This window comes from Metopolophium dirhodum, chromosome 6 (genome assembly GCF_019925205.1).
Source record: "Metopolophium dirhodum isolate CAU chromosome 6, ASM1992520v1, whole genome shotgun sequence".
NCBI classification, from domain to species: Eukaryota; Metazoa; Arthropoda; class Insecta; order Hemiptera; family Aphididae; genus Metopolophium; species Metopolophium dirhodum.
The window spans coordinates 12,594,741-12,666,829 of NC_083565.1; the positions used below are offsets into that span (position 1 = coordinate 12,594,741).

At 28.9% G+C, this 72,089-nt stretch overlaps 5 protein-coding genes across 6 annotated transcripts; 3 read left to right on the forward strand and 2 right to left on the reverse strand.

Annotated features, from left to right (window-relative positions):
* Positions 1–1,160: 1,160 nt before the first annotated feature.
* LOC132946738 (KRAB-A domain-containing protein 2-like) lies at positions 1,161–2,590 on the forward strand. The gene has a single exon (XM_061016801.1). It carries the CDS (start codon positions 1,337–1,339, stop codon positions 2,588–2,590), a length of 1,254 nt encoding a protein of 417 aa, XP_060872784.1. The 5' UTR covers positions 1,161–1,336.
* Positions 2,591–4,461: 1,871 nt separating this feature from the next.
* On the reverse strand, positions 4,462–9,070 carry LOC132947337 (uncharacterized). The gene has a single exon (XM_061017601.1). It carries the CDS (start codon positions 8,718–8,720, stop codon positions 8,001–8,003), a length of 720 nt encoding a protein of 239 aa, XP_060873584.1. The 5' UTR covers positions 8,721–9,070; the 3' UTR covers positions 4,462–8,000.
* Positions 9,071–24,468: 15,398 nt separating this feature from the next.
* Positions 24,469–27,703, forward strand: LOC132947478 (rRNA-processing protein UTP23 homolog). The gene is made up of 6 exons (XM_061017785.1): positions 24,469–24,613; positions 24,760–24,908; positions 24,996–25,092; positions 25,152–25,278; positions 26,708–26,857; positions 26,924–27,703. Exons 2-6 carry the CDS (start codon positions 24,789–24,791, stop codon positions 27,204–27,206), a joined length of 777 nt encoding a protein of 258 aa, XP_060873768.1. The 5' UTR covers positions 24,469–24,613; positions 24,760–24,788; the 3' UTR covers positions 27,207–27,703.
* A 500-nt stretch (positions 27,704–28,203) lies between these two features.
* On the forward strand, positions 28,204–31,856 carry LOC132947479 (large ribosomal subunit protein uL5-like). Its single transcript, XM_061017786.1, has 6 exons — positions 28,204–28,363; positions 29,910–30,029; positions 30,111–30,260; positions 30,323–30,470; positions 31,595–31,689; positions 31,760–31,856. Exons 1-6 carry the CDS (start codon positions 28,343–28,345, stop codon positions 31,793–31,795), a joined length of 570 nt encoding a protein of 189 aa, XP_060873769.1. The 5' UTR covers positions 28,204–28,342; the 3' UTR covers positions 31,796–31,856.
* A 2,090-nt stretch (positions 31,857–33,946) lies between these two features.
* On the reverse strand, positions 33,947–47,877 carry LOC132947477 (transcription elongation factor SPT6). Of its 2 annotated transcripts, none has more exons than XM_061017783.1 (22): positions 47,564–47,877; positions 46,539–46,581; positions 46,312–46,390; positions 45,093–45,292; positions 44,912–45,031; positions 44,421–44,843; positions 44,215–44,355; positions 43,828–44,022; positions 43,295–43,733; positions 43,100–43,229; positions 42,836–43,015; positions 42,561–42,726; positions 42,316–42,492; positions 41,841–42,260; positions 41,631–41,768; positions 40,456–40,953; positions 40,084–40,380; positions 39,252–40,016; positions 38,003–38,225; positions 37,825–37,931; positions 37,473–37,759; positions 33,947–35,495 (listed from the first exon to the last, which is right to left on the reverse strand). In XM_061017783.1, the coding sequence occupies exons 2-22, from the start codon at positions 46,575–46,577 to the stop codon at positions 35,075–35,077; spliced, it is 5,445 nt and encodes a 1,814-aa protein (XP_060873766.1). In that variant the 5' UTR covers positions 46,578–46,581; positions 47,564–47,877; the 3' UTR covers positions 33,947–35,074. The 2 variants fall into 2 exon arrangements, with proteins under 2 accessions (XP_060873766.1, XP_060873767.1); XM_061017784.1 differs by lacking the exon at positions 47,564–47,877 and adding an exon at positions 47,429–47,453.
* Positions 47,878–72,089: the final 24,212 nt, after the last annotated feature.

Genomic DNA, 72,089 nt, shown 5'->3' on the forward strand with positions numbered 1-72,089 from the left:
TTTCTAAAACGAAATAAATCATACAAATTACAAATGTCTTATATAATATAATATATATTACTTATATACATCATATATGTATAATATAATATAAGAGAGCGTAAATGTAACGAACAGTTTTATGCAGTTCTACAATAATTTCAAATTGCAGATGATTCGTTCCTCGTGGATGAATATTGCAGTGTTATACATTTCAAATTACATTAGGTATTGGTACGAGTTACCAATTACCAAATTGAATTACACAATATATAATATATTTACATTTTATAGCATGTACTATAATATATACTATATATAGTCTGCAGTCTATACTTACCTATAATCTATATAAATTCTACTGAGTATAAATAGTCGTAGGCCGTGGCGCAATGCGTATTGCAATTTATCGTATGTATTTTAGCGTTTCGTACTTTATTAAATTTATTGGACAGGACTATATAACAATTTAAAATTAATAATTCATAACTTGAAACGAAACATGGTATAATAAGGTAGACGAAGATGCATCATGGATATCATTGGTTAATGGTTATACATCGGTGACATTTGCCATTTGCTTTTGCTATAGGTACCCTCAACGCTCTCGGTAACGTAGTCGCACAGTATAATAAGTGGTCAGAAAGTGATTTAAGTTTGCCAAAATTAATATCACCTTTTATTCATTAGATACGGTTAAATAGGCAAGAATACATTACAATTCATAACATAGTATTCGACGGGAAACAAATTCAAATTTGACATTATTTTTTTTAATTCAACTCAGTATTATAGGTATCAAAATATTTGAAATTTAATTTTAATTTCGTAAACAAAATTCGTGTTGTTAAAACTTAACCGTATTGTTTCTATTTTTAAATTCTAATTGTGATAAAAAATTTGTAAATATGATAATATAATGTTGTTATACTATTTAGTCAGCTATATATTTTACTGATAGTTCCTTTAAAAATACAATAAACATTGATACATTTTGTTAAGAAAAAAAATATTTTTACTCAGTACGTTCATAATTTTAAAAAGGTTGGTTTGCAATTTAATGGATATGTTACGGGTAAAGTACAAAATATGGTAAGTGTTCACATTATCCGGGTAATGTGTACACTACCTGTACCTATTGGATAAAGTAAAAATACTATTTATAAAACGTTTATTTCGTACTTTACTCGGGTATTTTACACATTATCTACGACTGAGTGGGTAAAGTACTTTGATAAAATGTATATGAGAAAATAACGATTGTAGATAAATGTTTATGAAGAAACACACGCAATAATATTTAGTACAGTGCTAGTTCGTCTTAATACACGCGTCGTACATATAATAGGTTTTTAAAATGACTTCACGCGAAAAATTTTATGAATGTTTTTATAAAATAGTTAATGAAAAAAATAATAATTCAGTTTATTTATCGGCAGTTAAGTATAACGAAATAGTTTCGGAAATTAAAAATGTGAGATCAAGTGGAATAAAAAGTAACAAGGCATATCGAATTTTGAAAAGATACGACCTCATTACTATTGGAGAAGAAGATAAATTAATATTGCCGTTGTTGGAAGGTAATACAAACATTTTGTACTATATTACTAATGAAAATATCTATGATGTGCTACACGATGTACATTTGAGTATTGGGCATGGTGGAAAACACCGCATGAATGCTGAAGTTAAAAAAAAGTATAAAAATATAACACAAGAAGCAGTGTCTATTTACTTAAAGTTTTGCGAATCGTGTCAATCTAAACAAAAATCTAAAAACAAGGGTCTAGTGATTAAACCAATGGTGTTTTCGGAAATGAATAGTAGGTGCCAAGTGGACCTGATTGATATGCAGTCGCAGGGGGATGGAGAGTTCCGGTTTATTATGGTATATCAGGATCACCTTACTAAATTCGTTCAACTAAGACCCTTTAAAACAAAGAGAGCAGAAGAAGTTGCAAAACACCTTATCGACATATTTTGTATTTTCGGAGCTCCGATGATATTACAATCTGACAATGGCCGCGAGTTTGTAAATAAAATAATAGAAGACTTAAAAGAAATGTGGGACACACTGAAAATCGTTCACGGAAAGCCACGCCACAGTCAGTCACAAGGAAGTGTCGAGAGAGCAAACCAAGACATACAAAACATGTTGATAACATGGATGAAAACAAATAACTGTAAATCATGGTCAGAGGGACTTCGATTTGTACAGCTAATGAAAAATAGGGCCTACCACGATGGCATTAAAAGATCTCCATACATGGCCATGTTTGGTACTGATGTGAAAATTGGTTTGTCATCATCTTTTCTACCAGCTGAAACAGTGGAAAAATTAACCACTGAACAAGAATTGGAAGAAATATTGCAAAGTGTTGTGTCAAACTATGAACAAAGAGAAAATCATAGTGTTTCCGATAAAGAGGTAAATTGTTGGCAATATATAGTCGTTATACCAGATTTAATCACTTCTAATTTTTTTCTTAACAGGACAGTACTGTATCTAATTGCTGTTTTTGCTACTAGAAAGACTTTGTATAATCTGTACCATTTTAAGTGTTTGATGCGTTGGTCATGTTGTACCGAAGTTATAGGTTTACGATTATAGTTATACGAATACATTATCCACAGCACACCGGATAATGTATAAATTGATTGGATACTACATATTTAAGGTGGACAATGTATACATTACACTGTTCGTATGGATGAGGTTCACATTACCCGGGTAATATGTACACTAACCGTTTTTGTACTTCACCCGTAACAGATACATGTATCTAATATAAGTACATTGTACTGTTAACTATAGTCTATACTCCTTGTGTAACTTTAAACATTGAATATTAATAATTTATGTGTATATATTGTGTATTATAACTCTACTATTGTTTATAATAAATTTAACGTACCTAATTAATAATATAAATTACATTAAACGCCAATAGCCAATAGGTATGTACCAAAAAAAAAAAAGAAAGTAGAACCTATACACTTAAATCAAAAATGCAATACCTACCTAAATGTGTAAATTAAAAATGTATTACTAAATAAATTACGCACCTAGGTATAATATAATATGTATTATAACTATTAATATACATTTATTAAATACCTATTATTTATGTATCATACAAAATGTGTACAACTATAGTATATAAAAAATGGATAGTTGGACGTTACCTTAATATTTTAAATAGAAATTAAATAGTAAATTTACCTGGCGCCAGGAGTTCCCCAGTCTTTTATAGGGGCCGGAATCGTATTTAAAAGCACCGATGATAACTCTTCCCATTGCTGCTTGGGTAAAAGTTGAGGAATGTTTCCCCTCGTCGTGATTTTTCAAAAAATCAACAGTAGCTGACCTTTGATCGTTTGTAAACGATAAATTTTTTGTTCTTTTTTCGGTCGACATAACAATAGCAATAATTTTCTTTTCCATGATAATATTATGAGTTTGCAATGCGCTGTTCTTCGTGTGACAGTATTCCCATGCGGATCTATAGGTAACGTGAAATCGTATACGACATAAATGCTTTGTGAATACTGTTTTTCATTTGTATACGAAAACGAATCGTGTGAATCGTTCGCATATGGGTAAATCGCTTCAGTAAATGAACAGCACCAGTGAATGGACACACCAACATTTTTTTTTTTAAATAATAAGGAAATCAGAAGTAAACTACTATGATAAATGGTAAAAATATTTAAAGAATATTCTGATGTTGGTCATATTGTAATTTCATGATATTCGATTTGATATCAATTGATTGAGAATATTTATCATTTCCCTCCATTTACTATCATCAGCATTGTCACTAAATTGTTTTATTTTTCAAAAGTTGGGTGTACAGAAATGAAACGTTAAAACATCTTTAACCTAAGGCGATATACTTAAAGTTATATTTATTTTATTCATCACATACTTATAATGCCATTGATAAATTAATCAATTAACTTAAAGCATTTTTTAATCTCTTTTAAAAGTGTTCAAGCACTGGTACAAGTAATGATGCCAAAACCAGTGAATGATTTTGTGTTCATTCATTGGGATTTAGGTATTTTACTTTTTACTGTGCATTTTATTTTTTTTATTTTTTTTATTTAACGTGATCGTAGGTAACTTTAATGTAATAATCAATACATTTTGTTTAAAAAAACTATCTATCTAAAAAAAATGCAAGATTATTAAAAATTAATAATATTGAGAACAAAAGAAAAAATGAAATTGTAAAACCTATTGACAAAAAGTTATAAAGGAACCTACTAAATTCAAGTAAAACTTTTCTGTTGGAGATGATGTTATTGTTATTATGGTCCAGTTTGAAGTGGAGTTATGTTATGTTTAATTTTATCTTGTTGATGTGATCACTATACTAAGTATGTTATGTTTTTTTAAAAGATTTTATGTTGATGTTAAGGGGATTCCATACTGTGATTTTCTGTTTTTGTCTAACACACGCGCGATATAGGATTTTAGACGGATTCTTTACCAAACATATCAATTGATCTTATGAAGTGATAAGAATTCTGAAAACATATTTGAATTCGCTGTCAAGTCTACTTGAAATCGACTTCCCCACAATTTTGATTTTAGCTTCTTCAAAAATTGAAATACAAAAATGTTTAAATACTCTTTTCCAATATGACGTTTTCTGGAATCTGGGGGATAATTTCAAAAATGTGGGAAAGTTGATTTCAAGTAGACTTGACGAATTCAATTCTGTTTTCAGAATTCTTATCACTTCAATAGATAAATTGGAATGTTTGGCAAAAAACACGTCTAAAATACTATGTCGCACGTGTGTTAGACAAAAACAGAAAATCACGGTATCGAATCCTCTTATTAACTACAACTATACTAAATACCTATATTATGTTTTTTTTAAAAGATTTTATGTTGTTGATGTTTTTGTTGTTATTTAAAAATGTGAGTGTTAAAAATTGATTATTTTGTCAGGTGTTCATTTACAGATTAATAAATGTTCATTTATCTGGCATCGTTCATTCACATGAAAATGTGTGTTCATTCACTAGGGAAAATTGATTTATTTGAATAAAACATTTTTTTAACTGTGTCTATGTATTCTCATCAAGTTTTTTTAATTATAAAATATAAGATGACATATCATATAATGTATAAATACAAATTGAACCTGATGATACTAAAAGCTATTATGATAGAAATATTTACAAGTCTACAAAACCTTAGATGTTCATTTACTGGTGCAGTCGCCCTGTTATTCGTATGATTTTCTGAATAGTCCCCTTTGTGCGGCGGACGTTGCTATTTGGACGGCGTACGGCCGGACATTTTACCGTGCTCCGGCTGCTTGCTACGGCTTTGATCCTCTGGGCATGCCGTATGATCGTCATTCGTCAGCCGTGGGTCAGCGGCTCATCGGCAGGACTTTTGGCGTCGGGCCATGTACAGGCGTCGTCGTCGGCTTGGATCGAATCGCAGCCGGCTATCGTCGTTTCGGCTGTTATGCTGGTCGTCGTTGGTCTGTTGGTCCGTTGGTCTGTTTCGGCTTGTAGGCTGTCGGATCTTCGGGTCTTGGTACCTTCTAGTAGTGGTTGAACTGGTTGAAGTGTTGAAGGTTTGAAGGTTGATGGAAGACTGATACCGGTGCTTTTGATTTGCTTATATGACCGACCCAATTAGTCGTTTCCTATCCCAGGCTGTAGCCTATCCTAGTGGTGGAGATGGAAGGTCTTAGCTGTTAGTTGATACCGTGGCCCACGTGAGGGGGCTAGTTTTTGGTCGTAGTCTCAGGCGAGGGTGGATGGTGGGGGCTAGGTGTCCTAGTTCTCTGATGTGACGGTATCTCGAGAGTCTGTTTTTGTGGAAGAGAGCCGAGGCCTGAGATCTGATCAAAATTTTGAGTTTTGTGAGCTTGGCAGTAGATAGTGTAATTTCATTTTTGACATAAGATGGGGTACCGGTACTGTGAAAGCGCCCGGTATATATAATGTGTACTGGTAATCAATATACAGCAAAATTAATTTATTATAAAAAATAAAATAACCAATATAAAATTATAACTAGGGCTGTGAATTTAATGCACTAAAAAACCTTAAAAAATGTCAAAAATATGCACTTAAAATGCAAAAAAAAAGGAATATAAAATGCCAAAAATTATAGTATAAAATTTATTAAAAATGGTTTTTAATTTAATTTTTATATTTATATTAATATTGGGTACAGGATATTAAACATTAGTACAAAAAAGTGTTTATTTAAAAAAAAAAAAAATAATAAAAATGTTGATTGAATTTGAATTTACATTTGCAGTAAGTTAATCCTATTCACCTGAAACATATTTAAAAAAATTCGAATTTAACACCATCCATTACAGTGACCCACTTGTAACCTATTGTACAGCAGAGTGACATCCACTTATCCACCTTTTTTAAAATTATTTTGTATTAACTATATGCTATTCGACTATATTGACGTTCTCACGTTCTACAAATACATATTGTTATTTAGAACCCTCGTATAGTATAGTTTATAAAACTGTCCATGTCGTTCCCGCCGCGGTGTAATGCGTTATTTTATGATTTATTCAACAGTTTTCGTCGCCTTTAGTGTTTGATGGCTTAAATATTTCTTCGTACATATTATAATATCCGTGTAGCGTTTATACTACGTCTATACTCTATATAATTAACTAACGAATTTTTTTATTTAAATTATATATTTTAACGATTTTTTAGTCGTTAAATCTGTAACAATTGATTAGGTATACACTCGACAAAACGAAAAAAAAGAAACTATATTTTTTTGTTTTCACAAAATTTATTTATTAATAAAAAAAACAAAAAATAATACAAAAATGTATAAAATATATTTTTCAAAACAGAAATAGTGTTTTGACTGAAAAAAATTAGCATCAATAATATATTAAATGTTGAAAAAATCAAAAGGGCCGAGAATAAGAAAAAAAAAAATCAAAATTTACGATATATGAACAGTTAGAAAATTTGAAATAACTTAAAGAATTAAAAGGAAAAAAAAAATACGTCGGCCAGGAGGTCAGGACACAATCAACAAGGGGGAGAGGATGCAAGATGGCGAATTTTGGTGCGGTTATTATATGCAATGTTATTGGCCACTGGTCACCTCTGCACGTTCTCACGACCTGTCCCGCGGGTTGCCGAGTATGTCGCGGGCGCGTTCGCTCGGACGCTTGACGACCTTGCCCAGCCGGCGAGGCCAAACCACCGATACGGCCGCGGAGCGACCACGGATGTCGGCGACGAACGGCGGCTATAGTGCGCGATGTTGTGCGCGTTGACGGTCGACGGCGCGACGACTCTGCCGACGGACGGCGAAGACCAAGGCACGGAGCGAGCGAATCGAGATTTTGTGCTGCGGAACCGGCGGGGACGAGCGAAGCGGCCAATGTGGGATTGCCGCGGGGCGAAAAGGCGAGAGTCAGCGGACCGCAGCGCGATCCTCAACTCTCGGTAATTTTCGCCCTGGCGTTGTCCCTTCGGCCGCTTCTTCGTTCCGCCGCCGCGGTGGTGAAGTCGCGCGCCGCCAGACCCTGAAACCGTTAAGTTTCCTTGGATCCGGCGGCGCTGACGTCCCCGTGTTCCTAGCACGCAAATCTCCATACCACTCACCCCGTGCCAAGGTCTCCGCCGCTGCCGTCGTACCGAGTCGCCATCGCCGTCGTCATCGTCGGTGTACCGTCGGGGCGGAATCGTTGCCCGCGCCGGTACCTCTACTACTAGCCGCCGTGTCGTCGCCGTCGTCCGTCACCGCCGCCGCTCCACGTGACCGTAACTGCAGCCGGGCGCTCGCCGAGCCGCCAGAGGGTCTCGCGCGTCAAAGACGACCGAGCGCGCTACGCCCGCGAACAACCCGTCGCGCCGCGGGTGACCGGAGAACGTGCGTGGGTGACTTACCGCCGCGCACCGTCCGTGCTCTTTCTCACATCCTCCCCTCCTCCGTGTCGCCGTCATCCTGCCCGTCGTCTACGGCCAAGGGATGAGCTGCGGACGGGTTCTCATCGGCAGCAGCACAGACCCCGGAAAAAGCGTCTCACGCTTTTCCACCTCGTACGAGGTGGATCGATTTTTCCGGGTGCTGCCGCCGGGTCCAGCCAACCGACCAGCTCACCAAGACTATTTTTTACAACTATACCCCTGGCCGGCTCAATTTTCTCATCCAACACGTCTTCTGTACGCAAAACGTCGTCGAGCGGTCCGCCCTCAGGAGTCGGAGTGGGATCGACAGGCCCCGACTCCGAGGACGGCGCGTCCCCACACGACGACGTACAGCTGCTCGCCAACAAAACGGAATGGTCCTCTTCTGCTTCCGAAATTTTCGAATCGTCGTCTTCCTGGACAGTGTTATTGTTGCCGAGCGGTGCTGCCTCTGGGATCGGAGCAAGCTCCGACTCTGCTGCAGATGACAGCGCATCGCCGCTCGGCAATCCATCACTGTGCAAGGAGACGGACTCCTCGGCGTCTTCGTCGAACTCCTGTCCATCTGCGCCTCCAAGAATCGGATTTTGTCCTTCGGGCTCCGACTCCGGGGTCTGATCGTCGCCACTCGCAATAGTAGCGCCCGAATCAATGGCAGACAGAAGGAGGGTAACTAAACCCACGAGATATTCGTCTGTTTCGTCAGCGTAAGTGCCCTCCATAATGTTGACAACAATGTCTTCTAAGATTTCGAGCAATATGACGTTTACAGCGTCGATGTTATAATTATTAGTTGCCATCTTTTGTTTGAGCGAAGATAATATGTATACGTGTACGTTGGGATTTAATCGAGAATTGCTAATGAGCTAAATACAAATCGTCTAACACAGAGACCGATCTCCGAGAAAATCTCCAAGACGACGACGACGTGTTTTACTACTAGCCGGCCAGTAATATGTTTATCGTTCTCGTCGGCCCACAGCATGAGAATTTCGAGCGCGTTAATTTTTCTAAAGACCATTATTGATATAATAATATTATTATACCTCAAGTTGGGGCAAAAAATGTAGAATATTTGTATAATTTATTTAATATGTCACTTGTATGAAAATATCACAATATTGTTACTATTTTTGACGAACTATGTGTAGGTACTTTTAATGTATTTATTTTATATTGTGGATACCAGTGTGCAGTGGAATTTACACTTGGTAAATAAATGTATGGGTAATGGGTATAAAACACCTTTATAATAAAATACCCAACCAAACATAACTTACACATTTCTCCCTGTATACTCAAAATCCATAATATAGCTTAATAAAACTAGAAATTTATTTTATGGGTACCCTTCTTTACAATGTTTGTGTTATAATTTTATCAATAATTATAATATTGTGGGACCACAAAACCACATCAAACATTCTTGGAAATTAAACATTATAGTACAATATTTTTTTTTTTAATACTAAAAAAATATAAAACACATCGGCGCTTATATTTATTGTTGGTAAGCCAAAGACGGCGTTTTAATAAAAATGTTGGTGCAAATGTACACCCCTCACTCCCACCCCTAAATGACGCCCTTCGGCAAAGTAGGAAATTGAGCATTGTGCACAGTATATAGGTTAAATATTCAATATATTAAAAATCATCTTATTGTGAGTACTTAAATAATCATAAAAAAAACTTGAATTAATAGACACTTCAAATATTAGTTGCCTATTAATAGTTTTTAAATCTATTATCAAATATATGGTACCTCCTATACTGAAGAATTAATATTTATCTCTTAAAGTGGTTTGAAATGAATAAGATGATTGATGAATATTATTGATTATTATTAAATTATAGTTATTTTAATAGTTTTATTTAAATTAGTTATTACTAAAAAGTAATGTTAGGCATGTATGATAGCATTTTATTATTTTATTAATATTATAATCATAGGCGGATATTTGGTCACATCCGTGGGGGGGGCTTAACATTTTTGTCTTATCCATTAGCGTAAAAATACATTTTTAAACGCTTCAACCTACTAACTAGTGGCTACTCAGTACTCCTACTTTATTCTAGCAGAGGCACCAAGTATACATACTACATAGGTATATTAAAATACACAATTTATTTTGACATCTATATAGTGTGGTTTGTTACATTCAGGGGGGGCTTAAGCCTCCCCAAGTCCCTCCCAATATCCGCCTATGGTTATAATCACATACACAACTAATATGGTACTTTGAGTTACAAAGTCAACCAGAATTTTTGCATTTACATCGATTGGGTTTACATAATAATAATACAATAGTAATGAGGAGTCATTAGCAGGTAAACTATTATACATACTTGATACTTTATAGTGTTCGCATTCAATGTACACAACATCTATTTTCTTGTGAACACAATATTTAACTACAGAAAAATAAATTGTTCATTCCTGATCAATGTGTATTGAATATAGATGTTCATTACAATGTTTGTACCTATTTGTTTTTACAAATATAAATTAAAACTAAATCTTATATTTTGAATTCATTACTTCAGCAATGTTCGGAATATTGCAATTTTAAATAATTCATCTTCAGCACTCGAGCAAAATTTTGCAACTGAGTAATGGCCCGATTTCCAATAGTATTCGTGCATTGACTATACAAATTGTAGTAGAACAAACTGGTCGTGGTGAACGTTCTTATGATATGTTTTCTAGACTTCTTAAAGAACGTATAATTTGCGTTATGGGAGAGGTAATTAAATTTAAGCTATATAATCTATTTCATGTTTATGATAACAAATATTTTACATTAATTAGATCAATAATCATGTCGCCTCATTGGTAATAGCTCAGTTATTGTTTTTACAATTTGAAAATCAAAATGGAATTGTATATTTTTATTTTATCTTTTATCCAGTTATAGTTATTGATTATTTACTAAAAACTAACTATTAACCAAAATTATAAATTATAATATCATAGGTATATGTACCCAAAATAATACATTTTTTTTTTATATACATTTTTATTATACTATAAATACAATTCAACTCTAAACCAAGTTACAATTTTTAACTTGCTAGTACATATTAGTGTTTTATAATTTAGTGAACAGAAATTCAGAAATAAAAACTGACCATACTAGAACCCTAAATAATATATTACCTATTATAATATATTTAGACAATATGTATGACAAATCACGTTTTTGTATATTTAATTATGTTTATAAATTTTCAATTAGGTACTTTGATGAGTGAAGAATTTAAAATCAATTTAATCAGTTTATTAAAACTATTGCAAGGAAAAGCATCAGATATGAAAATTGTAACTGATGAAATTCCAAGACTTAAATCGTCGTTAATTGAAATTTATGGTAAACACACAGGAATGCCTGCAGATAAAATTGGTAAGCTTATTCCATTATTATAAAAATATTTGAAATTATAAGTTATGTAAAATAAATCAATGTTTTTTTCTATAGTTAACTGTTAACTTTTTAATTATTTTATAATTTTTAACTTATTTATAGTTGAGGTTTGTATACTAAAAAAATATTCAACTGATTCTGCCAAAAAAATGATTGAGAATATTTTAACTGAAGCAAAATGAAATAATAGATGTATAGGTTATAAATTATAATAGATAGTTTCCTAAGACAGTTAATATTAGGCGGGTGATATCTAAATGAAGCGTATGCAAATCCACAGTTTTTGACCAATTGGCACATTTTTCCCATATATTTTTTAGAATCCCGAACGTGTTGTACAAGTATTAAAATAGAAGCCATGGGTAACAGCTATTATGTATTAAAGGCAAAGTGTATAGCTGAAACTTAAGGAATAAAAATATATTTTCCCTATTTTTATGATTCAAGGAAGGTTTAGACTTTAGATAATAGATTGAACTAGGGTGGTTAACTCGCTATTCATAATGCATATAATATAATCAAAAATGCAAATTCGTTATTAGTAATAAAATTTAAACTTAATCTGGAAATTCGTGACTGATATACGATATGCCACAATAACTTATCTAAGTTATCTAGTTGTCTAGCAATTGCCTTATTTTATCGAATCGTTATCTTTACCTAATCCGTATATAGCGTGTGACTTGTGTAAAATATTATTTAATAAAATATAAATTTGACATAATATATACAGCCCGTGTAAAATAAAAAAAAAATGTTTTCAAACAAGTCAATTGACGGAATTTGATTAAAAATACTAGAAAATGAACTAAAAAAGCAAAATATGACCTAAAAATGCGAAAAAATGACCTAAAAATTTAAAAATGTCAAAAAATGCAAAAATATGCAAAATAAAAGTTTCATAGATGCTAGACGTTATTACATAATTCAAATTATGTACTCACAAAGCTATATTTTACAATCACCAAAAAAAAATGCACTTTCCTATGAATTCACAGCCCTAATTATAACTATACATTCCGAATATGCGAGTTGAGGATTATGCCACCAGAGCGCGTATCGTTAGCTTGTTTTCTTAATACTTACCTATATATTAATAATATAATAAAGGGCATCACTATAAAATTTGCACTAGGCCGTCAATATTATTTTTATAATACTACACTGGGACTGGGAATAATTGTATTATATATACGAATATATATAGGTTCGCCGTACGAAAATATCTGCAGACAACACGCCGGTATATATTATATTAAGTTGTAATATATATATTATGTATATCACAGTAATAATATAATAATAACATATATGCACATAACAATAATATAATCATTGCGAGTTGTGACACACATATTAATATCATATTAGCTGTAAGTATACATCGTATTATTATCATATAATATACCTGCACCGTGGCTGAGGGTGAAATCGGTTCAAGGAGAATCCACCGAACCACCATCGGATGGCAGTAAGTTATGACGCGAATAATAGTATAGTATTATTATCATATTTGCGGTACGATCGTTGTATATTATTGGCAGCATCTCGATGTCAATACAATCGATTACGTAAATCCACGAAAAATAATAACTCTGAGAAGAATAACACAATATTATTATAATATTATATGCGTGTCACAAAGATTATGTGGCTCGTCGTCGGCAGCACAAGGCGCAACATACTGGCAACATTATACTATGTTATACGCGATAAGTGATAATACATAATAATATGTAATAGCGCGTATACAATGCATTGCGTGTCACGCCATTTGAAATGATTAATAGACTCAATGCCGTGGCTGCAGGGCATGACAATGGCGAATAGCATAACATTATAGACAATACACTGCGCATTTGCTGCAATATTACGCCTAAGTATTAGTATGTCATATTATTAACTATTAGCTATATAACATACAGGGTGTGTCAACACTCACCAACCCGTGGCGTTTGTACCCACGGAAATAATTTTTTCGAGAGCCTGCCCAAAATATTATTATGGGTAAGGGCCTACTTAATACATTGCACGAGGTTTTTGGTTTATAATTTGGAAGCTTAACTATATTATATTATTGTATAAATCATAAAAACAATTTTCTTTTAAGTACACCTATAATAGCCTATAGGTGTTCAAAAAAGTTATATAAGTTAGTATAATATGAGTAGCTTTCTATTTGCACACCACTCAAAATCCCTGCAGTGCATGTACGACAGCGGTGCATTAAATACATAATATGTAAATGATTTTATTTAGATGTCATAAATAATATTCATCCTATAATTTTTGAATACTATTCAAATATTTAGGTATACGATTTGACACAATTATAAAACCTAATGATTTGTAAACCTCACAAAATTAATTTTCGTAAAAATACCATCCAATACAGACGTGATTTACCCGTCGATTATTAATTGTTAGGTAAATAACTACGCACTGTCTTTTGCATATTAAGCATTTGATATTATATGTAAATAGCTACATGTATACGTGCATGTATTATATATTATGATTGATGAATGCGATATAGAATTTAAAAAAGAAGGTACCTATTTCAATTTTCGAAGTTATGTTATTCATTAACGTGGATTGTTTAACCATCCTGCATAAAAATGTCAACGATATTAATTAGAATGAAACGTAAAGACTTTAACGCCCACAATATTAATATATTGTATGGTTGAGGTAGGTATTGTGGTTTATAATTAACTCACAAAATGGATATCAGAAATTGTTGGCCAACTTAAAAATCAAATCAAATATAATACATTTATACATTTGCCTTGTTATAAGTAATTATATGATTATTATTCACTATAAAATTCATTATACTTATAATATCTATTACGATATATAGCATGATATTAGTTATTCATTTTTTTAATTTATTTAATTAAACAGAGTTTATATATAATATAATATACAAAATATTCACCATCCCCCACCCGGGCATGGCAGATACCTACGGGTGCCCAATCAAAAATTCTGCCAAACTAAACGCATACGTGTTCCTCCCCCTACCGACTTAATAACCTACAGTAAAAACTAAAAATAGCTAATGGCCTCAGCTGCCGGGCTCAAGATCAATAAAAATAAAAAAAAATATATACAAGATAAATATAAGATATTATTTAATTAGTCAGTTTATATTTGTACATACAATATCTAAAAGAAGTTTAAGGGAAAATAAATAAGAAATATAGGATAACTATTTGTTGAATAAGATTTTGCCCATTTTATAATTAATAACACTTACAGAATAACTGCATATATAGTTTAGAACTTTGGTAATAATTAACAAGTAATGTAACATAATTACATAAACCTAACTTAATAACTAATAAGTGACAAATTAAAAAAATATAGTATAGGTTAGGAACTCATCGAAAATTTGAAATTTGGAGGCTGAAAATTAGATTTATCGAGGTTTATCAATGAGAATCAAGGAAAAATTCGAATTAAAAAAAGTCACAGAAAATGTGTCAAATAATTTAAACTTAATTTAAAAGTCAATTATATTTTTTTGAGATAAATTATTGTCCATCAATAACAATCTGGTCCAAAGGGATGATATCCTTGAAAATTGTATCACATTTTTCTGATCCATTTCTGACTTCTTAAATAATTGACATTTGGCACAATACTGTCAAACAAGGTTTGATATGATTGGAACCTCTGCCTCATTTTCCTTATAGTATTGATCGGAGTCATCGTGCTAAAAAGCCGTAGATCATGACTGATCTTGCTAGATACATTGCTAACAATCAGCAGTGGCGATACCATCGTTGAAATGAACCAATTCATCAAATGATATGGAAACCGCGATAAGCCTGATCCCCGCGCTCAGCAAGGGTGCACCTTTGTCTCCTCGCTTTGTTAATTGTTTCGGAACTACTTCGCTGAATAATTCTTCCTTGATAAAACCACTGCAACAATTCTAGAGCTAATAAGTATTAGTTCGAATTATAGAGATTCTGCCCAATTTGTGGAGTTTCTCGTAACCTTCAACTTAAATTTTTAGAGGGGAAGCATTGCGGGCATTAACTACTTTTATTTAAATTATAGATGTTTTCTCGGGAGTGGAAGCGTTTAGCTCAATTTAGATTTCATAAAATCGTTGAGAGTCCACTGTAGTTAATTATAATTAACTACATATTTATAAATTATAAAAATAGAATATGACGTAACGTTTTATTTACTGTGGGCATAAAATACGCAGATATCAAATAAAAATGAAAATATTAAACTCTCCGAAAATATAGTACCGAGGGTTGAAAACTCAATGTCAATGCAGTGGCTGAAGGGGATTTTTGTTGTCCACTAAAACAACTACACGCGTACAACTCATATACCATCCCCAAAATGGGGTACATATTTTTGATGTATTTCCGTACGTGTTAACCGTGAAGAGCAATAGCGCGTTTATATCAATAGTATTATACGTATGTTTTGTTTTCGAACACCCTTACTGCACCCTTTCGTTGAAACTTTAATAGTGTCATGTCGGAAGGGTAGGATATTACTATAGGTAGTATACTAAAACGTCATACATAAGTCATAAAATATAAACTATAAAGCATATATTACTTATATCATATAAAATAAAGCTTTTAACGACCATACAGGGGCTGTGGACACAATGTGTAACCACCATTGCTCTTGTATTAATTTATTTGTTGTGATTTTTCTTTTTATCACAAATCAAAGTTTATCTGCGATGATTTTAAACAAATTTAGTTTCAGTTTTTTAGGATTATCTCATTGTTATACAGCGTTGTACTTAAATAATGCATCCAATAAAATGTGTAAAATAATGTTTCGTGCAGTAAGGTATTCTACTATCTGCTATACTCTTTCGGATGGGTATTATAAACAACATAAATAATTTATTTTTATCTGATGTAAAATGGCAGAATCTTTCAGTAAAATATTAATACTGCATGGCGTAAATACTGTACGACAAAATAAATATAACTTTTAATAATATTTATATTTGGGGGACGGAGTGGCCGAGTGGATTAAGGTGTCGGTTGTGACGCTCACCGGTGCCGAATCGAACCCGGCCGCGGGTGGCATTTTTCTTCGGGCAAGTCACGGTGTCCGGAGAGAAGTGCCGCCATCCCCCTCCTGGGCATGGCAGATATGTACAAGTGCCCACTAAAAATTCCGCCAAACCAAAAATACACGTGTTTACAAACTTACAATTTCCTCCCCTACAAAAACAAAAACATAGTTGACATAGTAGGGGGGTTGATCCCCTAGTCGCCACTGATTATATTTACACATAATAAGAAACGTTGTGCTTTTTTTGATGATTTTAAATTTCTTATAATTTAAGACTCACATATCATTAATATCTATTATACCTCATTTACTATAATGACTTAGGTATATAGGTATCACTACTAATGTTATTAGGTATTAGGTATTAAGTATTTAATTACTATCATGTTCAAATTGTCAAAAAAAAAAATTCCGTAAATGTCTGTAGATATAGATAGCTTACATATAGGCTAGGAATATCTTATTATTATATTATGATAAATAAATTTAAAAAAAAAACTATAATGACTCGATAATTTAAAAATATAGCAGTAAGATATTGATTATATTGATTAACACGTAAGAATGTAATTTAATAATATTATAAAAATTATATCTATAAAATGAAACAAAAATAATCGCTAAATAAAATTCGCTAAGTGCGCCACGGCGGGTAGTTATGGCACTGCGTTCATGTATATGACTATTATAATATAATATTGATATCTAGAGACTAGTGATATTTGTTGGATGATTATTTACCAAACCATCGTATTATAGTAGGTAAGTAGCTTTTAAAGTTGTTTGATTATTGTAAGCCGCATTCGGCTTAACGACAATTAATTATTTGATATCCAAAGTTTATTTTGTATTCCACTTTGGTATATCATATTATTTGTATGTTCAAACCGTTGACTAATTTCTAATGAGTTAGGTTTTGTTTTACATTATCTATAGCTAATATTTTAAATTATTTACACATTATACGATATACCCACCTACTCAAGAAATGAAAATATACATTATATTACTATAGAGTTACACGTGATCTACGAGGGTTGATTTTATCAAAGGCGGTGCGTCTATTTTGGGGTTTGTAGATGCCGAGTCTTTGATAAAAATAACACTCATAAACATCACGTGAACAAATATTTGTTCTACTTAAATTAAATTTAAAAAAATATGTACTACGTTATAATATTTAGCTGGTCGTAACATAGTGTTATCATATAAAGCAAGCACCGTGTCGATTAATTTCGCCTAAGAAAGGTGGGCGGGAAGGAGGTATGGTTAGTATATTGTATATACCTCTGTTTTATAACAAAACATTTTCGCATTATTATACCGTGTATCGACTGGGCCTCCCCCACCCCCGTTTACTCGACTTATAACTATAGTCTATAAGGGAAGTGGTTTTTGATATACAGACTCGTTCTATGACTATATATAATAATATAATATATTGTGAGTCGTATAGTTGAATCGACACAGCGCGGCGGTGCTTTAGGTGGTATAAACCACATTACAAGTGACAAAAAAAAGTTCTTAAAAAACGTGCGGGTGATGCATACCATCATTATAGCTGCTGTGTCTCGCGTGGTCCGTCCGGACGTCGATGTCGGCGGTAGTGGCGTTGGGCAAGCCGCCGGGACTGCGCGTCCCGGCGCCGTCAGTGGCGTAAACGTGCGGTGGCAGATTCCCGTGCGGACTTCCGAGCGCGGACCGCGACCGCAACAGCGCCAAGACGGCAACGGCCCGCGACACCTGCACCGCAATCGACGGAGCCATCACTGCGATCTCGGCCAATAATATAGTAATGTTCAGCAGGCGGAACCCCGAGGACCGAATATGGATCCGTCGATCGACGTAGACGGTGACGAGAACGGGACGGCGGCTAGAAAACGTGCTCTCGTCCAATTCCAAGCTGTACGTGTGTGTAGGCGCGTCGACCGCGACGGTTCGTCACTATGAAAAAAAAAGCCCAACACGACTCGTACGAAACGCTTATATTATAATATTGTTATGATTATTATCGTCGTTGTGGTTTATATACCGTGGCCACATTTTCCTCCGCCTCCATCGCCACCGCCGGTTGTTACTCCTTCTCCTCGTCGTCATCGCCGCGGCCGTCGCATTCTCCCGCTGCCCGTTTGGTACACGATGTGGGATGACCGTTATCGCGGCGAAAAAAAAGAATAATATACAAATATTATGTCCTTTCCTGTTTGTTTTCATTAATCGCTCGCGCCAACATCACAACAACGTGTTATTTGTTGTCGTATGTCAACATGTAATAATAATATATGCGACATGCATAACATTATCAGCTATACGTATTATGTATACTATAGTAATATACACGCGTATTATTATGTATACAGAGTGATTCGTTTGACATTTGTCGCTTGTACCGTAGGCACTCGTCCTGTTGTCGCGTTCGATTTTTGAGTTTGTCGAAGGAATTATGATGTTCATGCACACTTGTGCAGTTTGAAGGAATTCAAATAAATACCATTGCATATACAGGGATGGAAGAGATACCTACATGAAAAAAAGTATTTAGATTAAATATAGATTGGATAACGCTATATGCATGCATAGAGATACCTACTGTATATGTAAGAGTTTGTTTATTGTCCAAGACACAATAGGTACCTACATTTTTGTAAACAATTATTATTTATCATACTTTTTTAATATTATTATAACCTAATTTAGGGGAAAATGGGCCCCGGAACCGAACCCTTTTGCCCCCTTAATCCGGGAAATGGTAAACTCCTACAAATGTAGTGTTATCTCCTACAAAAGATAGTGTTAACTCCTACAAAAGATAGTGTTAACTCCTATAAAAGATAGTGTTAACTCCTACAAAAAATTAATACCGTATTGCTGTAAAAAATATCAGTCTTGCAATATATTAACATATAAAATAAAAATGGTTTGAAAAATATAATGAAAATGTTAATAAAAAAATAATCATTATCATTTACGATTAAAACAAACTTTTTTTGAAAAAAATAATAAAAAAATTCAATAAAACAATACTAAGTCATAATCATTTACGTATATTTTTGTGGCATACTTTTGAGATAAACTCTAAACGTGAAATTTCTCCTCGTATATATTTATCTTTTTGATTAATTAGTATAAATTGATATTTAGAAATAGTTTTTGCCTGTCTGCGTTGTGTTGTATGACTGCTTCTAATTTTAATGTATGTTTCGGTCTGAATATCTTTCAAAACTTTCACGAATAAATGGAGATTTGTATGATGATGATAAAAACTACTATTAAATCTTGAATGAAATGATTCACATGCATTTGCAGTATAGTATATAATATGGATATAATCTAACCTTCTGACTTCATCATTATTGTTTTGCGTTTGTTTATTAAATAATGTATATTTATTATTTTCAAGTTATGATAATTTTGAGCTTTTTGAGCTTTTCAACTTCAAAATTGTAAATTTAAGTAATATAACCCTATTTTTTAAAGGGAAAAATTTCTATGTAGGAGATTACAATATCTTTGATTTTCAGGTAAAAATTTTTAAAGGTTATTAGTGTAGGAGCTTACATTTAATGATAATTCAGGTAAAAAGGTTATTCGTGTAGGAGTTTACATTTGGCCCTTAATCCGGGCATGCCTTTATACTTAAACGGACGTAGATTAAAGTATTAAACATACTCTTTTATATCTGTGTTTAATGGTATAGTATAGTTTTTTGTAGGTATAATATTAATTCTGTACCGACACATCAACAATAAACGTTTTTTTTTTTTAAATCGCCGTACAATATAATGATGGCTAAAGTGGCAAGATCTAAACGGAATTCGTGATCTGAGACGAACTACAATCTCTATACAATCTCTGTTCTTGTAAATACAAATACTTATAATCATATTATGATTTAAGATAATAACATAGTTTATAGGTATATACATACTATTAAGAATATGTCTATAATAGATGAATTCTTTTTTTTTTTTGAACTAGAAGATTAAAAACTTAAAAAAATCACCCGGTAAAAAAAATTGATGTATGTATTAAATGATATTGTTAACTGTATAATATTATGGTTTATGACAATCGTAAAAACCGCGGCAAAAATATGAGAATCGACGAGGCATATAACCAGCGGCCGCGACTTGAAAGAAAAATCGTTCTGTATACATACAACATCGCGATTATTCGTGCCGCGGTATTATAATAATAATAATAATAATATGTGTGTCGAGTGTTGGGAAACGTAACGTACGTCGACCCAATTAAATTGTCAACACGCCGCGCCGCCTGCGCAGTACCGTTGCATAATGGACGAGCGCAAAATGAGTTTTCGATAATACGTCGTCACAATAATAATAATAATAATAACAACATTATAATCGTACCTACAACACACGGCGCAGGTTGACCCGGTGCAAGACCGAGGACGCGACGACGCGTGTCCCTGCACGGGTGACCTGCGTGATCGGCCCAGACTTTTCAGTGGTCGTTATCACACACCGCGAGGATCACTGCTGTAGAGTAGGTCACGGATAATATGAATTCTAAATGTGTAAAATAATAATATCATAATATTATATAGGCACCATGTTTACACGGCATTCGAAGGCACCGCCGTTGTTTTAATTGGACGGCATTACGTATATATTTTTGATACATCATTACATGTAGGTGCTTAGTAGAAAGGTCGCATATTATTATGTGTGCATTTATTGGTTTTCAAAGTACAAATTTCAAGTACGCGCACTCGACATACACGGAAATTCGCTTTGCATAATATAAGTCATGCTTGCACGCCACTCATACCTAGTATACGAACAACAAATGTTTTTTTTTCAAAGATAAGTACCTACACATACCTTCATACTTTTATATTAAACAGAAATTTATTCAGAACATTTGGGTCTTCGTGTCCTGGTCATTATTTTTATCCCGCCACCCCTCCTTATAAATTGATGACAGTAAAAAATGTATTTTATACATGTTATATAATTTAATCGGAAAACTGCAAATACAACAAAAAAGAATAAAAATGATTAATTCAATTCCAAATAAGCAATACCAATCAACATTGCAATGTAATAAAAAATTATTTCTAATTTTAAGAGAATACGTTTAGATCTTAGTGGACATTAAATAATACATTTATTTTATTTTTATTTTATTTCTAAACGGAGCAATGGATGTATTGATTTCACATTGATGTGTGTTTTTTTTGTGTCTGTCATCATCACCTTTTAGGACAGTAAAAGTACTTAGATTTTCTTTAGAACTCTAAAACAAATGACCAGATATACATGAAATTTTTACTGAATATTTATATTAGCATTTTTTAAATACCATGCCTTTTTTTTAAAAAATATTTTGACTTATTTTGAAATGTTTAGGGACATTTTCAGTTTCTATTTTTTTTAGTTTTATATTCCATAAATATCAATAAAATTTTATTTGTATTGTACAAAAGCTGGAAAATTTAATAGAAGGCTCCTAATATATTGTTTTAAAGACAGATGAAAAATATTAAAAATCCATAGTCACAATTTTTTTTTATAAGCATTTAAAGTTCAAATATTGACAAAATACGTAAAAATTACGAAAGTTTCCAAATTATTTTGAGTTAGAAATTCATAAAAAATTTTCTTTTTTATATCTAAAATTTGAAAATATAATACAAGATTCCTCATAAATTTGTCTACCTTAATCAAAAAAAAAAAATGTCTATAAGAAAGTTAAATTAAATTTTTATGAGCGTTTGAAATTCAAATTTTTACCACATTGGATATTCACCAAAATTTCCCAATAGTTTTCACAAGCGACAAGATAAACAAAAGAAAAATTAAGGAAAAACAGGAATTTTTACACAAAATTGAATTTGGTTTTTGGTGTAACTTTAAAACAAATGACCGTAGATACTTGAAATTTTCACTGGTTGTTTATATTTGCATTTTCTATACACTATAACATTTTCAAAATATTTTGATTTATTTTGAACTGTTTAGGGACATTTTCATTTTCATTTTCCATTTTTTTTTAGTTTTTTTTCTAAAGATATCAATAAAATTTTATTTGTTGGCTAAAAAAGCTTGAAAATTTAATAGAAGGCTCCTGGTATATTGTTTCAAAGGCAGATGAAAAATATTAAAAATCCTAAGTCACAGTTTTTTTTCTCTAAGCTTTCAAAGTTCATAAATTGACAAAATATGGAAAAATCATGAAAATTAGCAAATTATTTTGAGTTAAAAATTCGTGAAAATTTTTCTTTTTAAATCTAAGGTTTTTAAAATGTAATACAAGATTCCTCATAAGTTTGTCTACCTTTATCAAAAAAAAAAAAATGTCTATAAGAAAGTTAAATTAAATTTTTATGAGCGTTTGAAATTCAAATTTTTACCACATTGGATATTCACTCGATTTACTCGATTCATGTAACAATTTTCTTATTTGGCTGTACCTAATTAAAAAACGTATGACTGTAGATACTTGAAAATTTCACTGAATGTTTATATTAGCATTTTCTATACACCATACAATTTTGAAAATATTTTGAATCTTTTTGAGCTGTTTACGGACATTTTCAGTTTTCAATTTTTTTAGTTTTTTTTTTAATAAATATCAATAAAGTTTTATCTGTTGGGCCAAAAAGTGTAAAAATTTAATACAAGGCTTTTGATATATTAACACAATATCAGTTGAAAAATATTAAAAATACATAGGCAAAATTTTTTTTTATAAGCATTTAAAGATCGAATTTTGACAACATTTATCAAATTTATAATTTAATAATTATTTTGTAGTTAAAAATTTATAAAATGTTCAAACTTTTATAGCTAAAGATTGTAAATTGAACACAAGGCTTTTAGGCTCCACGTAAATAGGTTATATATAAATTACTTTATTCACAATAATATCATCAAATATACTTGGTAATATCATAGGCTGACTGACGGTTTTCGCTCAGAATCGTTTTTCTCATACAATGATATTATATCATTGAATTCAAATTTAACACCATCCATTACAGTGATCCACTTGTAACCTACTGTACAGCAGAGCGACATCCATACTTACCCACCTTTTTTTTAGTTTTTTTTCTATTAATATCAATAAACTTTTATTTGTTGGGTAAAAAAGCGTGAAAATTTAATATAAGGCTCCTGATACATTGTAATTTTTTTATATGCATTTTATGTTTAAATATTGACAAAATACGTAAAAATTACGAAAATTTGCTGATTACTTTGAGTTAGAAATTCATATAAATTTTTTTTTAAACCTAAGATTTGAAAATGTAATACAAAATTCTTCATAAGTTTATCTACCTCTATCAAAAATGTCTACAAGAAAGTCAAATTAAATTTTTATGAGCGTTTGAAGTTCAAATGTTCACAAGAATGGATATGTTGAGCCAAAAAGCGTGAAAATTTAATGCAAGGCTCCTTATATACCTATTGTTACAATAGCAGTTGAAGAATATTAAAAATACATAGGCATAATTTTTTTTTATGACCATTTAAAGTTCGAATTTTGACAAAATTTATCAAATTTAAAATTTAATAATTATTTTGTAATTAAAAATTTATAAAATGTTCAAATTTTACAGCTTGAAAATTTAAAACAAGGTTCTACGTAAATATGTTATGATATATAAATTACTTTATTATATTATACAGAATTAATTTTCGCGGTCATCAAAAATGTTTGTATATTTTATATTTTATTTAACAATAATAATTTCACATTAAATAAGAAATAGTATTGTATTATTAAATTATATTAGTCAATAATAAACTTTTAAAAAAAATGGGGGGAAAATATCCGCATTAAAAATATATCGGGGGGGAAATGTCCTACTAGAGTACTAGACCGAAAACAGTCGGGGGGAAAATTACCACTTACCTAATAATATTATATCATTGAATTCAAATTTAACACCATCCATTACAGTGACTCACTTGTAACCTAATGTACAGCAGAGCGACACACATTTGCCCACCTTTTTAATTATTATCATAGTTCGTGGTCACAACTCACAACTGATTTTCACCTTATCTAAAATTGATAACAACAAGGCACATGTCTCCAATATTGTTAATCTTACAATTTTCAGTTTATTAGTTTATAGATCCATAAAGAAATAAAGAATAGAATAGCAGAATAGATTAATCGATTATTTTGTGGTACCATCATAAATCGTGATTTATACAGTCTACAGAGTAATTTATTAAAATATTAGAATTTTATAATAGTATAAATTAGTAATAATTTTTTTAATCTTAACACTATAATAGTATAACTTATAGATTAAGGCGTGAGGACAAGACGTGTTCTATTGGAAGGCTTAAAATATTAATTTTTATAGGTATATTTTGGTGTATAGCTTAATATATAATGCGTCTCAAGCGCCACCAAAAAGCCGAACGCAATATCAACTTCTATTGCGTCAGCTTTGGCTTTCGAAAACCCTTTCAAATACTAGTTGATGGCACGTTTTGCATGGCTTCAGCACAAGTAATTATATTTGCGTTTTATCATAGATACCTTCCTGGTTGACAGTGGTATTGCTAAAATGTTATTTTGTAAAATTTAAATTTACAGAACAGAGTGCAATTACGCGAAGATATTCCCAAGTATTTGGGTGGCGATGTAAAATTTTTAACCACTCAGTGTGTTGTTCTTGAGACTGAAGCTTTGGGTAAAAATATAATACAGTTTAGTTTAATTTTTGTAAAATAAAATAATTCTATCTTGCAGGTACCGCTGTTCGGCCGGCTATGCACATTGTAAAGAATTTTGGTATACATAAATGTGGACATGAAAAGAAACCCATATCCGGAGCTAGTTGCTTAACTTCAATGACAAAAGATAATATGAAAACGAGGTAATAAATAGTAATTTACAGGACTTGAACTAAGACATATTATTTTATAGACCGTAGTATAATTTAATACATCTTGAAATATGTGCTGTAATAGGTATGCCCTTTAAGGTTTTAAATATAAAAAAATAGCAAACAAATGTTTTATTTTTTTTATGCTAATTATTATTTATCAGGTGTATTACCCAAAAAATCATTTTATCAATTCATTTTTTTTGTCTTCAACTTATTAAACTTTAATTTAAAAAGATCCCAAAATTAATTTGATTTTATATACAAATATCTACATCATAAAATATAGCACTACAATTGAGAAAATAGCCTTAAAAATTTAAAATGCTTAAAATATACAATATACAACTTTATATTTGGCATCCTTAAAGCATAAAACCAATGTATAGTTAACTCTATTATTATTTTATAGTAAATTTATAGTAATAATGTAATATTAGCAAATGTTAAGGAATCCAAGCCCTGATAATCAAATATGTTTAATAGGTACCCTTACATTATTGTCAATTTTGGTAACTATAGTAACTAAGAAATGTAATATATAATGGCTCTTATTAAATATTTACTTTGTCTTAATATTCATTTTTGAATATACTATTTTTTTTTATAATAAAACAAAATAATATAATATGATTTGTTAATTTGAAAATTATTGTTTTGAAACTAATTATAACTCACTATTTTTCTTTGTTTTACTATACTTATTATTAGTAACTTAAATTATGGAGAAAAAAAATCACAAAAATGTACTTATGTACATATTGTTAATATAATTAATAAACATACATTTCTTAAAATCCATTCAACATTATTTTTTTTATTCAGGTTATATTATAAAGTTAAATAATGAAAACAAGAAGATAATGTAGAGTATACAATATGTATTTATCGTTATTCTTTCTTTGCTTTTGATAACTGTTCAGATTTACAGTATACAAAACATTTATTTTCAATATTTTTGCTTGTCAAAATCATATTTTTATCTTAGGTTATAAAAATAAAAATTTCATTTACTAAAAGTGTATAAAAAAATTCAAATTATATGTACAAAATGAACAAAATATACCTTAATCATCAAAATATAATATAGTTTATGTCATGATATATTTATATCAGTTTGATATGAGATGTTTTTAAACTTCTATTATTGTAAATACATCCAGAATAAACATATTATAATATATTCATATAATTCTGGTCTTTACTTATCATAAATATATTAAATTGTATAATTGTATTTTATGTATTTGTATTGTACTAGTTTATTAATAATCTATTCTGTTTCACCAATTTATATACACTTATTTAACATTTTTTATATTAAAACTATTTATTTTTGGTTACTTTTTTAAAACTGCATAAGTTATAAGTGTACTATAAATTATTTAATAATGTAATGACAAAATACAATTTTTTACAGATATATTATTGCCACTCAAGACAAGTCACTGCAAAATGCCCTTTATGTTCTTCCCGCTGTCCCTGTTATGTATTTTAATGGTTTAAGTGTCATTTTGAAAGCACCTTCTCCAACCTCTATTGAACATGCCAAACAAAAGCGACAATCTAGGTATGATGGTATACATCAAAATATATTTATGTAACTTTTTTTTAATGATTTTTATTTTATTTTTAGATTTAATTTAACTGAACATGAAACCAATGTTTTGACAAGTATGAAAAGTTCAATAACAACAGAGTTAATCAGTAGTGAAGAATTTAAAGATTACCCTGGGGTATTTAAAAGAGCTAAAGGACCAAATCCACTTTCGTGCAAACCTAAAAAGAAGAAAATTGTTGAAGATAATGATATACCCAAAGTGGAAAATAAAATAAAACGTAAAAGAAATAGAGTTAAAATACCAAAACATGTCAAAGAAGAATTTAAAAAAATGAATAAGCCAATTTCAATGTCATAGGAATATCTCATAAAAATGCTATTTCAATAACTATTTGTACAGTGAAAACATTACATTTTAATTTTTAAGAAATTAAAATTTTTAATATTAACTTTTACTAATCAATTTATTATTATTATTATTTTATAATATTATATTGATTATTTGATATTTTTTTTAAAATTATTAATAACTAATATATACTTACTAAATTGTATTATACTGAATAATAACACTGAGTCACGTTCAATAGTTAATACATTATAATTTTAATTTTAAATCAAATATGTGGGGTTATGTTATGTTGACAGAAGCAGAATATCTTCCTCTAGTTTATATGAGAATATAGAGCATAGTACTTACTGCTTAAGCCATCTAAAATGTTCAAATAGTTTATATGAATCCTGTACTAAAATATTTGTTATCCCACGACATTTTACTTCTACATTGTGACCATAGGAAATAAGTTGTTGATCTTGGTAAAATATATTATATACTCTGTTGGTCATCCATTATAATTTACATGGTATTCATTTTACGAAAACCCGATAACGTAAAATATGATCAATATTGTTACCACCTGTCATAAATCACAATCATATTTAAAATAGCCAAAATACACTATAATACAGTGTGATTCATCAAGCATGATCAGTGATCACACCCATTTTCCCCTTAAATAACGAATTTCTTTTAAAGTATCCCTGTGACCCTCCTGCTCCCAGGATAGTGTGTTCTAAGTCCTAATGAACGAGTGAGTGACGAATGACGGTTCTTTTAAAAACTAAAGTATTGTTCTTAACCAATTGATCTAAGCCAGCGTCGGGTCCGTCTAGTCTATAGAAGATATCTTCTCTACATCGTGTCAATAACAATCTGATACTCAATATTTAAGTTCATGCCCCGTGGAACAGGTAATATAAAAAACGTAGTTTGAAATTCGAATTTACCGCGTGATTTATGATAACAGCGATATGCTTTCGCCATCGTGTTTTACATTCCATGATATTTTTGAGGTTACATGGATCAAAACAAGATACTACCACAGTACCTGTACACCAGAGGTACTCCACTTAAAGACGCGCATCGTTCGGTAACGTTCCGTTCTTTCGCGTCGTGACTATCTCATATACAACTACAGCACTGCCGAATCCATCATGGTTCTCGTCGACTTAAAGGTGAGTGAATATTTTTCATCCCCTTCGAATATTCGATCAACTGAACGGCATAAGCGCAACTGGGGGGTGGTGGGGGGGGGAGAGAGCTGGGGGGGGCTTAGCCTCCCCAAGACTTTTAATAGCCCTTTAAAATATTTATAAATCTAATTTTAATGAATATGCATTAAACTAAAGTATAGACTATACAGAAAGTGAATTGCGGAATAAAAATCGCCGGATAAAAACTACCCGACAAACAATCCAGGAAAAAAAACCCTCAGCCTACAATATTAAACTATATAGGTACTAGGTAGGTACATGAAATTGATCAATTATTTTTTAAAAGCTTATTATTGTAATTATCACATTATTAATATTGAATTACAATTATATTATACTTACTAGTAGTATAGTATACCTATTTTTCATTAAAAAAATTTAAAATATAAATAATTTTCAAAAATTAATAATAATATTATTTTGTTTTATATCACGATTTTAAACAACATATTATTTTAAAAGATTAGGAACCTACTACCTATATTTTTTGATTATTTATTTGATAATTATTTGGATTATTTGACATATCGATCATTTGAAATATTTTTATTTTTTATTTTATAATCTTTTAAATATTGTAGGTATCTGTAAGTAAAACTTGTAAAATTGTCTTCTAATAATAATAATTATTATTAATATTTACATTTTGCTTATAGTCAAAATATTATTAGGAAATGTAATATTTTATTTTGGGGATATAATATAAAAAAAATTATTATTGTTATAATGTCTGAAAATTATAATATAAATATCAATAAATAAGTTAAATTGTATTCGATATAATATGTACCTACCTACCTACCTAACCAAGGTATATATTTAAACTTGGAACATAGGTAGATTGGTTTTTTAATTTAATTTTTCTTTGATCTCTACTTGATTTTTAATTTTTTCAATGATATATGATATGCATAGTGTATACCTATACTATAAGTATATATTTGTAATTAAATATTAATAATGTTGTATTTACAATAATTATAGCGTTTAAAAAATATTTTCTGAATCATTTTTATGTGTTTGTGAGTAATATAAACTAATATTGTAGTCTGGGGATTTTTATTTTGACTATCACAGATATAGTATACTATTATTGTGAATTCATGGGTTACTTTTCATGTAATATCAGGTGGGTGCTACAGCCCCCCACCCAACATTTTACCCCTAGTTGCGTGCGCCACTGTTGAATGGCAGGACGCTCGCTCTTTCTGACGGCCGTTCACCGTCGGCAGACTGACTTCATTGAAAATGTATACTGACAGACCCTTCAATTTTTACTATCGCACCGGGCCAGTATTCGATTGAATGCTCAGACTCAGCAGCCACAAATTGGTTCTGGGGCTCTAAACAACCGGTGCCACATCACCTACGTTCTTATATTGCAATATATCCTCACGCGTTACTGAGGCGTAATACTCATTAAGAATACATAACTCCAAAATATAGAGAGAAAAAATTGTTGTTTTTCCCTAACCTCAAGATATAATGATTGTGTTTTGTGTTGCAGAAAGGAGGCAACAAGTCTTCGGAGAAAATGAAAAATCGTATGCGCGAATTGAGGATTCGCAAATTGTGTTTGAACATTTGTGTTGGTGAATCTGGTGACAAGCTTACCCGTGCCGCTAAGGTGCGTTGTTTTTACTTATATTGTTATTTTATTTATTGACTATTTCACAGGATGACTGACGTGTGTGTTGTTGTCTTTCAGGTGTTGGAACAATTGACTGGCCAACAACCAGTGTTCTCTAAAGCTCGTTATACAGTTAGATCTTTCAGTATCAGAAGAAATGAAAAAATTGCAGTGCACTGCACAGTTCGAGGTGCTAAGGCTGAAGAAATCTTGGAACGTGGATTAAAAGTTTGTCTGATTTTCAATGTAATTTTTCATTAATTAATTTAACTGAACTGTTTGTTGAATAGGTTCGTGAATACGAATTGAGGCGAGAAAACTTCTCAGACACCGGTAACTTCGGTTTTGGTATTCAAGAACACATCGATTTGGGTATCAAATATGATCCCAGTATTGGTATCTATGGTTTAGATTTCTTCGTTGTCTTAGGACGTCAAGGTAGGCTTGTTTTATTAAATTCAAATAATTAACAAACGTGTGTTTCTACCTATTCTACCTGTTTTTCATCAATTCAATTACAGTAAAATTAAATTATTACAAAATATCTACCTAAATATTTTATATATTTTTTGTTTTTCTTATAGTAAAATTAATTAGGCTTATATTGTTAATACCATGTCTCTTTTTTTCCACACTTAGTGTAAAATGATAGGGTTTTGAATTAATTATATCAGGGTCTACATACTGCTTTTTGAGAAATTTATTCTTAATTTTAATTTCCTTTTTGATAATGGTGCAAAGTACCATAGCAAAGAAAAGTTTTTGGAAAAATAATAATTTCCTTTGCTTTTTCTTCTTTCTTGACCTTTAATTTGTTGAAGGTGGATAATATTAAGTCTACTTAATCGACTTTCCCACATTTTTGATTTTAACTACTCTTTTTTTTAATATGACATTTTTAGGAATTTGGGGGATAATATCAAACATGTGGAAAGTCTATTTCAAGTAGACTTGACGACAGATTCGAATCTGTTTTCAGAATTTTTATCGCTTCAATGGATCAATTGGAATGTTAGGCAAAAAACACGTCTAAAATATTATGTCACGCGTGTGTTAGACAAAAACAGAAAATCACGTTATCGAATCCCCTTAAAAATTACTATAATAAAATAAATTGTAAATCATATTATATTCTGTTAAAATTAAGAACTTTAACCAGTTTTCGTAGGGCAACAACTGAATGTTGTTCCCATGGGTTTCCCATCAAGTCAGCAGGCTACTATGTTTCTTAACTTGAAATGAGTCAATTATTGCAGACAACCTGTGTTGAGAGTAGGATCATTATAAAATTATAACACTAGTCTTAGTGTATTTTTCTATTAAAGTACCTAATAAACACTTTCTACAGTCTTGACAAAAGTTAGTTATATTGTTAACATATTAAGCTCCAGTAGGTCATATAAGTTAGACTGAATAAACCTATATTGTGGTGAAAAAAACATAATCTGTTCAAAATTTGAATAAATGAAAGGATAAAAAAGGTTAACATGCTAGGTAAATCAATAAGTATATATATTTTTGTGAAACTAAATAATATCTTTTATTTTTAAATTGTGTATTAGGTTTCAATGTAGGTCACAGAAGAAGGAAGCAAGGCAAAGTTGGTTACCAACATAGACTTAACAAAGAAGACGCAATGAAGTGGTTCCAAACTAAAGTAAATGTCTTTTTACTATTATTTATTTTATTACTAAAGTTGAACTAATAATATTTAATTTTAATTTTAGTATGACGGAATCATTTTAGCAGGGAAGAAACACTAATATTAATTGTATTGTTTATCATTACAAATCCCAAAAATATACATACATGTTTTTCCAAACATACAGTCTTGTTTTATTTTGCGTCAAAACTTTCACCCACAATTATTTTTCCTTTCAAATAACAAACAGTATTCCTTTGAATAATCATTCAATAATACATTTAATAGTTATTAATTTATTGGGATTATAAATTAGTGAAGACTGCAGTTTCTGGCTTCTACTACAACACAATTTTTTATTTAATTAAATTTGTTTTATTCTATCGATACAGTGATGACGGATTATTTAGTATAACTACACAATTTCAATAATAAAATGGTAATGATGTAGGTATATACAAATATATATGAATGAATGAATGCTTAATTTTATGAGTTATACAATTTAATGATTAATGGTAAAATATATTGCATGTGTATTCCAAAAAATGTAATTAAATAAACAATAATTTTTCCTATTATGTATTACACGGGTTGAAGTAGCATATGATGCGATAGTAGCACAATTGAAAACACCCAGAAAAAATACCATGTTTGTTGGTCTTAGTTGTGGAGTTTAAATCATTATTTTATACTTTGCTTAGTTCTTATTTGATCCATCTGTTCTTGTCTTGATAACAATTACTATGAACTGATTTATAATTTAACATTTTAATATTTATAATTTATAATTGTTATAATCAAAAATATAAAATATTTAGTAATTAAATCTAAGGAATAATTTATGCTAAAAATATGTGTATAAAAAATATATTGTTTTAAATATTTTGCTCAAAGCCTCAAACATAAAGTGTCGTCAGCGTTTATATAGACAAAATAGGTTTATTTTTGCAGTTCATAATAAATTACATTTTAGTTCATCGCAACTCCACACCATCTTGGAGTATAGATAAGAATGTATAATATTGTGCACTCAGTAAATTACAATAATATTTGAAATAACTTATGTATAATAGTTATATAATAAATATAATATGTTTTAATATTTATATATATCTTAAACAGTGATCTGAACAAAACGAAAATTCGATAAGAGCGATAGGATAAGCCAAGGTTTATGAAAAATGTTCAAATTAAAACAAAATGTACAACAAAAATACTTAATAATATTATTATCATTACATTAGTTCCAAAATACTATTAAGGTGCTCACATAGATCTAAGAATAAGCTGCAACTTAATTTTTAGAATTTGAATTAGAAGACGTATTCACATTGTTTATTGTTTGTTTAGCTTAAGACCAAATTCTATCTAAGATTAGCATATTCATGTGCATTTTTTATGACATTTATATTGCTGTTATTTGTTAATGTTTTTCAATTAGTAATACGTTATTGTAACTATAATTAATTTTTAAGTGGACGCCTCACCCGTATATGTTGTCTACTTGTCACCGTCTTAGAAGTGCGTAACATCGCAAATTGTACTATTGTACTATTCCCGAATTCTCGATTTCCGTCGATGATAACAGTTTCCAGGAAAAAAATAAATAGTTTTGATATTGTACTTGTACTCAGTGGTGTTTTGGAGGGTATACGGCATCACCAGTTTACTGATTTAGCGTATACCCTGTAAAATTATTAGAGATACGCAAGTATACGGGCGTATACCCACGTATACCGTCAAAATTAATCAAAAGCTTCAGTAAAATCAAATATTAATCGCTTTCGAAAAAATATTTTTGTCTTTATTTTCAACGATGGAAAATTATTAAATTTTTTTTAATGATCGACTAATAACCATCATATCAATATCAAAAAAATTACCAATACATCACTGCTTGTACTACATACTATTTTTGTATAAGCCAAATATATAAAATTATAAAATATTGCCTAAATCCAAACAATTAAAAATTATTCGCTTTGAATGGCCACTTATTATACCTTATTAACATTTTATTCAGTTAAATTTGATATTTTTGATTAAAATTAAATGTATAGGCCACATAGGTACTCAAAATTCAGATCATACTAATTGGATCCAGTTTTACAGTTACTGTTATAGCTAGTACCGTACTGGCTAAACAACCCATGTCATGACCCAGCTCAGTTGTTTTTTTTCAACCTTAAATTCTTTACTCTAATGTTGGTTATTGGTGACACAATAAAGAATATTAAATGTATTATTGGCGCAGTAAAAATAAAAAAATAATCCTTGTTAACAATATATATGTATTTTTATTATACATCTGTTTAAAAGAAAATATATACTTAGTAAAAACTATTTATATTTGAATTAATTTTTACTAAACAAGTTATATTATAAACTGAAGTTACTAACTTATTAATTATAAGTAAACATCAATTACTTCTTATTAATATACAAATTAAGAAACAATTTTTACAATCACACTGACAACTTATTGGCTGTCTAATTATACTAAAATATAACAATATGGTAATATATTGTAAACCATATCAAAGTTATAAGCAGTTATAAAAAACTACTAAATGTAGATGTTTTTCATTAAATGGTTAATTGTTTTTTTTTCTATTGCCTATAGGTTAGATCAATCATTTATTACATTTTATTCGTGTCACATTTGAAATTATATTGAATCAGACAAATTTCAATCACTATGTAAATCAAGGAAAATAGCACAAGAGGTACATGAAATTAGTACCTTAAAAATAAGTCACACTAAATCACATTTCAATATTGTTAATTAAAGAATATAGGTAAAACCTTAATAACCAAATTTCATTACTTTTGTATAAATTATGGTGTTCAATAGAATGAATAATATTATGCATTAAAAATATCTTGAAAAACATTAGTGCATGTTTGTAATAAATGTAACAAATTTACAATAATAGTGAATATATAAAAAAAAAAAATATATTTTATTAATGATGCCCTTTCTGATACCATAGTATATAAAAATAAAAACTGTGTTAACACGAGTCAAAAAATATGCCAATAATAAATTTAAACGTTCAATTAGTAATATAATTTACTAAAATAGTTTTGAACAGCTAATTAATAATGTAAAATGTTGATGTCTGGATCAAAATAGTTTATATATATTTTATCTTAATTTAGAGTCTGTCATGTAAATGTCCAGCAATAACATATTCAAAGTATTAAAACAAAGTCGAAAAATGTTTGTTTCATATACTAGGCGATTTGAAACCTTTAAATTTCAACTTGTAACACCAAATTTATTTCTTATAACTTTTTTTAATTCAATTGACATTTAAAAAAAATATATATTCCTACCTAAAAATGGAAACTGAACTATATAAAAATAAAATTAAAATGAGAAATTTCAATCCATTTAGTCTTCATACAGTGGTGTATTATCACCCATAGAAGATTCAATCATCGATCTAGGGCTATTAATGGTATGGGGAGTTGACCGACCAGACCGCGGAGTCCATCTTGATCCAGGTGATGCATATCTGTCTGGATCGTTTTCATCATTGCGTACTGAACGGGACGATGAAGCATATACTCCAGGTGAATCTTGTCCAGGTTCCATTGTAAATGGATCATATGGTGTACCGGAATTAGACGATGGGCCTCGCGGTGACTTTGATGAATTATGTGAAGATGTTGTATAACTACTTTTGTAGGTCTTTGTTGGTGCTGGTGAATTATATCCATATGATGAGGCACTTGGGGTAGGTGATGGAGCATCGCTGCGTGGTGTACTTGTTTCTCTTTCTCGGTTCACATTATATCGATGATTGTTGTACCTAAAATATTAAAACATTATAATAATAATTAAGAGGACAACATGTCCAGATGTTTTGTCTTAGACCCAAGTCTTACAAATGTACAACATAACAAATTTTCGTACAGTAAAATCAAAAATTTTTGTTAACAGCTTTAATATTAGAGAAAATTTACCAATTATCAAATTAAAAGTTAAAATATTATTAAGAGCCTATCGTGGTTTTAATTTATATTTAATTTTTTAAGCAAGTTATGACTATTTTAAAATTGTAATATTTAACATCGTTTTAACTCACACTTAATGGTTTTGTTTCACATTTAAAGATGACTGATTAATTTTTTAGGTTATCGGTTAGTTACTAGTTTTTATTTTTATTAATATTTGTCTAATGAAAACTTTTTTACAATTGCATTTTGATTATTTTTATAGGTAAAGGTACACAGTGTCTAAATAAAATTTTTTTTTTAGTATAGCCCAAATTAGTGAATTGGTAAAAATATATACATTGAATACTCAGACGTATAGTATTGTATTGTATCTAGTTGTTTTAAAATTCTAATTGGTAACTCCTAAATTCTCTAAGTAATACATAGTTAGTAGTTACTATTTTATATTTTCAGGAAACTAATGTATAAGTAAATAATATCTAAGACGTAAAGAAACAAAGTTAAGTAGATTTAATTTTAAACAATTTTACATATAACTTTAAATATTCAACTATCACGGTGATTATAAAATTGGATGATGGGAAAAATACTTCAAACAAGTTATAAAATTTTAATTCAACTTTAAGAAAAAGATAAAAATCTATACAATTAAAGCAAAAATATATATCTAAATATCTCTTAATTTTAGATTTTACTATAAAAAGTATTTAAAAAAAAAAATTAAATACCTTTAGGGCTGTTCTTACAATGTCCGGTTAACGCTAACCAGAAATAGTAAGATCGTCCGTAAATTGTAATTTTTGTTTGAGAATTTGTTTTGTTAATAAAATTGGATCTTAAAATACAAGGGAAGTGGTAACTAATGTATTGTTAATATTGAGCTAATATTTTAGTTACTAGTAACCTATAACCGCTTCCAACTGAACAAAAGTAAAATTGGTTATCAATTGGCAGTTCTCAAATTATCAGTATCTTACAGGTAACATGTTTTAATTTTATATAGATTTCCGAAACACTTATTTATTTTTTAGATAACAAATATAAACATTTAAAAAACAGTATTTTAGAAAAACAAAACTATTAGTGTTCTAAATTTCATAAAAATACATTTTATCCAATATTTTTATAAGTTTATATTCTGAGTTTATTATTTTACACCTAAAATATAGATAAAAAATTAGGTTTAGATGGTATTGAAGTAGTATCAACTTGGTTTGAAATATTGTTTTATGAATACTATAGCGGTATAACATTTAATATTATTGTTTCAAAAATAATATCTTAATTCACAACACACTAATATCTAATAACTTGTATCTTTATATGATTAATCAACTTACTATTATTAAGTTAATACTAGAGGTGGGTCAAACTGTTTAAAGTTCGATAAATCGAACCAAGCTTTAAAAATACCAAACTGAACCTAACCCAAACAAAAAGTTAGAAGTTCTATAATTAATAGTCTTACTCTTTACTCGATAGTCGTTAGTTTTTTTGGTTTGACATAAGACTACAAAGTTTGATTTAACAATTAATTTAAAAGTTTAGTTTGGGTTCAGTTTAAGTACAATTAAAAAATTCAGTTTGAGTTTGACATCACACTGAATTGTTCGGTTCGACATACAATTAAAAATTTCGGTCCGAGAACATATTTTGGAGTTCAACCCACCGCTAGTTAATAACAATAAAAACAGAAAAAAAGATAAAATATAAATTCATTTTATTTAGAATTACGTAAATTTAATTATAGATTTTTTTTTTTTTGGTAAGCAAACGTTGAACATTTTAATGGTTTATAATTTGTGACTCTTATTGTGTTAACATCTTACCTGCTACGAGATGCATGTCGCCCGCCCCCATCAGACATGGGTGTAGAATATCCTCCATCACCTCGTTGTTTAGCTTTAGCCCATTCTTCAGCCATTCGACGCCAATCATTTGGATCTGCTGATTGTACAGGTGGTTTAGAGGGAGATGGTTTTGGACTGCTTTGTACTATTGGTGTGAGGGAGCTTGGATGAAGAAATACACCATCATGAACTGGTGCCTGAGAAGCACCATAACGAGGAGTAGCATAGTTGCCAATGTAAGGAGTCTGCCCTGATGGTGTGTACGGCTGAATAATAATAAAAAAAAAATGTTAATATACATTTTAAACTGCTATAGTTAGGTTGACTTTACAGTGTTATAAGCAGATGGCTGCATGTTGTTGTATGATGCATGCGGGGATTGCGAATATTGAGGTGTAGCCGAGTGGCTACTATGACTACGATTCATAGGCGAAGGTTCTAAAATATTAAAAAAAAACAACAAATAAATAATCAATAATTATTAATGCTACTATACAGTTTGCACATACCTGTATGCGGAGAAGGTCCATAAGTTTGTCCTGCAGATCGAGACGCTACTGGTGTTACATGAGGAGTAGCATCTCGGAAATGTTCTTTATACCATCGGAATAAAGATCCAATAGACTCAAAATTTTGGCTACGGAAACGATAACCTTCTGGTGTAATAGTTATGTACTCATGTTTCGACCTACGAGTAGGTAAACAGGATAGAAGAAATTTACCTGCATATTTCTGAAAAAAAAAAAAATATAGTAAAAATACATAAATGGCTTTCAATTGCATTGTTTTAAATTAATTAGAATAGTTTAAGGGTCCCGGAGCCAGTTTTTCAAATTTTCTACAATTCTATAAAATTTGAAAATTAAATTTTATATTTTAGTTGCGACCTTTACTATAAGACTTTTCCACTAATCTACTACTTGATACCTATTTATGGGGGTTGATAGGGTGTATTATATCAAAAAAAATGACTACAGGAATAACTTGGAAATTTGTAGAATTGTTAGATTTTGATGACTATTTTTTTATCTGAAAGAAGAAGACTTCCTACAGCCCGCATCGTTCTCTGATTTTGTATATTATTTCAAATAATTGTATTAAAAAAATTGTAAGAACATGATTTTATCTTGTATTTTTTTAGACATATTATAAAGTTTGAGAATAAAATATTGAAAAACAGAGATCGATGCGGACTGTAGAATATTTCCCTCTAGAAATTTAAAAAACAATTATGAAATTTGGTTGATTTTACAAGGCAGTATCGTTATTCTCGCAGAGTGTATTTTTGATGTCAAAATGGCATTGGCACCGCGTGCCTTAACTTATTTATTTTAAACATTACAAGTATCGAATCGCTATATTTCCTAATAATCCAATTAAATTTATTAATGCACTTTCATATTTATTGTCTGGGTGACTGGGTTAGTTTCCAATTGTCTGTTTTAATGTAAAGAAATGTATATTAAAATCATTTATCGAGCATTAAGATGATTTCATATATTATACTGATAGTAAAAACGGCAGTACTGAAAATAATTTTGAGCAATACTAACTGTAAAGCTATATATTAATACAAAATTATTGAAACTCTGAAACAATATATAAAATCCTAGTAATTAAAGAGGGTAATGGTTTGTTCCATTTTTTATTTTCCATAAATTAGTTACAGTATATTAGCATATTAATTCTAAGCAATGCTTTATTATTTTGATTACAACTTTTAGAAATGTTCTAAAATAAATCTGTCAATTAACATACCTGTGACACAGATACAATGTAATGGATTTTTGAAGGGTTATTAGTTCTTTCTTCTCGGAGTATTTGCTCGGCTTTTTCAATATTGCCTCCATCTGTATCTCTATAATACCTAAACCGTAACAATTCTCTAGCATTGCTTGCCAATGGAGTAATATGACGTGCAATAATTTCATCTAGGTCTTCAAATTCTTCAGTACCAATCCAAAGTGAACGTCCCAATGAAAAAGCATTGACTTTCCCTTTTTCTGTTATGTCAATGTGTTGGTAAACATTATCAGCTACTTTCCAAGTAACAGTTAAATGGTCAGCACCTTTACTAGATGGTCTAATAATAGCATCTCCTTGGTCAGAGTTATTCAATAATTTAACAGCTTCTGCAAATGATACATTGTGGAAACATGGATGCACAATTACTCGTTTAATATATGTCTGAGCATTTTTTATTTTATTCTTGTCTAATTCAGTTTTTCGTTGTTTGCTTTCAGTTTCATGATCATAATAAGGATCTTTTTGGGGTCGCCAATGGTTTTCTTGATCTTTTAAATCTGAGCTTTTAGAAGTAGCTTCAAATGAGAATCTATCTGGTTCAATTTTGATAATCCTACAATGTATTGCCTGGTTAAAACGAACACGATCTTCAGGGTTGGCTACATGAGTATTTGATAAATTTTTCATTGCTATAAAGCCACTTATACCATTATCTAATCTTATACGAATTCCTGATGCTTGACCAGGGCAACCACCAGCATCAAAATGGTTCCATACCTAAACATTTTTATAATAAAAATAAATTAATCCCAATAATTAAGTGATTATAAAAGTAAAAACATACATCTGATAATTCAAGGAAGTCGTTCTTAAAACAAAATGGACATTGCCACAAACCAGTTTCATCATTTCTCACTGGATTTGCTTTGTCAAGTTGATCATTTTGTGGTTTTCTACGTGCAATTCCAGTGACAGTAGATAAAACCATTTTTCCAACAAAAAAGGTTTCCTGAGTTTCCTTAGTTAATAGTTCAAAGACTTGAGCAGGATTAGGAGGCTTATATGCCACTCTAATATCTTTATAGCGGTGGTTTAACTCTTGGCGTATATCATAAAGTGTGATACTTTTATTACCAAAACCCTAAAATATTAACATTTTTAAAAATTAAATATTTATATTTATAAGAAAATAAAGATAGTATAAATAACAGTATACCTGTCTTTCTAATTCTTCAGCAAATGCATCTAAATCCAAGTCTTTAAGTCTTTCTGGTGCATCTAAAATTTCTTCTAGAGCTCCTGCTGGATTTGCCTCCTCATCATCATACTCTAGAGCATCAACTGCCATTTTTCTGGCCCATTCATATGTTTCTGGATGTACTCTAGATCCATCTAAAACTTCTACATATGCTTCAGTACTATCACCCAAAGAGTTGGTATCAATTCTAATAAATCCAGCACAATTTATAAATATCTTAGGACCCATATGACATGCAGTAACTAATTGAGTTCGGTTTTCTAATCGTTGATTTGTCTGTTTCATTAGTTTAATTAATGCAGTGGCTTTACGAGGCCCCAAACCACAGACAAATTGTAATAGGTTAGGCGCATAAACACGTTGAACCACATCATTTATGTCAACACCTACTTCATTAGTACGATTTATAAATTCTTGATATAAACCTTCGAGCAATTCTTCTTGATTGAGCACTTCCTGAAAGTATATTAGAATATCAGAATTTAACATTTTATCCTAATATATTACATATATATATACAAGTAAATTAAATTTTATATTTAAATTAAGAGTTATGTTAATATGTGTAATAAATATTAAATAGCACAAAAATGCTAAACAAAATTGTATATGTTGTGTGCTGAAAGGATGTCTCAGATAGAGACAACATGGCAAACTTATTTTCAGCAGATTCAATTTTGTGTTGTTAGCTTTAAAACTAAAGTGATTAACATATTATTAAACTAAAAAGAAAGAACATCATCAAACTTTCCCATTGATTTTTTAGAATATTTTAATTTTTAAGCATTAAGTTATGAGCATTTTTTTATTTTAATCTCATAACTTGTTTGAAAATTAAAATATCTCAAGAAATCAACTACAAAACAAATATTAAATAATATTCCTACCTTTAAGTTCGATAATTTATCAATACACTATATTCAATATTTAAGACAAGAACACAAGATTGAAACTAAATTTTAGTGTCATGCAGTAAGATGGAGATAACATTAACTGTACAGGTATGACAATCCTCCAAATCACACATTTAATCAAATAATAATTTATCAAAGCTATTTAAATCCATACAACATTTGAAAATAAAATAACTTCTACTATAAATTAAAAAAAAAAAAATGGATTGAAATAAATACTTGATACTGATGATAGCGAAGACACAATATCTCATCGTCTGTTGAACACAATTGAGAAAATTCAACTAAAGGATCTTGCATTCTACGTCCTAAAGATATGGATTCACGTAAAAGTTGTGGATAATCTCTGAATTCATTCTAATAAAAAAATATTTCTTTCAGAAACCATAACTATTTTAAATTGGAAATACCTAAAAACAATGTACATACTTCTCCTTTAATAGAATTGGCAAAAATCCTAGCTAGATGATTATCTAAAATTTCAACTTGTATTTGAGGAAATTGTTCATCAACAACTAGTTGGTCAACAACTGCTTTGATATCTCTAACTAGCCATAATGCATCCCTAGACTCTGCTCCAATAACTATGACATGGGGTTTTTTAAAAATTACAAAGTTCCTTATATGATTGAAATCTCCATCTCTTTTTGCTTTTATATCATCATTGAATGGTCTTTTCATAATATATGGCAGACGTAGATGATCAACAACTTCGCCATCAGTTGATAAAATACATGCAAACGATGCTTGTTCATGATCGGGCGAATAAGCTAATCCCATAACTCTAATGCCTTTGCTTGTATCCCAATCATCATCATCTTCATCCACTTCTGGTTTATATGGACCTACCTATAAAAATTAAATATTAATTAATTATGTTTTAATAATTTTTAAAGTTACTTACAGCTAGCCAATTTGACAGTTTATGTTTGCAAGATTTTAATATATGCTCTTTAGCTTCAGCTAGCAAACTTCGCCTGAGTTCTTTTACCATTTCAGGCATTAATAATTTTCTAAAAGCTAAATCAACACATTCACGCCTCACGTCATTCCATTGTTGTACATTTGAACTAAATTCATCCTATGTAATAATATATTTATTATTTTATAATTTTATAGATTATTAATTGTATCATATAGATAACTTACTCTTATATAAAGCTGTTTGACTTCTTCTATATAGGGCAGAGAACCCAAACCATCTACTTCTTCATCAAATGAAATAGTAAGCAATTTATCATCTTCTGCCATTTGTAACTTTAAAAAGTCATCTCTTACTAAATCTCTCACTGGCTTACGTCGAATGTACTTCATTCTACACCAAAACAGTTAAGTATCATTCTTAATTATATAAAATATAGTTAATTTGTAAAACTTAAGATACATTTTTTAACTATAAATAATGAAAATATAAAAATACTTACGAATAACAATTATGATTTTCATCAATTTCTTTGACACCCCGTTTGTTTGGTACAATATTAATTTTAGCACGATCAAAGAAAGTCTCACGCAAACATTTCCTTATGAGTGGCTCTCGAGATAATTGACACGCTACCATATATTTGCCAGCCTTTAAAACTTCATCAGGGGTTTTTAATAATCTGTTAACAGTTAAAATACATACACATATATTAATATATATTATAATATGGTACTTAATTGTATTCACACTTATCAATACTTACTCATTGCAGTATTCACCTGCAAGCTTATATGGATCTACAGATTCTTGATCTACTTCATGTCTTTGGTAGTTGTCACGAACATTTGCAGCAAAATGTTCAGGTTTTAAACCAAAACGTTTTGCAAACCCAGCTAGACACATAAATATTCATCTATAGGGTTTATATATATTTATGAAATATTTAATATTAACATACCAAGTCCAGATTTTAGGCACATAGTATATGGTCCTGAACTACTTGCAGGTTTAACAGTTTCAACGTTTGAATCATCATCATCTAAATTACCAGCATCTTCATCATCATCAAGTACATCTTCACCAGCTTCTATTGCAAGTTTTCTTCTTTCTTCCCTTAGTTCTCTAGCTTTTCTTTTCAATTCTCTAGATTTTTTTCTAGCATTTTCTTGCATAGCAGGGACATCATTGGCATAGTACAACATAAAATGACCTTGAATATCTTTTAGTTCTTCATTTGTTTGAACTGCACGCAATTTATCAATATCTTCATCTTTGATAATGCGCATATGATCTGGCATAGGGGCATTTGTATCCATCATTAACATTTCCATCTGATAATTTCGCATTTTTTCCAATAATTCAATTAGCATTGTTTTGCGAGATTTCAATTGACACCACTAAACACATGAACAATTTTAAATTCTTATTAGTACATACTATAATATAGGTAACAGGTAATGCTATTGTTATACAAATTAAATACAAACTTACCTTAGCATCGAAATGGTAAACTCTCCACAAAGCATTGATATCAAGTTCAGGTTCAACATATTCTTTTCTGTAATATGCTAAAAATGGAACTTCAAAGTTTTGATTTCGCATAAAGTCTAACGCTTTCTTAATTTTTCCGATAGTTTGAGGTCCTTTCTTAGATTGAAGTCGAGGATCAACACCACCTTTATTTTCCTATAAATATGTAAATGAAACATGTTATTAATTTATCATATAAATTTTAATTAGGTAGAATATATTTTCTAGAGACAAATGAGTTGTAGACTATTGCTCTTTAAACCATTCAAATGTTTTATATAACAAGTATACTCCATTCTCCTTAAATATGTATTTTCATCAAGCTGACATTAAAAAATAAAATTTTACTTGTGTAGTAATAGTTGGTTTGCAAAATGCTTGTTTGTAAATCCAGTCCGCTTCGTCATCTAATTCATCAGAACCTTCAGGTACTGGTGTAACTGGAACTTCACGTAGTTGCATTCTTTCTGGTATATCATTATTACGAATCTAGATAAATGAATATGTTTAAAGACCAGACAATATAATCATTTTATAGAGGTTGTAGTATATACCTGGTTGTCTAAGTCTGTAAAATGACCCCTTTTCAACTCGATCGGTTCATATATTTCAAATATTGATTTTCTAGTAGCTTTTCTGCGTTTTTGAGGTTTGGGTCTTTGTCTTCTCTCACCATCTTCTTCATCTTCTAAATAGTCATCATCGGACACATCATCTTCATACTCATCATCATATTTTTCAAATTCATCATAGTCAAAATCAACACCGAAAATGTCTTGTGCCTCTTGAAGGGCAGCATCATGATATACATGTTTACGTTTTTTCTTTTTTTCTTTTATTGGCCGTCCCTCATCATCTACAATAAATCCATCATCGTCTTCATCAGAATATCCTTCTCCTTCTTCATCGCCTTCTACATCATAATTGTCAACCCGTTCAGCTCTTGAAGAAACACGATCAGCTGTCCTTTCTTCTTCCTAAATTGCACACATAATTATAACATATTTATTTTTTAAATATATATTATTTTAATTTTACTACTTACATTATCAGACACATCAAATAAAGTGTTAGCAATAGCTTCTCGATCTTCAGTAGCATTTTCACCAGTACCTTCATCATCACTTTCTTCATCTTCTAAACGTCTTAATCTTTTGAATCGTTTCTAAAAATGACATATTTATAATAATACAGTAATTACCAACATAAACAAAAATAAAACATACTCTTCGTTCCACTTTAACGCCAAGATTTTCTTCAATAAGATCATAATCGTCTTCTTCTAATCGATCATCAAAGTCGTCATCGGATTTTTTTCTCTTTATACCATCCGTACCATCTGATTCATCACCAGAACCATCACTTTCTTCAATTGGATTATCGTCAATTAAATCCTTTAATTCTTCACGAATTTTGTCTTCATCATCTAGTTGAATAATTATTACATATTATATAAAAAATATATTTAAAGTTCAATCTTAAAACATTTTTATATTTTTTTCTCAGATAAAATTCAAGACATATCATTCTCAATATCTCAACAAATTCTTTAAGAATTTGGAAACAGAGGACGTTTCAGATTTGCGCAGTGATTTGTCATCATTGAATATTTATAAGTAAATTAAAAACTAAAAAACTTAACTTAAATTAATTCTTTGTCTTATAATTATAAATAAAAATATTAGTACAATATTGATTAGTTAAATAGATTAAAGTTTCAAAGTAATATATATTGAGCAAATAAAATAAAAATAAATAGAATTTAAATACTTAAAATTATTGTATACTACAAAACTACGTAATAAATACCAAGTTACCTAATCTTTTTTTGCACTATATTAAGCAATTGAATTTAAATTATAATGTGTAAATTAAATGTTATTGAATTTTCTTGATTTGATTAACAATGAATTAAATAAGTAGTATTGTATGTTTATACCAAGTATATATAAAGGATGTGGGGTTAAATTCCAACCCCCCCCCTCACAATAGTATTTGTACAAAACATTTTAACTTTTAATTTATATTACAATTTAGGTACATCTTTAATTTTACTGAGTTTTTTTTTAAAAATAATAGCATATTCAAATATTTTACCAAAACAATACTTAAAAAACTTGTTTTTTTTTTTAAAATGAGGACTTTTACTTGTATTATGTATGTTTTGGGACATTATTATTTAATAAAATTCTTGGATTAAAATAGGTTCATAGTTTGAAATTGGAATTGTTTGATCAAAATGACAAATCATTATTTTAATAGTATATGTATGGTCGACAAGAAATTAAAAAAATGCTAATTAATATTAATTAGTTCAGTTAATTCAAATATTTATAGCAAAAATAAAAATAAATTTAAAATGTATAGTTTTATTATTATAATAATGAATCTAATATATTAACATTAAAAAGATATGTAAAATTGCTATGGTAATAAAGTATATACCTTCATCATCGTCGTCATCACTTTCCATTGCTTTAATTTTCTTTACTTTTTTTTTATCAATTTCATCCAACTCGTCATCCTTTAAACAATAAAAGAATGTTATATATTTGAATTACATATATTATCATAGATGACTAAACATTACATAATTTGTTTAAGAATATATATGAGAATATGAGATTAAACCAATACAAACTAAAATAATTTGAATAATTTTGAATACTTACTTCACTTTCCTCCGCTTCAGAATCTATAAACTGCGACATTATTCTGTAAAAATAAAAATTTTGTTCAATTAAAGGCAAATTAATTAAAATTTTAAAAAGTAATGAAGTCCAATGTAAATGTTGAACATTGTATGAATACTATAGTAATGTACTTCAAATGATTTAATTTGTCATAATGTTCATAGGCTATTGATTATTAAAAAAAAAAATGATGAAGTTTTTGAAATACAGAATACCTATGCATATTGCAAATTTTAAGTTTAAAAGGAACAGAATGGGATTTTTTCATAAGAAACGAGTATGAAAATTTGTATGTAATATTATAAGAGAAGGAATAACTTGGGGGATGACAAACTTTTTTAATTTTTAAAATGAGATGGCATTTTCAAAATGATTAGATGAAAATATCTATTATTCAAAAATCACAATTAGAAATTTGATTCACAATTTGAATCTGATATTATATAGTAACCTATATAATATCAGATTCAATTGCCTGAAAAATTCAAGAACTGTAGCTACCTATGTTTCTTTACTTAGAAAATCAAATTCATATAAGATAAATGTTTCATATTTGTACGTGGAATATTCAAAACGTAATATAAGATATGAGAATTGTAGATAATATTCTAATAGCTAGTAGCAGAGAGCAGTAACGTCAAAACTCAGTCGATGAATAGCAAACAGGTATTTATTTTTTTTTATCGCATATCGTATTGTAATTGTATACGTCGAAGAGGAATTATCGTGGTTATGCCTGCACGACCCTATCACAGATCAATAAATGGTTTGGCGATATTATATTCGAGACCTATAGGTGAATATCATATATTTTCTAACGAGCCTGACGTTATCGGTAGGTACCATCGGACCATGCGTGAGCTACGTACTCAAAACGCGACCGACAGATCGGATCACGTCGGACGGACGTTTCGAGTGGATAGCCACAGAACTGGCCAAAATATCCTAAAACAGAACACAAACCGGGCTTTCAAGAATACCCGGTTCGGCGGAACGACACGTACGGAATGCGGCGTGAACGGCGGCCGTGCTCCTGGCCTTAGGTCGATCGGTCGAACGGCGGTCGTGTGTGTACAACACGGTGGACAGCGGTCAGAGAGAAAAGATATTAAGTACAGCAAAGGTGTAAACCAAAGCGTAGAATTAATCGTTCGTCACTCGACGTTGTTGTCGTCGTTAGTCCCGACGAACCACGAAGGCACGAACGCCGCGGTAAAAACGGCTGAATTATTGGTAAATATTAATAAATAATAATAATTAATAACATCGTTGTACGACAGCCTGCTCGGGGACGGCCATTTTGCCCGGTTATCAATATCACGCGATACGTTATGGACGACGACGACGATGACGGACAGTGTGACCGCCGACACGTTTGCATCAACCGATCGGTGCGCCGTTATTACCGTACGACGTCGTTGACGATCGTTCGGATTGCAGAACAAAAGCGCGACATTGTCAGTTTTCAATTTTTTTAGTTTTTTTTTCTATAATTTTCAATAAAATTTTATTTGTTTGGTAAAAATGAGTTAAAACTGAATACAAGGCTCCTGATATGTTGTTACAATCGCAGTTGAAAAATATTAAAAATCCATAAGCATAATTTTTTTTATAAGCATTTAAAGTTCGAATTTTGACAAAATTTATCAAATTTAAAATTCAATAATTATTTGGTAGTTAAAAATTTATAAAATGTTCAACTTTTGTAGCTAAGGATTGAAAATTTAAAACAAGGTTCCACGTAAATAAGTAAATATATAAATTACTTTATTCACAATAATATCATCAAATATACTTGGTAATATCATAGGCTGACTGACCGTTTTCGCTCAGAATCGTTATTCTTATACAATGATATTATATCATTGAATTCAAATTTAACACCATCCATTACAGTGACCCACTTGTAATCTATTGCACAGCAGAACGACACCCACTTGCCCACCTTTTTTTAATTGTATATTTAAATAGCCAGTAGGTAAATATGGTAAAAAAGGTAAATGTTTATATGCAATATGTATTATCATTTATCAATAATATTGTTATTATATTTATTATTTAATTAGGTTATTATAAATTAACGTAGGTAATATGGATTTGATGAAAAGTAACTCGTTATTTATTTAGGGTATATCAATAAAAATTAAGTTAATGAATATTACATTTAAAAAGTTAAAATTAACTCAACTTTAACTTTTTAACTCGTTTATGCCCAAGCTTGAATTTTAATGCGTCTAGCCTAATCGTATAATCGTGCGTATGACCACCGTAGTATCATACTACTTGGAAGTCGAAACCATTAATTATATGTCTATGGCTAAAACATCCCATGGGGCGGGGAACTCTGCAGAAAATTAACGATCGGAATTCGGGGTGGATGTATAAAATAGATTTGAAAGAAAAATTTAGCTGTAAAATATAGAACACTATATGTACGATTATATTGTTATAATACGATACGTCGATATTTATAATATATTAATATGCACCTATAGCTCGAACACTTGGTACTACTAAAGTCTATAGAAAAAGCTATATAAAATCTTTTATAAAAGCAAGTTAATATCTTGATGAGGGTGGGAGGGATTCAACCGTACAGAAACTTTTTTCGTATATATGCCATATTGGATCATAGAGTAATATAAGTTATTACTTATTAGTTATTAATTATTATACTCTATGCATTAGGTACAATATAATTTGGTATGTATTAAATATAAATTATAAATATACAATTTTTATCAATGAATTCGATTTTACCACATCCGTTACAGTGCGACCTCTTAATGACTATGTACACTCAGAACCTACAGCTGTCACTGAACTCAATATACTTAGTCTAAATCAGGGGTCGGCAACCTTTTTACTTAAACGGGGCACGGGTCATATTTTTTATCAGATTTTCATTGAGGGCTGCATACAAGATTAAAATAAATGTTACAAAGTACAATTTTAACATTCAATACTAATATATATAGGTATATATAATATATTTATGGATGGCAACAATCATATTATTATGAGTTTCATTTTTTGGGTTTTTTTTTGAGTTTTTTTTTATTAATTAATTTTGAATGATATATATTTGGAGGGCCATAGAAAATTCTGGGGGCCGCAGGGCGCGAATTGTCGGCGCCCGGTCTAAATGTATGGCTTGAATACATATAGGTATGTATATAAAAAAAATAATATTATTTGAGTTAAATATCTATACATTTGACACTAACTAAATTAAGACGCACGTGCGCATACTTTAATGGTCATTATTTTGTCACGTGGATTCTTGAAAAAATACAAGTAAGTTTTTTCAAATTACTTAAAAATACATTTTTTAAAACATCAGACTTTTTTATTTTAAATTAAATAGGTATTATTAAAACATGGTTATAATAATATATTTGACACCTTTTTCTATACAATATTATAATCCTCTTTACGAAATCTTACGCATATGGATATGAGTACCTTTATGGCTAGATGACACATCATGTCTAATTTTAGTATAAATAATAACCAGAACTGTCAACTGTGAATATAAAGTAAAAGGTAGCATAAATACGAAAATTAATTTTTTTACCCTTATAAATATTTTAAGGGGAGGGGCGGAGTGGCTGAGTGGCCTAAGGCGTCGGTTGCGACGCGCACCGTGCCGGTTCGAACTCAGCCACGGGCGACATTTTTCTTCGGGCAGTCACGGTGTCCGGGGAGAGAGGCCGCCATCCCCCACCCGGGCATGGCAGATACCTATACAAGTGCCCACTTAAATATTCTACCAAAACAAACACACATGTGTTCAAAACGTACAGTTCCCTCCCACACAGTTCCACAGCCTAATGACTTCAGTTGTCGAAGCCTCAACCAAAAAAAAAAATAAAATATTTAAATAAACTTTTGTCAGGATGCTGTTTGTTGATTTATTTATTTGTTTGTTTATTCAGCCAAAATAATTACAATAAATTACATTAATAATAGCTGATACGTATACCAATAACTGGGCTAATAAGCTCGTATCTGGTTACACTACTAAGTAATTATAAACAATCAAAAGTAGTTACCTATGTGTAATTTAATAATAATATGTTCTTACCTATGAATTATGATCTATACTTCTATATTTTAATATTTTATTAGTTATTTTATTCATTGATAAGGACTATTAAGAATTGATAACAATTATGTACCTGTAAAAGTAATTTGTTTTGGGAAGTTCTAAAAATGAAAGTCAAATTACTTTTCGGAATCACCGTTTAAATACCGTTAAAATAAATAAATATGAAAAAATATATAGTAATATATGTATATATTTTATATTATATAATGTATATTATTATATATTTTATACAAAGATTGTTTAGTGTCCTATATGCCTCTATTGCGCGTTAAAAGTTGAAAATGTACAACTTCACAAGTCGCTGACAAGTACTCGACGGCTGGTGGAGCTACCGGCGAATTTTGTGGTCCTAACTGACTACTAAGCTGATTGACGGCTTCTAACTCGCGGCTGACGACCAGCCTAGTGTTAGTGTGTGACCAGCCCAGGGAATACGCATATGACCGATTTCGGACTTAGAATAACTGTGTATAAGGCGTGTCAACTACTGCAGACTGTGATGATTTTATCCAATTTATTAGGCAATAGTAATAATAAGTAATTCAGTGTTTACTATTTGCAATTTGTATGTAAAGTAAAATTTATTATTTTGTATCTATAGTAAAACGTGCATCTCAAATCTCAATTTAAAATATAGATATAGTTAACTGCCGGGGAGAATAATTGTACCACACCGACCAGGTGCAGATCTATAAATGAAAGGCGGGGCTAGACAAAAAAAATTAAGTATTTCAAGTATATAAAAGTATAGGCATTAAGTTTAAGTTTTTATTGTGAATAAAATATTCATTATGCATGCATATTACAAAATAATAGAATAACAAACTTTAATAACAAAATTACCTTTTATTGCATGTACCTATTATGTAAGAGTGAAATATTTTTAAGTACCTAAGGCCTTTAGCACCCATACCGGGCCCATAGCCCCCCCCTACAATCTATACAAGTAGCTTAGTTTAGTCAATACCTATATAATTATTAATTATTGTGTAAATAATGTGTCATTACTCATTATTTAACTGAAGTTATAGCTCGTACCTACTTCGTATACCTATTTAATAGTTATCACTATAATGACAACACCATGAGGTAATTATAATTATATCAATTACATTTATAATAATAAATATAGAAAAATATAGAAAATTATAGTAAACTCAAAATTTTACACATTATTTGTATGCAGATATTTTGAGAACATTTAATGAAAAAATAAAAGTCTGAGGCACTCGGGGACTGCCGCGGTAATGCTATTGCATAGCAATTTTGTAGTTATATATCATGTAATTATAACTATTTATTTTTGTATGGTATTAGTATTCAAGTTACACTTTTTGAGCGCGACGACCGAAAAGAAAATGACAAAATTAGTTTTTTTTGTTAATAATGGTAGACAAACGGTAGATAAATGGTAGATAAACACCGTACGGAAATATTTTATTTAAGAAATTTTTTGCTTAAACAACTGGTCAGACTGTAAATAACAAAAAAAATAACGTTTTTTCGTTACGAAAATATTTTTTTCAGTCACCACGCCAGGCCCGCGATGAAAGCTATACAATAGCTTAAAAAATATGTAACAACGTATCTATAAAGTATATTTGTATATTAAACTGTGAGTTATTCAAATTTTTTTAAGACCAAGTTAAAACGTAAAAAAGCATTGAATCAAAAAATAATAATTTATAAAATGCGGTTAAGTTTGAGAATATTACAAGATTTTTTTGGTAACTATACAATATATATATATATGTACAATGTATGCATTGTGGTATTGTGCATTGATATGGAAAACGACCTAAGTATTAAAGTTATTTTAAATAGAGTATCTATAAGTATGAGAACTACTCAACTATTAACATTTTAAAAAGTACATACTTCTAGGTACACTCATTAGTTATGTGATAATAATATTTAAGTTATCCATATGCTTCTTTCTTGTCTGTAAAAATTATGTCGAGAAATGTTTCATTGTGTAATTGTACTAAGCCTTTAAGTTAATTTATGTAACCTTTAAAATAGAGATGGTTCATAATTTTTTTTGTTGTGTAGATACATTTTTTAAATAATAAGCTCATGCCTAGATACTGAAATTTAAATTCCACCATAGATCGTTTTCTATATTCCATGGTGTTTTAAATACTGAGTTGGGTTTACAACATAGACCTTATACTAAGTTCTATGATATAATTCGTATAAGGTAAAATGTATATTATACTATGTTATTATAATTATTTATATTATGTCTATGGTTTACAATGATATAATTTTTCATACATTAATTTTTACCCATAATTTTTGGAATGTTGAAAAATCTCAAAATTAATAATCATTAATGCAAAGCTCTACCTGGTATTATTATTTATTTTATTTGAAATAAAAATTACTAATTACAACGATGGTAATACGCCAATCTATAATAGACGCGTGAGTTAAACGTTGTACCTAACTAATTCTTTTTTTACTTAGTTAAATGTATCATGTGTCTTCAATTAAAATGAACAGGTTAATTATATTTGGTATTATAGCAGGTTGGTTTATGGTTATTGGTTATACACAATAATACAATATACATACGTAATATTACTATATATATATATATATATTAATTAAACCTACCTATTTAATATAACTAATTGCTATCTGAAGAATTACAACTTGCCACTACAATTTTTTTCTGAAATCCCCAGTTAATAATTTATCATAAATAATTTATGCATTGCAAGTCATAACTTCTTATTATAATTACCAGGTAGCTTATACCTACAAAATATAAATTTATATAATATAATAATTTAATACTACCTATATTGATATAATACTGTCTTAATAATATTTGGTTATTTTCATAATAATTGTTTTTTTTAAATTTAAATTTAAATTTATTTATTCGTATGACTTAATAATGAGCGAAATAACAATAATTTTTCCTATTAAGGTTAAACTATAAATATTACTATTATAAATTTATAACTAATATTCATAAACATTCTAAGGTACGATGTACCATAACAAGCAAAACATAACAAATATCACATTAAGACACAGATTTAAGTTTAGATGTCTACATCCAAGTCCTCTAACCAGGCCACTGCCTCAGGGGTCACCATCGTAACTTCTCAAATGGCAATCCAGGATTAAGTGCTGCATTGATTGTTTATTTGCGCCACAGTCGCATCCCGGACTCTTTCTGAAGTTCTATTTGTACATGAGTTCGTTGCATCTGCCTTGCCTTGTGCGTATTCTGTTGAGTCTAACCCAAATTTTCCTGGGGAGGTCCATCCCTATAAGACTGGAGTGCGTATGTTATCTACTTGGATGCCTCCGGGTCTCTCTCTCTGCCATTCAGCCTGCCACTCATCTGGAGTGTTAACCCTCGACTCAGTGGTGATTTGAGCTCTTAACAAGAACGGTTTTCGTGATTTAAGCCTCGGGTTAAGAATTCCGTCTTTATGTATTGGCAACTCAACACTTGTGTTGGTCAATTTTGTCCTTTTCTTTTAGCACGCTGTTTTGTCTCCTTATGAGGGGGGAGGGGGTTCTATGTTGGCCAGATAGGGTAGCCATTGTTTGTTTGTGCTCAAGACTGTGCCTGATATTGTGCACATAGCCTTCCTTAGTTGGATACAATTCCTGCCCAAACTGGGGTGCAGTATTCTGCGGTCGAGTAGACCAGGGCTAAGGAAGAAGTCCGGAGGACGTTTTTAGCAGCTCCCCAGGTGGTGTCAGCTAATTTGTTGTTGAGTCCAATTCTAGTTTTCAGTTTTGCTGACACCTTTTGCAGGCGTGTCTTGAAAGTTAGCGTCCAATCTAGTGTGATGCCAAAGTATTTTTTTCAATAGAGTTTCTAAATTAATTTAATAATATAATACGTATTATATTTTTAATTTCATAATTTTAGTGTTGATGCTAATAAATAATTAATTAATTTTGCATTACATTCATTTTTATATCATCTTAAAGGGAAATAAGTTTTATTTAATTGACCATTATCCATTAAGCTACTTATCAAATGATTAATATTATACATTTTTGTTTTACTGATATAGAATATAGCTAGTATTAACTGAAATAAACTATTAAGTTTATATTTATGTTTCTGTGTAAAGATAAAAGTGCGTCAATGTTTGTTCCATGTAGGTATGTATTTTTATATTTAAATGCAAAGTATCCCGTAATAATGATTAAAAATCATGAGATTCATGAAAATAAAACGTCGAAAGGTCAACATTTTCAGAAAATGAAACTATAAAATGGCTATCTTCAACTGTTTTAAAAATAAAAATAAAAATAAAAATATTTATTAACTTTTTTACCAAAACAATAAATTAAATTAAAAAATAAAATATATCTAGTTCTTGTCTCCGTAATTTTAATGAAAAAACAGATTTAATGATAAATGCATTATCTCAGGAGATAAATGGGTAAATCCTCGCGGGACACCCTGTATAATAAAAGTGTTCCTTTAAAAATATAACTGAACATACAGTTATATTTTTAAAGGAACACTTTTTTGCAATTATTAGTGTGTTTTTGTGCGTAGAAGATAAAATGCATGCTATGATATTAAATATATGATTTGCGAGAATGTCTACTATAGCTTCTGCTATCCGATTATTCTCACATAAAATAGAAATATGACATGAAAAAAACAATACCATAAAGAGACCATTTTATACTTTTGATAGACGATTTTCATATAAATGATAGTTACTTGTAAAGATCTTATTTTTGTAAAAAAAATCGAAATATATTGGCCAGAAGACTGTGAAAATAAAGAATTTGCTTTATAGTTTATATTTTAATACTTTCTTAATAATTAATCATTTATTGTTGTTATAAAGTGAAATATTGAAATGGGTATTTTATATATTATATTAAAATTATTTACCTAGTTCTATTGGTTTTAAAGAATTATTAGATTAATATATTGTATATTATTAATTATTATAATATTATCATATATTAATCAAAATATAAAAGTTATATTAATATTTTCAATATTGTGGCCTGTGGGTAGGTTGTTACCTACTTTATTATAAAAATAACAAAAACAAATAACAATACCTAACAATAACAATAACAATAACATTAACAATAACAATAACAATAACCATGACAACATTGACAACTGAGTGTTCGTACAAGTAAAATGAATAAGACAAACTTCGAAATTCTTTTTCTTTCTAAAAGAGGGGAAAGTAAAAGTAAAAAAAATTTAAAACACTTGACAGCGATAAAACTATTTTATGAGCTAAACAAACATTTTTGCCTATGCTATTTCTAGTGATAAGAACATCGTAAAATCTAACTTTGTGTTGGAATTTGGTGCATGAAAGGAACAATATCAAAAAATTCGTGTAGATAAGTGACTTTTGTAATACTCATATAGTCATATACAATGTACGTTAAGGTTTCTAAATGTTGTTTGTACCTTGAACATTTTGTTTTAATTTATTTTTCCCAATAGACTCAAAAAACTAAACCAAAAAACATTCATAAAAATGTAATAGCTATGATTGTCGAGCGTATGTAATGAAAATACACATTACCAAAGATGTAAAACAACAATATTCTTCTGAAATAATATAAAATATTTTTTTCAGCATATTTAACAGTTTTTATTTTAATCACGAATTCAGCACACTTACAAATAAATTAAATTAAACAATATAGAAAGAAAAATCTGTATTTCTAAAATGTTATCTAAGTAATAAATAATTATCGTATTTATGTTATATGTTAATTATTAACATAATTTTTTGTTGATATAAATTAAGTAGGTACCTATATTCCACTTAAATAATCCTACAGTTACCAATAATTGTGAAAGAGCTAGCAGTTAATCAGTAATCAGTATAAAAAATTCCATTAAACATTTTTTTAACCAACCTATAATCTACTAATTCTAAAAAATGCCTTCCTTATATTGACAAAGAAGCTAACACTTTACGCCGTCTTAAAATGAACTGGCGAAGAGAATTATTGCCAAGGCCTGTTGTACTTAAATACAGCGTGCCAGTCACTAAAATTTTAAAATATATAATACGGTATATAGTTGGATCTCAATGTCTCATCCTTCACATGTGTCATGTCATTAAACAACCTCTGTTAATTGTTATCATTATTACTTATTGTGTAATTAAAAATCACTGATTTTAAATAAATCATTTAAATAATTTAATGATAATAATAACAATAACAACGATTTAAATAATATTATTTTAATTTTTTTATTATGATTAAATAATTTGATCAAAATCTAAATTAAGAAGGAGATAATTTATTTTTACACGTTGGATTGGTTGAATATGGTTTAGTGGTGTGACATAAATGTATAATAAATAATAATATTAAATCTGAAAGTAATTATTGTAACAGATAATGTGTGATTTATCACGAAATATAAATACTGAAATTATTAGGTAGGCTATGCTGCTTACTATGACGTTTTCAGAAGTTATAGAAGTTCTGAAGATTGCATTTAATGTATTGTATGTAGAAACACCGTTTTTGGACAAAAAAATGCACAATTGAAAACTAAACAAATGTATGCAAAAAAACGATTTTTAAAAAAAGTGGACATAGAACCTTTTCATTCTCTGCCCGCGAAATGCATTTTTAATTTATTTATTTAAGCATAAAATACCATTTAGTCGCTTCTGTAAGACCGGTATTACATAATCTAACCACAAGTTCCAATTTTTAAGCACCGTAAAATCGTAAAATCATAAAATCATTAGGTAATCATTGCACAAAATAAAAATATACAATAATCTTAACACTTCATAGGTTAGATAGATTAGATATTTTTTAATTTTCCATGAGTCTACCGACGTTTAGCCGTAAGGCTTAAAAAAATGTAATGACTTCTTCATATAGTTGAAAATTGAAATTATAATTTATAGACCGGTTCTTGATGTAAAAATATGATTAAGCCCGTAGTCTGTACAATAATATATCTTGCTCCACTGCAACTCTGCAATATTTCATCTTCACTATTGCAGGTTTTGAAAAGATTCTTTCATGAGAACAAGTACATAATAACACCGGTATTGAAACAATAATTTTAATACTATTACGACACTGAAAAAATGTAAATTGTCTATAAAATCCTGAACAATTTCGTAAAATCTTGGTAATTTTATAAAAATTGTATATTCAAAATTAAATACGGTAAAAATAAACAGTAGTAGCAAATCTTTCAGGAGAGGCGAGACAGCCCTTCGTGTCACTCTTGTGCGCACGCCTATGCCTATATACATATTACAATAATCAGTTGATTAATTTTTTTAAACGGCTTATATATATATATTTGTTTTATAAATGTTAAATGTAATTATATAATATAGTATATTATATTTTAGTTAACTTTATTGCTTGAGAACAGTTTGATAGTTCCATATTAAATACTAATATTTCGGTTTATTTTTTGAGACCAGATAGATGTCGCTCCTCAAATAACATGAAAATACGCGAGTGGGTATCCCAAAGTCGGCAGTCTGTCGCCACCGTCCTTACTAAAGAGCCGGAAAACGTTCATTGTACCGCTTGTAATAATAACGGTATGTGTAAATATTTTTTTTGTAAAATGTAAACTTTATACCATTTAAGTTCTTCTTGCGTTGTTTAGTTCAAGTGAATAAGGTTAGTAAATTAATTTTATTAATTTTTATTATCAATAAAAATAGATTTACTACACAGTTTAAGTTATATTAATCGGTATTATATAAAGGAAATTATAGGGTGCTTACTAAAATACATCAGTAAATATAAATATTCTTTAATGTATTATAACCGTTTTACTATAATGCCCTAAATTAACACAACTAGTTGATGATTTGATAAAAACTTTTATGTAAATTGTAATGAATTTTCCAAAATTTTTAAAATTATTAAGCTACAGCTTATGATTCATTATAAAAAAATTAATTATGTAGAAAAAAATAATAAATAATTTATATTGTCGTTAATTTTTAAACTAAACATTAATTTTTATTTGTTTTAAAATTTGAAAAAATAGATTGTACGGCTTACATAATTACTTGTATTTTATCTATTTTTGAAAATAAGCACGTGTATGCATTCCACGTAAATCTTTTAACATTTAATAGAGTGATAGATAGGTGTAGCGTAATAAATTGCTGTGGAGACTATTCACGCGTATGAAAAATGTTTAAATCTATAGATTAAAATCATATTATTAAATAAAACGAGGAACAAAATCAACGATTGCTATATAAATTATTTATGGAACCCAAATTAGTATAAAATATTAATGTAAATAATCACAGAAATTTAAAATCATTAAAACTAATAGAAAGTAACATTTTAAAAATTTCTAGTCAATAGATATATAAAAGATTTGTAGAACTTTTTTTTATCTAAGAATTTAGTGGTTACACATCAAATGTATTCTTCATTTATTTCACTAAAATCTTATTAATGATAATAACAAATTTATTTTATAAATAAATATTATTGCTAATATTTTATTAACTATAGGACGACTTGCTATTATCACGATATATATTCATAATAAATAAATATATATATATGAAAATAGAAAATGTATGTATATGGCTTATAAATATATAAACAATGCGTGTGTGAAGAATTATCGATATTTATTATTTTAATTGAGTATGGTAATGGAATTTATACTACTGCCGTACTGAATTATACCACTTAAAATTGGTAAATATAAATTATTATTAAATAATATAACTTATTATTTTGTATAATATATATTTAAATATTTAGTGAAATGTTATTAAAATGTGTGGGATTTATAGGTATAGTATGTATTTATAATAAATTAAGATGATAAAATGTTTTTTTGTTATCATTTTGCATTTAATTATAATTTATAAGAAAATTATCTGTGCTTAAGCGTTGGTGATGTTTTCAATTTTTTCGATATTTTAATTTTCAAGCAAGAACTTGGTAGGTATGTGATATTATTTCAAATGTAGTGAAAAATGTTCTTAAACTTATTTTTAAACTATATTTTTCATAAATTAGGTAATTGCTTAAATTAAAGTTACATTGCTTACACTTACATTATGGATTTTGACAACACAAATATATGATTTAAATTTCGTATCATTTTGTGTAACTATATAAATTACTTATCTGCTTTCTTTGCCAAGTTTTTAAAATTCTAATTTGGGTATATTATATTTACTCAATACAAGTACCTGTATTATCATAAACATAAACGCATTACGCAGTGGTACATTCACTACCTAATAATTATTTTTAATAACAAACTATTTCATATTATGTATACAATTATACTTCCGGATAATGTGTAATATTTTATATTTTTTTATAGATTTTATTTTCTGTCCCAAATGCATACATCTATTTCTCATTTTTTTTTATCATTTAACGGATTGGTTTGAATATAGAAAATATATAAACTAAAAATAGAAAGTATTTAAAAGCTAGTATTTGATTTTAAATTTGGACACTTTGAGAATGTATTTAAAATACTTTGTTCAGGTGCTTTTTTCAAAAGTATTTAAGTACTTAAAAAGTATACTTTTGCACAAGTAGGTAAGTACTTTACAAGACTGTCAGATTATGATGATGATGAATAAAACATCTTGTGATGGACACGGTCTTTGCCAGCTATTTGATAACAAATTAAATACCTAGTAGTATTTATTATGAAAATAATATTGTGTTAAGGGGATTCCATACCGTGATTTTCTGTTTTTGTCTAACACACGCGCAACATAGGATTTTTGACGGATTCCTTGCCATACATATCAATTGATCTAATTAAGTGATGACAATTCTGACAACAGATTTGAATTCGTCGTCAAGTCTACTTGAAATCGACTTTCCCACAATTTTGATTTTTTGATTTTAGCTTCTCCAAAAATTGAAATACAAAAATGTTTAAATACACTTTTTTAATATGACGTTTTTTGGAATTTGGGGGATGATATCAAAAATGTGGGAAAGTCGATTTCAAGAAGACTTGACGACGAATTCAAATCTGTTTTCCGAATTCTTATCGCTTCAATAGATCAATTGGAATGTTTGCCAAAAAACACGTCTAAAATAGTATGCCGCGCGTGTGTTAGACAAAAACAGAAAATCACGGTATCAAATCCCCTTAATTATATAGTTTGCTATTTCAAAATATTCTTAATTAACGTGCATATTTATTGATTAACATAATATTTGTGTTTTATTGAAAAGTTGAATTGGCTTATATTTAAAAATAATATCCTGCTCATATTTTAGTAAATTACGATTACATTTTTGTGGATTTTGATAAGGATACAATATTTGATATTATTTTCAAGAAAACTATTTAGATGGTAATATTAATATGTTTCAAATTATTTGTATTTTAAAAATATAATCGATCAAAAATTAAATGTACTAGTAGCATTAGATATGTATAAGTTACAAAGTTCACAAAATTTTTCAAATAACATGATATAGCTGATATAAATTTGAATACCCATAATAATAATATATTGAGTTCCAACCATAATTGTCATTGTATTATAATGATTGATCGTTTACAAATTTAAAAAAAACCTATCCAAGTGAATTCTTTAAAATATTATTCTTGTGAAAATCAATCCTCAGAGAAATTGATAAAATCTAGGATTTAACCATAACCTCGTCCTCGTATTTCTGGTAGAACATTGGACCTAATTTGTACTTTAAGTGGTCAAGAGTAAAAAATTCCCAGTAATTTTGTGTTGAAGGTAAATTTTTTTTCGAATTTTGTCTTAATCATGAAAATATAAAAATTAATTGTAGTTAAAATGTCTTAACATTTTCAATATAAGCTTGATAATTGAAGACAACGTTATTCATAAAATGGTTTTACTGTTTTCTAAAAATATCAAAAATACATATGCATAATTTTTTTATTTTCTTCATTTGAAGTTAAATTTATGTTCTAAACGTAAATGGGGAGTTCCTTATCTATTTTTAATGATATTTTATATTTTATTTTATTTTATATTAAATTACCTAGTGGTTAGTAGTTTCTTAATTCGTTAAATTTAACTAATATTTGTCAAAAACATTTCATAAAACTTATAAGTTAGTACCGGGGTATACCGTAGGTCCATAGAAAAGTGTAAATAGGTTCATGATATAAATAGTTTAAACTTATGGTATAATTAATATATTGAAAATTTTATTGTGTATAGAAAATAATATTAAACCTACGTATTGACAAAAACTTTCAAGTTTTTACGATTTATATTTTTTGAGCTAGGTACCAACTACTTTTAAAATAACTAAAATAGTCGGGGTAAAAATCTTTAACTTCAAAAGTGTATAAAAAAATAAAAATCTGTATCTACGATATTTATTAATTATTTTTAAGAACTATTTATGTGAAACATATTTATTAAATTTTTCGAAGCTTTCTATCAAAAAAAAAAAACAATTAAACAATAATGTTATGTACTTAAACCGAAAAATAACTAAAAAAAGAAGAACATTTCAAATATTGGTACCTATAGCTCAAAAAGATTATCTCTAAAATATGCTAATATAAATAATCTCCACGATTATTCTATTCTGAAATTAAAAAAAAAAAATTGTTGTGGAGACGTTTCCCCGCTGTTTTATGTTAGTTTTTCTCAATTATTAATAATTAGGTAATACATATTTTTATAGAAAGAAATATACTCTCAGATTGAAAAAAATGTATGGGTCTTCAATTTGCTTTAAACATGGTATAAAAAAAAAAAAATAAAAAAATATGGAATAAATGTTTAGGTACATTATTTATTTATATTATACCTATTTGAGACATAAGTTGTTTTAACATTCCCATTTGGTTATTTTCTGTTTTCGTCATTTTTATTACTTTGATTTTGATAAAAATTTGACTTCATCATTTATCATCCAATAAATAATGTTCGAATTAATTAAGTTGTAATTACCATGGTTGTCTTTAGACTTTAGGGTATTTTCAAATGCTTATAACCTGTAATTTTTATTAATATTTAAAATATTTGGAAATTGTGATTTTATTTGCGTGTTTTTAATTATTTAGTGGAGAGGTTACTTAGTTACCCTACCGCTTAATTTTGGTTAGTAATTAATGTATCTGATATTCTAATAACAACCTTAAAAATTATCCTAATTCCTAAGATTGGTGTTATGTATTTTAAGTGACACTAGAATACTGTTGTATGTTAAGTCCTAGACTATAAAACAATAATGGGTTATAACTTTATAAGTAACAAGTGACAAAGTTAAAAGTATAAACATTCTTTAAATTTTGATATTCTCTGAAATTTGAACTTATAAAAAAAAAATTACTTACTTTCAGATATTATTCTTGAAATAAAGCCGCAATGATGATTTTTATAATTTGAGCTATCAAAACTATATTTACTGAAGTTATGGCAGAGGATTAATTTTTCATATATCCTTTTTCAAAGAACACGCATCTAAAAATTTTGGTTGAGTATAAAGTACGACTCAGTTTAGGTTAAATTTAGGTTTTGTTGGCAAAACTTGACTTTGTGTTTGAGAATTATGTAAGTAATCTATTGTTATGTTGATATACATTTACTTGATCTTAATTGTATGAAAAAAACATAAACCATATTATTTTTTGGGTTAATGTTTATCAAGAATTGACGTAAATCTGCCTGGAGTAATATAATCTACGGCGTTAGCCGTTAAATAAGCAATAAATATTATTGTTTAGGTCCTTTTTGTCGCACTAGAATATATAGCTAAAATATATTTTATTACATTTCGGGTGCTCCAATCCCTTAAGTAATAGCCAATACAGGCAATACATAAGATTTATAGAGTTTAACTTGTCAAAGATTTAAACGCTTTTCGAATATAATAGGTCATAATTGTTCTTAAATATTTAGTTAATGAATTTATGTATTTTTCATATCTATTATTAGTAATTTAGAATAATATTTTTTGTTGTTTATTGATAACAGATAATATACTTAACACATTTAACATACCTAATTGAAAAATGAAATGATATAAAACTACAATTTACTTTAAAAATATGTCTATATTTAGTTCTATAATAATATATGAGACAAAACATTTCTCAAATACTAACTTTGAGTTGATATATTGAAAACTAATTGCGCTGCAGTTTAAAATATCACAATGGCGTTAAAGATTAAAGACCTTTTATTTTTAGAATGCATTATAAACAGTATAGCCTATAGGTTAATAGGAATATATAAATGTCGAAGATTACAGTATAATTTAGATCGTAGATATATATATAGGTACGAGATGATTGTCTAAAATCTCACGAAGATCCGTGTTCGGATTCACCGTGTACTACGTGGTATCTCTACACAGGTATCTTAAAGTGGATTTATAGGCACTTAAAGTTGTCTACTATCCTTGTATAATACTTGGTCAGTGTTGAGATATATCGTTGACTTAAAGACGAATGACAAAGCAATAGCGCGGGCTTAGTGTGGCCATGATTTTGAGATTAACGCCGTTCGTGATTTTTTCTCGACTAATCGTATATATGGTAGGTATACGCGATACCATAATATTATAAATATCGTGAAGACCGTGAATCTTTTTGTGTTCAAATTATTGCGATCTCGCTGACCTGATTATCGTAGCGATTTAGCGAAGTGTGATAATGCGTCTTTTATCCGTTCGTTTATACGGCCAGACTTAGGGGGGTAATTCTAGCTCTGGTTTTCTATATATATATTATACTGCATTCCCGTCGCATACCGTTCGACCGTTCTGACCAAAAACAAGACTGGCGAGTGGGATGGGTCGTGAGGACTTGTTATGGGAGAGGGGTTGAGGATAGGGGAGGTTGACTGTGAAGCACGTATGAAAGGAAACGGATCGCACGCGTTAAATTGCCCGCGCCAACTGCACGGGACGTGTGCTTCAATGTCGTAAATAACAATATTATGTATCGCGGCCGAAAATTTTGCCAGTTGGTGTACTATATTATTATTATCATTATAATATAAATGAATTGGTGCATCCCTTTCCCATTACCCCTCTTCCCACCGACCGAGGATAACGATATAGGGTCGCACTAAGTCCGTCCAAACGTGGTGGCGCACACTATACGTACAATGTACATACCTAAACCTGATATAACGACATTACCAATGTATTATAATGTCAAGTATCTGCGATACGATCGGATTTGTAGTCTAAATAAGTACCTAAATACGTATTGCGTGCATAGACATCGTCATTAGATTAAATTACATAATTATAAACTATACCAGGTATAGTATACCTAGACCTAACCTAGTGATAATTGAACAGTCGAGTGTAATAATTGTTTTAGTTTAGTTACTTGCATTAGTTTATTTGATTTATTCTCGATAACTTTCAGGGAAATCAAAAAACACTTTGAACTAGGTACCTACTTAACGATATTTTTCAATTTTCGTCTGTGACATTGAGAAAACGTCAGTTTTTTAAATACATTATGACGGATACTTTTTAAGAATTACTAGTAAAGTTATCAATGTTTACTGTACATGGTTATTATAATATGGTGTCTATAATATAGAAACGCTGTCTTGCAGTCAATTATCGGCAAGTAAGGGTATTATAGTGGTTTGAAGTTATGGTATATTTATATTTATTACATTAGGTATTTAAATCAAAACTCTTATCAATGGTATGACGCGTTCAATCTAAACATCTTCAATAATTTCAGCTAATTAGGGTATTCGTGGAAAACTTGAAAATTCCAGTGATAAATTAAGATATAATATTATACTGCATAGTACATAATAATTTAATATATTCTGTTAAAATGTATTAATTTTCCTACCCAATTTGCATATTGATATCACGATTTTTTTTACCGGCATAAAGCAGTATATGCAAATGCTGCAGGTTTTCGATTCCAGCATAAAATTCAAAAATTTTTACTTATTAATTACTTTTATGAGCAACTTAAAATTGTAATAACTTCCTTTTCAAAATTAATGTGGTGGCAAATCCCTTGGAATCGTTTTTCAAATACCAAAAATTTGTCGCCGTTTTAAATTGTATTATAATAATAAGATGTATATCTAAACCACTATAATAGATCGATATGAGCAAAGCAAAACAAGTATCCTATTTTAGTAATTTTAGTAATTTTTTTAGTAAAAATCCTGTTCTGCTGATTAATATAACAAATATTTGACCTTCGGAACTTGGTAATTATATTTTTATCTAAATGTTAGACCAAAATATTATAATACCATTACTTACACAAGATAAATTATATGTTGTTGGGAATATCAGAAGAACTTTAAAAAAATTATCGATTTTTATGCTAATCACCTGATTTTACCGTTTGTCACTTAAACCATAAGTCATCATAAAAATACAATTTATTTAATTTTAATAATCCAAATAATTTACAAAATAATTGGGAAAAATAATTTAAAAAAAACTAATTAATTCATTTTGTTTTTCTTATAGTAGCTTAAAAATAACTGTTGAGACTTACGTTTTTCACCAAATATTTATAGTAGCACGTTTAAAATATGATATAATTTTCAAAATATTTTGGCTTTTTGTGTGCTTTTTGGGTACATAGACATTTGATGCTGTTGACTTTATTCGTAGTTTTTTTTAAACTTACGTATGACAACATTTTTAGTTTTGACTAAAAAAGTTGAACAATTTAATACAAGGTTCCTTATTAGTTTTTCATATAAAAAAAAAACAAAATAACATATTTGGTTACAGTTGTTTTTGTAAGTGTATATAAAGTTATAATTTTCATCAAAATTACGAATAATTACAAATTATTTTGTAGTTGAAAATAAATATAAATTTTAATCTTGACACCTTTAAGTTTGAAAATGTAATAAAATACACCTCATAAGTTTTTATTTTGTATTTTCTCAGTTCAAATTTTCACGATATTGAATTCAAACGGATGATACCGATTTATCTTCTAACGGTTTTTTAAAAAATTTTATTCGAAAAATATTAACTTTCTAGAAACTTAAAACATTCTATATTCTATTATTATTTAAATTATAATTTTCTAATTTTAAGCTGTTTATAATAGGCCTTTAAAATTTTTTGAAATACGCGTTATCAATTTTTGGGTCTGCAAAAAAACTTGATAAATTCATACAAGATTCCTTATAATTTTTTATGGCAATTAAAAAATCTAAAATTACGAGTACATAAGCAAAATGTTTAATATTAAGTGTTAGAAGTAACTACCTATATTATTATTATGTATAATGTATATTATTATTTGCTACACACAATTAAATTATCAAAATATTAAGATAAATTTTAATCTATTTATACCATGTACCGTTCTCCAGTACGTCGGTATTGACTTATAAGTCAATAACAGCTATATTATTATAATACTATCATACTTATACTATATAGAATAATATTATGCGTTTAATATTAGCGATTTTATTTTTGTTGCAAAAGTTAGTTCCACCTTGCGTATAAATAGTAAAATAAATAGCTAGTAGCAATATAAATAAATAATAAAATGTCCTTAGAAATACAGGCTGACATATTATCATCTCCACTAAAAATCGATTTTTGTATACAATGATTTATCATTGAATTCCTTACAGCAGTGCGACGTCCCCTGGTATTTTTTTTTAGATTTAAAATGTAATTATAAAATATAGTTCTGATAATTCTATGTTTTTGAATTAAAATTATAAAAAACGTGGATAAGTGGATGTCGCTCTGCTGTACAGAAGGTTACAAGTGTGTCACTGTAATGGATGGTGTTAAATTTGAATTCAATGATATAATATCATTGTATAAGAAAACCGATTCTGAGCGAAAACGGCCAGTCAGCCTATGATATTACTAAGTATATTTGATGATATTATTGTGAATAAAGTAATTTATATATTTACTTATTTACGTGGAACATTGTTTTAAATTTTCAATCCTTAGCTATAAAAGTTGAACATTTTATAAATTTTTAACTACAAAATAATTATTACATTTTAAATTTGATAAATTTTGTCAAAATTTGAACTTTAAATGCTTATAAAAAAAAATTGGGCCTATGTATTTTCAATATTTTTCAACTGCTATTGTAACAATATATTAGGAGCCTTGCATAAAATTTTACACTTTTCTACCCAACAAAAAAATTTTATTGATATTTATAGAAAAAAAAAACTCAAAAAATTGAGAACTGACAAAGTCCGTAAACAGCTCAAAAAGAGTCAAGTTATTTACACAATTTTATCGTGTAAAGAAAATGCTAATATAAACATTCAGCGAAATTTTCTAGTATCTACAGTTATACGTTTTTTAATTACAACAAAATAAGACAATCGTTACTCGAGAAATCGAGTGAATATCAAATGTTGTAAAAATATGAATTTCAAACGCTCATAAAAATTTAATTTAAATTTCTTGTAGACATTTTTTTTGATAAAGGTAGGTAAACTTATGGATAATCTTGTATCACATTTTCAAATCTTAGATTGAAAAAGAAAAATTTTTTTTTCACCCCCCAAAGTACCAACTAGATTTACTTTCCTATCAGAAAAGTTACTGTTGAAGAAAATCCAAGCACTTTTACTGTCCTAAAAGGCGATGACAGACACAAAAAATTAAAAAAACACACATCATTGTAAAATCAATACATTCATCGCTTCGCTCAGAATCTAAAATAAACTGTTTAAATAAATTAAATAGGTCTATTATATATTATACTTTTTACAGTAGGATAAAATATACAAATATTAATATTTTAATTAAAGTTTAGACATAATTAATTATATCCATGTAATAATATCACTGTTTTCAATGAAACAATGCAATCTTATAATAAAACATAATTATAACTATAGTTAAATGATTAAAAACTTAATTATTCTACTTAATGATACTTATGAATGGAACTTACAATTTGCATACTGTTACAATTACTTATTTTTTTAAAACCTCGATTCGCACTGCTTATACATTAAGCCACCTGAGGCGATACATAGGTTACTGTACAAGATGAATGATAATATATTTTGATGCACACAAATTGTTAATAATGAAATTATTATGAATACCTAAAATTTTTTTTTTTAGAAATCATCTTTTATTGAATTGAAATAGTAATTTTGTAGTAACCCATCCATTTTTATTAGATGGTTTTTATGGTGTTTCTTTAAATATTTAAAAATAAAAATATATACAATTCTCATGAGACTTCCATAGTGACAAATTACAATGTCAGTAACATATCAAACACAGAAAGAAAATGGTTAAAATGGTGAATATATTTTCAAATTTATTCATTCCTTGAATAACAAAAAAAAAATGAAATGAATAATAAAATCATTGTTGCATTGCACATTATATTAAATAATAATAATTTATCACTATTGATTTATTTTTCACAATTCAAATTAATTTATTTTTATTATTATGTTAGCCAAATGTTATGTAAGGTTATTTAGTTATACATTTATTGTTATGTATTTATTTGATTTGGTGTTTGAAACTTTAAAATTAATGTATGAGAAAAATAAAATTTGATAGCAAACGTGTACACTCTTATATCTTCATTAGTAGACGGAGATAAAACATTCAGTGATAATTGATCATAATTTAGATATTTTGATAACTTAGTTCAAATTTCTATGGTACTTTAGTCAAGCTAATTTTGTTAATCTGTAATTTTCATAGTTTTTTTAAGTATTAAATATACCCAGAATTTTAACTAGTAAAATGCAATAATTTAATAATTTTTTGGTAAAAAAAACACCAGTTGATCTTCCACAAAATATATGTTATACGATAATTATATATGTTAAAAATTATGAGTACCTACCTGTATTTAATATTAAATGTTCTATTCAAGATAATTTTACAAAGTTATTTGATAAATAATTAACTTGATAACATTTTTTATTTGACTTGATTAATATTTTTAGACACTGAGTATATTTATATAAGTTTTAAATGGCATAGGTAGTTATTCTAGAAGGTTAAAATTAGATCATATTATTGAAAAAATTGTTCAGAAAACCGATAGGTACACGTTTGTATATGTTCAGTTGGTAAAATTTATCTTTAGGACCAACGGGTTTTCGACTTAATATGTTTACAGTATTAATTTATCCTGATAAATGAACCGGAATACGATTGAAGAAGTCTAACTTTGCTCGTTCCATTATACGTCATTCTATTTCTATGTGTTTTTAAATAATTATTTTATTTTAAATTTTATTGTGTTCGACAAATAGTAATAATAAAAAAATATATACATAGTGATCCACCAAGCATACTCACCACTGCAGATGATGTTAATAAAAGCTCAGGCTCTCGGCTAGGGTTATACATAAAATTATACTAGATGTAAATATAATATTTGTTTAGGTTATGTTCTTATTAGTTATTATTCAGACAATATTATTATTACAAATTGTTAAACGCGAATGGATTAATAAAGCTTAACTAGTATAATTTGTAAATAAATTAAAAAGAAAACAATACTCATTATTAATGTCCATCGAATGTCATATTTATTATTTTTCGCAAATATAAACAAATAATTAAGCATACCATTAATATACGATGTTAAAGAACTACGAATCTACTCGTGATTTAGATACCTCAACAATTAAAATAAATCATTTTCTGAACAATTTTAAGTAAAAAAGGGTGGTTATTATTTGAAAAATAGAAAGCTTGTATCACCACTTCTTAAATGGTACAAAAAAATCTTAATTGTTCAAAAATATGGTCTTTAGACTTTAAGTATATTTAAAAGTCTAAAAATCAGATTTTGAATAACTGTATTATTAAAGAAAACGAAAAGTTAGTATAATTGTGAATCGTTCTGTATATTATTTAATTTATTTTGAGAAGTCATGTATGCATAATATATTATAGTATTATCATACCATATTATAACTAAACTTAATAAATATTATAAATGTTTACTTATAAGTTTGTATTGTAAGATAATATTCAATATACGCTGTGCAAATATTTTGGTTTTATTTGGAATTGCTTGATGAGTATGATAATATTAAAAAAAAAATGTAGAATTTATTTTATTTTCAAAGATACTTAAGTCTTTACAAGTTTACAACACAGTTTTTCTTATTTCAATTAAATAATGATAATGAGCATATATTAAATGCATTGTAATGGGTATCTATCGTAATAATAATTTTTTTAATGAATGAGAGTGATTGGAGAGGATAAATATTTAAGTAAACGCAACGGTCCTTAAGTTATATAGAATTTCAATACATTTTGACAAAATATTAAATAACAGTAGGCTTGGTATTTACAAAATTTTTATTGAAGATGACAATTACAAAAATGTTGTAATGATAAACATAGGCTATACTGATAAAGTGATAAAACATTTTTAGAGATAAATCTAAAGAATTTGGTCAACTTATTAAGTTAACAAAAGTTAATAAACGACTACAAAAACTTCTTTATCATGTCAAATACGTGCTTAGGATTTATATTATTTCCTTAAAAATTAATTAAATATAAAAACCTTACAGTAAAATTAATTTTATTTCTTAAATGATTCTATAATATAGAGTATTTTTGCTGTTGAAAAATAACAACTTGTTTTTTTTACTAATTTTAGTCACTCCAGTTGTTTAGTTTAAAATAATTTAAATTTTTAATCGAAAGAATTATCACGACCTGCTAGATGACTAATGCCAACTTCCACGTCATAAAGTTCATCAATGCAGTGTCTCTTAATCCATCTTTTGTTTTTATAATTTGTTGTATCGGAAACTTAATTTTCTCAAGCCTATTGTCGCGGATTTTACTTGTTCATCACTTTTAATCTTTGTAGAAAAAAAACAGTTATACCTAGATCTTGAAATATTCATATAAGATGATTAGTTTAATAGTAGGTATTTAATATTTTAATATCTATGGGATACCTACGTTAATTTGAGTCAATAATATACCAACAGTCTATTATACTATTTATTAAATGTTAACGTATAATAATTATACGCTATTAATTACTATTATCAGCAATTTGACTAGACGATTAATTTAATAAAACTTCATGTTGGTATCTAGCATGTAGTAATGTAATTAATTCAATGTAAGACATAGAGTGTAATACTTGAGTCACATATATCTTCTTGGCAAATATACTCCACCATCTCCTTATTATAAGATGATTTCAGGTCAAAATGCGTTTTCTTTGTCCATTATATGTTTATCGCATATTATGTGCAATGTATATTATTATATTGTGTATGTATAATATACCTGGCTAGTACCCACTATAGAAAAACCACTCTTTTTTCATTTCTAATTTAGTACCTAGCTACTTAGAATTAGGGTAATACAACAACTACTATAATAAAGAGGACATCACATAGTGTTCAGTTATTTTACGCATAAGATTAAAGAAAATTGTGAATATGAAAAAAAAAAATTGTAGA

What these genes read in the sequence shown, in the direction of transcription:
- LOC132947337 (XM_061017601.1), bottom strand. Translation starts at nt 8,720, where the DNA reads ATGGCAACTAATAATTATAACATCGACGCTGTAAACGTCATATTGCTC.
- LOC132947477 (XM_061017783.1), bottom strand. Translation starts at nt 46,577, where the DNA reads ATGTCGCAGTTTATAGATTCTGAAGCGGAGGAAAGTGAA. An exon ending in AACCAACTATTACTACACAA is followed by an intron (nt 44,023 to 44,214) that starts GTAAAATTTTAT and finishes ACATATTTATAG; the next exon opens with GAAAATAAAGGTGGTGTTGA. An exon ending in AACTGTCAAATTGGCTAGCT is followed by an intron (nt 42,261 to 42,315) that starts GTAAGTAACTTT and finishes TAATTTTTATAG; the next exon opens with GTAGGTCCATATAAACCAGA.
- LOC132947478 (XM_061017785.1), top strand. Translation starts at nt 24,789, where the DNA reads ATGCGTCTCAAGCGCCACCAAAAAGCCGAACGCAATATCAACTTCTAT. An exon ending in TTTGCATGGCTTCAGCACAA is followed by an intron (nt 24,909 to 24,995) that starts GTAATTATATTT and finishes TTAAATTTACAG; the next exon opens with AACAGAGTGCAATTACGCGA. An exon ending in AAACAAAAGCGACAATCTAG is followed by an intron (nt 26,858 to 26,923) that starts GTATGATGGTAT and finishes TTTTATTTTTAG; the next exon opens with ATTTAATTTAACTGAACATG.
- LOC132946738 (XM_061016801.1), top strand. Translation starts at nt 1,337, where the DNA reads ATGACTTCACGCGAAAAATTTTATGAATGTTTTTATAAAATAGTTAAT.
- LOC132947479 (XM_061017786.1), top strand. Translation starts at nt 28,343, where the DNA reads ATGGTTCTCGTCGACTTAAAG. An exon ending in TCTTGGAACGTGGATTAAAA is followed by an intron (nt 30,261 to 30,322) that starts GTTTGTCTGATT and finishes TTTGTTGAATAG; the next exon opens with GTTCGTGAATACGAATTGAG. An exon ending in TGAAGTGGTTCCAAACTAAA is followed by an intron (nt 31,690 to 31,759) that starts GTAAATGTCTTT and finishes TTTTAATTTTAG; the next exon opens with TATGACGGAATCATTTTAGC.